Below are 72,089 nucleotides of genomic sequence, written 5' to 3' on the forward strand. Positions count from 1 at the left end.
AATGTTTTTGATTTACATGAAAAAATGTTCTCAATCACTATCAATAAGAGACATGCCAATTAAGACAATCCTGAGATACCACCTCACAGCTATCAGACTGGCTAATGTGACAAAAAAAAAGAAGATGGTAAATGTCGTTGGGGATGTGGGAAAATTGGGACATTGATACACAGTTGGTGGAGCTGATATAACCATTCTGGAGAATACCTCAGAACCCTGCCCAAAGGACCATAAAACTGTGGATCCCCTTTGACCCTTCAATGCCACTACTAAGTCTATATCCCAAAGAGATCAACGATAGGGAAAAGGACCTGCGGGTATAGAAATATCTATAGCAGCTCTTTTTATGGTGGCAAAAAAAAAGGAGGATGCTGATCAGTTGGGGAATGACTGAACAAGTTGTGGTATATGATTACAATAGAATACTATTGCATCATAAGAAATGATGAACAAGATCATTAAAAAACATGGAAAAACTTAAATGATTCAAATGAAATGAGCAGAACCAGGAGGTGTATATAGAAACACAATAATGGATGATCAGTTTTGAATGACTTTATTATCAGCAATACAAAGATCAAAGAAAACTCCAAGAAAAGGTTATCCACTGCTATAGAAGGAACTAATGGAATCTGAATCATGGCAGATCAAAGCAGGTCATTCTTCAGTCCATTTCCTCTATGAATTTTTCTCTAGAATAAATGATATGTATCTTCTTTGACAACATGATGAACATGGAACTATGTATTGTATGAAAACACATGTACAATCTAAATCATATTACCTGCTCTCAGCAGGGAGGGAGAGGTGGAGAGAGGGAGAGAATATAGATTACAAAATGTTAGAAAATGATGATTAAAATTGCATATTAAATCTATCTAAAAAATAAAACTCTTTGAAAACTTCATGAGAGAGAACCCACCGTTATGTTTTTCTCTCAACAAATATTTGTCTTGTTTCTTTCTGATCTTCTCTCCCTCATACAAAAGAAAGAAAAACACAATCTTCATAACAAGTATTCATGGTCAAGCAAAACACATTCCCATAATGAACAGGCCCATCAAACATGTCCCATTTTTTATCTTGAATCCATCATCTCTCAGAAGCTTGGAGCCATGGCTCCTCATGGGTTTCACTCATTGTGGTTAGTAATTGCTTTGACTAGAGTTCTCATGGTCTTTCAAAGTCTTTTTTTTTATGGTGTTTTTTGTTTTTATTTTTGTTTTTGTTTTTGTTTTTTATGATGTTATTGTATTGTGGTTATGCTTTCCTTATTCTGTATCTGTTCATACAAGGCTTTAGGTTTCTCTGAAACTGTCTCCTTTATCATTTCTTACAGGGCAATCTTATTCCATCACTTTGTATTCTGGATAGCTATTACAAAATTCTCTCTAACTTTAGGCCAAATGTACCAATTTTCATCATACTCCTGGTTCTGCTTTCTGGGATCAACTAGACTAAGTTCATTCCCTTCTTTACATGACAACCCTTTAAATACTTAAACAAAGCAAATATAGTCCCCATAAATCTTTTTTTTTTTCAAGAAAGACATGCCCTAGGCTCTTCAACTGATCCTCATATGACAACCAAATACAGATATCCCTTCCCATTACAACTTTCCCCATCAGTGTTTCAATTTATCACAGGATGAAGTATGAAATGAAATGGGAATTTTTTGGGAGTTTTGTGGTTGCTGAAGAGTACAAAGGCCAGCAGACAACATAGAAAAAGTTAAGAAACTCAGAAATGAATAAAGTTGCCTATGGCCAAATACCCAAATTTGACAATAAGGTACTGTAAACACCTCATAAAAGAAAAAGAGAAATAATTCAGATTTCTTCTCTGCTATAAAGAGATGACCAAAATTTTACATGGATTTTCTGGATCACAGGGTACCATAGCCCTAACCACTGTGATGTGGAAGGAGCAGCTCTAGTATTAACTTAAGATGTGTTAAATTGAAATCAAGTGGCCGGAGTATTGTAGGAGGATTTGAGGACAACTGGAATGATTAGAGAAGGCCTCAAAGAGGACATTCCATCTCAATTTAGCCTTGAAGGAGGAAAATGATTTTGAAAGTTAGAGAATGAATTCCTAGAAAGGGAGGTGGCCCGTGTGTGAGAGATGGCTTATCAAATGTAAGAATCTCCTAGGAAGACAATTGGGTTAAAATTCAGAATTTGTCATAAAATTAGTATGAATTGAGGCTAGTGTGAAGATTGATTTGTAATCCTCTGTCTATTTGTTGATTTAATTCCCAGAAATGTAAGCACAGTACTTAAAGTTGAGTGGGAAGATCTGCCCATATTAGATCTGATCACCAAGGTTGTAAATCTCCCACTTAATCATGAGGTGGGAGGTCTGTGACCCGTGTGTGATAGAGGGTAATGAATTAGAATCGACTAATTGCCTTCTGGGCAGTCCTAGAGCAGAGCGTCTGCTGTGATTGGTAGATGTGAAATTTAGGGGCGGTGACACAAGAGAAAAAAGATCTTTAAAAAGAGGACCAGAGGTTGGAAGAAGATATTCAATTCGAGATTCTAGTTGGATGGAAGAATTCTGACTTGGAGTAAAGCCTGGAGGACGGACACTTGAGGAGAGATTGGAAGAGGAACTGGACCCTAGAGGAACTCCTGTAGGAGACCTCAGACTGCTTTCTTTTTAGATGGTCACCGTTGGTGAGTGAAAGGATGACTTTGTGACCCCTCCAGGAAAGGCCTGTCATCTTGAAACTCTTTTCCAGCTGGGGCTTAGAATTTCTAACTGGTATCAGAAGAAGTCAGAGTGCTCTCTCTCTCTCTCTCTCTCTCTCTCTCTCTCTCTCTCTCTCTCTCTCTCTCTCTCTCTCTCTCCCTCTCTCTCTCTCTCTCTCTCTCTCTCTCTCCCTCTCTCTCTCTCTCCCCTCCCTCCCTCTCTCTCTCTTTCTCTCTCTCTCCCTCCTCCCTCTCTCCCTCCCTCCCTCCCTCTCTTTCCCTCTCTCTCTCTCTCTCTCTCTCTCTCTCTCTCTCTCTCTCTCTCTCTCTCTCTCTCTCTCTCTCTCTCTCTCCTTTTCTCTCTTGCTAAATATCTTCCCTCTGTTGTAAATAAACTACCATAAATTCCATTTACTTTAGTAATTCATTTTTGGGATTTAGAAATTAAATCCCTGGCAACCACCAAATTAAATATTCAGAGTCCAACCACAATTAAAATGAACACTAGCAAGGAAGGTGGGAGCCAGAGTATAAAGGACCTTAACTCCAGTCTAAAGAATTTGTATTTTATACTAATGGCTACAGAGAACTATTAATGATATATGGATATTTTCATTTGTTTTCAAATAAGCAAGTCATAATGGAAAGAGTATTAGACTTGACTAAGGAAGACCTGAGTTCAAATTCTTTTTTATATAGTTATTAATTGCATGACTTTGGGGGAAAGTCACTTAACCTCAGGTTCCTTATCTAAAAAAAATGGGAATAGTAATAGAACGTATCTCCCAGGATTTTAATGATGCTCAGATGACATGAAAAGCACTTTACAAATTTCACTCATTACTTACTTCTACAAAAAGGAATTCATCTTTTATTAGGTGTTTCTTTTCAGGTACATTTGCTTAAAAATAAGAAGAAAGGGCAGGAAGAGGAGGAAAAAAAGGAGAAAGAAGAAATATAGCATTTTGAGTTTGCAGAGGACTGTCTTCCACTTTCACAAGCATACAAAGACCATCTTCCTTTCCAGGAATGCAATTTCTAATTTTTGGAGTCATTGTCTGCCTGTAAGGCTGAATTCAGATTCAGTGTCTTCTCAAAAGCTTTCCCAGATTACCCTTATTGTTACTCTTTCCCAGAATTCTCTTAGAATATTTTGGCTACTTGCTTTGAATTGAGACCATGTTACATACTTGTGTCATGTGCCAAAATGATAGATATACAACCAACTACTGGTCTCACCAAAGTAACTGGGTGGCATAGTAGAGAGACTGCTAAACCTGGAGTCAGGAAAACCTGATTTTAAATTCAGCCTTACACACTTCCTAAGCTGTGTGGTTCTGGGCAAACCACTTATCCTCTGCCTGCTTCAGTTTTCTCATCAAAAAATGGGGAGAATAACAATAATTATTTAGTCGAATTGAATGAATACATGTAAAGTGCTTTGTACACCTTAAAGCTCTCTTTGAAATCATTATTATGATTAGCTATGTGACCCTTGACAAGTTTCTTAACTTCTTTTCAGCCTTAGTTTCCTCATTCATAAAATAGGGATAGTAATACCACCTATCTTTCAGGTTTTTTGTGCGTGAAGATGACTGACATTGTATTTTCAAAGGGTTTTGCAAATCTTAAAATACAATCTCAATGCTGACTATTATAATTATCAGCTTTGCTTTCTTATATATCTTATATGATAGACTTTTAGCAAATATTTAAATAAATGATGCAAAGATGTGGAAGGTGGCATAATGTAGTGTAAAATTTAAAATTAAAATCTTAATAGTTAAAAATATTATATTTTAAGGGGTTTATGAAGTGATCATTAGAAATCATGGAATAAAGAGGATACAAGATAAAGACTATATGCCCATGGCTGGTTAGCCATTTTCAAAATCCCCACTCACCACCATCACCGCTGGCTGCATGCCAAAGGAATAGACAGGTAGGACTGCCCACTGGACATTTGTGCCCTGTCTACAGGAAGTATGTGATGACAGGAAGTCAGTGGGCTCCTGGGAAATGTAGTTCTTTTTTTAGGGTAACAAATTTTCAATTATACAGTAGTGGGGAAAGTTTGGATTTAGAGGTCAAAGGACCTTGAATTCAAGTCTAGAATATAACTTCTCTCAGACTTGGTATTCTCTTCTGTAAAATGGGAATACTAAAAGCACTCACTTCACAGGTTTTTGTGGAGATCAAAGGAGATAATATTTGTAAATCACTTAGCACAATGCCTGGCACATCATTCCTGATATAAAATTTTAGCTGTTATTATTAGTTCTCATCCCCTTCTATTTACCAACTGCTCGCCCAAACCAAAAGTCGAATGGCATCTCTGCAACTGCAAATCCAACAACTACTAACACACCATTGAATATCTGAATATGTCCATCTTCAGCTTGAGTGTGTACTCTGGGCTTTTTTCCTTTTGTATTGTTTGTTCTGAGTAGAGAGGCACCTTTCCAGGTCAAATGACCAGAGAGACCTTGGGTGAGTTGCTTAATGTTGGATCTCAGTGTCTTCATCTGTAAAATGAAAGGCTGAAAATGTGGCAGGAGTTCTTAATCTGGAGTCTAGGAACTTGCCTTCACTAAAAATATGATTTTGATGACTTTATATCAATCTGGTTGATTTCCTTTGGACCCCTCTCTATTTGATTTTGTGCTGTTAACAACATGGTTCTGTGAAGAAGTCCATCCATAGGTCTTACCATATTGCCTGAGGAGTCTATAACAGAGCAAAGATTAAGAGCTCCTGGCCCAGAGGCTTTCAAGGACTTCTTTCTACCTCAAAACTATGATCCTAAGACCCTAACCATTAGGAATGTGTTCCTGTACAAATCAGAGCATGATGGTATGAGGGTGGGGATCTGAGGATGGGAAGGATGGGAAGGGAGTGTCATGGAACCATCAGTGCTGTTGAGGAACCATCTAGTTCCATTCTCTGATTCCTCCTGTGCCATCTGGACTAGACCGATGAAGGCATCTTGTTGTGCATTTAATAGAGGTCAGATTGCTCTCCTTATCGATGGGAACCTCTTTTTGGATGAACTGATCTCCTTTGGTTAGCCCCTTAACAGAGAGGCAAGGGACTCCTGGGCCAGAGGGTTGTATACACTGTCAGAATCACTGCTTGTGCTAACTATTAAAAGGGAAGGTCTCATCCTAGGAGAAAGTGTGGGGATCTGGCAATGATCAAGATGGAAAAACCCAAAATGTAAATAATACTTAAGTAGCTGGCACTTATAGAGTTCCTTACCATTTATAAAACACTTGGCATGCTTTTATTTATTCCTTGGCACTACCCGAGGAGGTAGATACTATAGGTTTTATTATTCCCATTTTACAGATGAGGAAACTGAGGCACGGCAAGGTAAAATGACTTAATGACTACAACAGCTAGTGCTATAGGTCTATGCTGAATCTATGGCTTTGGCCTCCAGGAACACATATGAAATGGTGGTGCTTCCCTTTCTTCCTTGTAGTGGTGGCAGGATATGGGAGGGTACAGTGCATATTCCATTGCCCTTGGTTTAAGAACTAGACTTTTCTGTCCTTTTGTTATTAAGGGATGGCTTCCAGAGAGTGTGGAGGGAAGTATAAGGAAATAAAGGTGATTTGAAAACAAAAACAATCAATAGCTTTTTCTTTTTAGAAAAAGGCGTTTATTTCTTAAAAGAGTCAGCCTCATGCCCTACCCACTGGGCCAGGGTACTTCTAAGAGAAGCCTGAGTCACTGGAGAGTGTTTGAACGATACCTTTAAAAATCCCCAAATGATAATAAATAAAGTTGGCAACAAAACAGCCTGGACAAAGAGCAGATGGATTTGAGTTGTGGAAACGGTTCAGTGTTTCGGGTGTGCAGTCCAAAGTCTGTCTCTGAGTGTGGCTTCCAGGCTGGATCAATTATTCCAGCTTTCCAGATACCAAAGGGAGATCACAAGAATAGTAGTCCCAAGCTTCCCAAGGAGAATGTGTTCAGAGCTTTAGCTTTTAAAACACATTTTTAGCACCAACGAAATCTGTACTGAGAATCGGAAAGCCAGCATCAGCCTGACCTCTCTCTAATAATGTAGGATGAAGAAGGTGCATTGTAAACTAACAATCCTAGGGTTGTAAGTGAAAGGCAACCACATTGGGAAAGAAGAAAGACTCACAAATCACTGTACTGAGAAAAACATGTTTTCCTGTTTCTGCCCAATCCTCAGCATGCCATCTCTGCCCAGTAATTAGCAGAAAGTGGGAAGTAACTCTCCTTCTGGGGCTATGTGGGGGTGCTGCTAAAAATGATGGAGCTCAGAGTGGATTATAAGCTGGGCAGGGCTGAAATTCTATCAATCAATACATACAATGTTCATTAAGTGCCTACCGTGTCCCGGGCACTCTACTAAGCTCTGAGGATACAAAAGTGTGTCTGTGCATGTGAGGAAAGAGCCTCCACCTTCCAAGAGCTCATCCTCTAGTAAGAGAGACAACATGCAAACAAACAAATATATATATATATATATATATATATGCATATACATATGTATGTATATATGCAAGCTATGTTTAGTACAAATAGGAAAGAATTAAAAGAAGGCAAGTGTGGGGACTGAGAGAAGTTGGGGAAAAACTTCCTATAGAAATTTGGATTTTAGCTGGGATTTAAAGGAATCCAGCCAGTAGAGCAGAGGTTGAGGAGAATTCCAGACACGGAGAACAGCCAGAGAAAATCCCTGGAATCAAGAGATGGAGTGTTTTGTTCATGGAACAACCAGGAGGCTGATGTCACTGGATTAAAGAGTATGAGTCATACAGTAAGGTATAAGAAGACTGGCAAGGGAGGAGGAGAACTGGTTATGACATGGATGTCTGGATGTCCAACAGAGCATTTTCTGTTTGCTTCTGGAAGTGATAAGGAGCCCCTGGCATTTACTGAGTAAAGGGTGGCATGGTATGAACTATGTTTTAGGAAAATGGATGAATGAATGCACGATATACTGAATGGAGAGAGACTGAGACAAGCAGACTCATGAATACCTATTACAATAACCCAGACATGAGGCTGGAACCAGAAATGGGCAGTGTCGGAGGAGAGAAGGGGATTTTTTGGAGAGATGCTACAGAGATGAAATCTCTAGACCTTGGTCACAAGTTAGACATAGGGGAGGTAGTGGGAGGTACTAAGGAATCCAGAATGATTCCTAGGTCATTAATCTGAGGTATTGGGACAATGGCGGTGCCTTCTATCATAATAGGGAACATATGGGTTGGAAGGAGGGTTTGTGAGATAAGATATGGAAATGTATTTTGGACATATTGAACTAAAGCTGATGAAATCATTTAGTGAGGTACTATTGAAGGAGAAGAGAAAAGGACCCAGGACCAAACTCTGTGGCACACCTATAGTTAGATGTTGTGGTATAGTGCCATGACACCATTGCCTATGCCTGCTGTACCTTCTCCCAACCTTCAGACCAATCTTTTGGAATCCTGACCCATGCTTCAAGCATAACTTAAACACCAACTCTTTAAAATAATTCATTCTTTTTTTCTCCACCAGTAGAAAACCTAAGAATTTTAGAATATTTTGTCTGTAGAGATGGGAGGAATTCAGTGTTGATCGTTCCAGCATGGACACAAAGCAGTAATCACAGCTAAAAATCTCCCAAATGAAGACATCCAGGTTTTGTCTAATAAAGAAAGACTCCCTACCTTTTAAGGCAAACTCCTCCATTATTTTTTAACATGGAATTATTGTAGCCTTTCAACCATTACTTTTAATCAAGCAGAATGAGTTTAATATCAGTTCTGAATGACAATTTGTTTGCATTAATGAAGTATTCTTGTGCCTTCTAATTTTTCTCTTCTCAGTAACTAACATCTCCAGTTAAAGGGATCCTTCTAGGCCCCCTTCACATTTTAATCATCTTATTTTGTGTCTATTAACCATCTTTTTAATATTTTATTTTCCCTAATTATATTTAAGATAATTTTAATATTTAACAAACAAATCGCTTTAATTACTTTGAGAACTTCCTGTTCATATCCTTTGACCATTTATCTATTGGGAAATGACTTGTATTCTTACTCATTTTTCTATGTATTTGAGAAATGACGTCTATTAGATTTGTTGTAATTTTTACATCATTACAATTATTCTTTATTACTTCCCATCTATTTCTCTTCTTATTTATCCTTTTCTCTCTTTTTATTCTGTACATTCTCAAAAATGTTTTGCCTCTGACCACCACATCCTCCAATTTGCCCTCTTTTCTATGAAGTCCTCTACCTCATCCCCTTCCCCTCCTACTTCCCTGTAGAATAAGATAAATTTCGATACCCAATTGATCGTGTATGTTCTTCCTGCTTTGAGCCAATTCCAATGAGGTTAAGGTTCAAGCCTTACCCTCCTTAACTCTCCCATCTTCCCCTTCCCTGTAAAAATTATTAATGCCTCTTTAATTTTAGGTAATTTACATAATTTTATTTCTCCCAACCTCCTCCCAATGTATTCCTCTTCCTAATCTCTTAATTTTATTTTTTTTAGATATGATTCCATTATATTCAACACATGCCTTTGCCCTCTTCCTATGTATATTCCTTCTGGCTAGTCTATGAATGATACAGTTCTTAGAAATTACAAGTATCATCTTTCCATATAGGGATTTGTAACATCCTTACAGTTTAACTTTATTGAATGTCTTTTGTTTTCTCTTTCTTGTTTACCTTTTTATGCTTCTGTTGAGTCTTGTTTTTGAGAGTCAAATTTTCCATTCAGCTTTATTTTTTTTTATCAAAAATATTTAAAAGTCCTCTAGTTCATTGAATGTTTATTTTTTAACAAAAAAGAGAGATTATCCTCAGTTTTCTTGGGTATGTCCTTTCTTGATTGGAGTCCTTGCTCCTTTGCCCTTTGGAATGTCATATCCCAGAACTTTGATCCTTTAATGTAGAAGCTGCTAACACTTTTGCTCTCCTATGTTATACTGACTATGGCTCCATGATATTTGAATTGTTTCTTTTGGGCTGTTTGAAATATTTTCCCCTTTGCCTGGGAGTTTCTTGAATGTGGCTATAATATTCCTAGGAGTTTTCCTTTTGGGATTTCTTTCAGTATATGATTTATGGATTCTTTCCATTTCTATTTTTACCCCATGTTTCTAAAATAGCAGTGCTATTGTCCTTGATAATTTGTTAAAAGATAGTTTCTAAGTTCTTTTTTGGATTATGGCTTTTAGGCAGTCCAATAATTCTTAGATTAGCTCTCCTGGATCTATTTTCCAAATCAGTTACTTTCCAATGAGGTATTTCACAAGTTTCTCAGTTTGTCGGTTCATTTGTAATGGTCCTTCCTGGTATAGAATGTTCTCCTTGATTGACAGTCCATCAGTCCTAGCTTCTCCAGCTCTGCTGCAGACTTTTCCCATTTTCTCTCCTCCACAACATTATAGTATCTCCTTTCCCATTTGCCCATTTCTAATTTTTAAGGAGTTCTTCACTTCAGTGGATTTTCCAGTGGATTCTCTTTTACCAATTTGGTCTATTATATTTTTTGAGGCATTATTTTATTAAGGATACTTTTTTACCTCCTTTAATAAGCTGTCAACTATTTTTTCAGAATTTTTCTGTTACTCTCTCATTTCCCTCAATATTTCTTCTATCTCTTATTTGACTTAAAATGCCTCTTCAATTTATTATTTTTGCATTTGAAATCAATTCATATTTTTCTTTGAAGTTTTGAATGCAACAGTATTGACTTTCTTGTCTTCTTCTGAGTTTGTTTTAGTCTTCCATGTCACCTATTATAAGTAATTTTCTACATTGTTTTGTTTTTCTTTTTCGTTTGATCATTTCCAAGTCTTTTACCTATTTTTAAATTTTTAAAAAAATGTCACATGTGGGTTTGGTTCCTGTGGTAAAGAGAGCACTATTTCAAGCTTCAGCTTCTTTGAGCAGCTGCCTTCAGATCTACCTCTGGAAATCTATAAATTTTGAGTTTTTACCAAGTGGTATAATCTAAGGAGAGATGTATTTAATAGTCTCTTGGTCTGTGCTCTGGCCTGTGAACAACCACAAGCACTCTCTTCTGCCTCAGAACTTTCTCTAGGGTGCCCTGCTCCCCTGTGGTTTCAAGAGATATGTCTTTGTGCTCCTCCTCATCTGGAGACCACAACCCAGGACTATGATCTGGATTTGCATATGGGCAATGTAACAGAGTCTTATACCAAGAGCCAGCAAAGGAATCTCTGTAAACTCCTTCTGAGCAGTTTCTGACCCCCTACTGCCCCTACCCCAACCCCCACTTACTGTCTGTGGTTAAGAATGATGGAAGCCTTTGCTGTTGATTTAGTCGCCCCCCAAAGCCTGTGATGGCTTGTCAATGTCAGCTTGCCTTGTTGTGCTGGTCTGTTCTACTTCCACCCCTGTGTAATAAATCTATTGAGCTGGTTTATTAAGTTGTTTTTGGGCTAAAAAATTCATCATGTCCTTTTGTGTTTTGTTGTTATTTTTGTTGCTCCAGAATTCATTTTGAGGCATTGTATCAAAGTGATTTGAAGCATAATTTAGTAGAGATCAAGTGGGTCTTTATATCTTGCCTACCATCTTGGGTCTACTCCTCAATTAACTTTCTTAAACTCTGAAGTGAACTATCTTTGAAACTTTAGGCAGCTCATTTGGTACACTTAGGTCTTGGTATTCTCATATATAAAATAAACAGGTTGAACTACATAAATTCCAATATTTTTTCTAACTCTTTTAATCTATCATGAAACTCTTCAGGCAAGGATGATCACTATAACTAACAATAATTTGACAAATATTTAAGTACCTACTGTATGGAGGGCAGCTAGGTGGTCCAGATTGAGAGCCAGGCCCATAGACAGGAAGTCCTAGGCTCAAATATGGCCTCAGTTACTTCCTAGCTTTGTGACCCTGGGCAAGTCACTTAACTCCCATTGCCTAGCCCTTACCACTCTTCTGCTTTGGAATCAATACATAATATTGATTCTAATATGGAAGGTGAGGGTTATAGAAAGGGCCTACCAAATGCCAAATGCTATATCAGTTTCAGGGAATACAAGTACAAAGAATGATAGAATTCTTAATTGAAATCAGCTTACATTCTAATTTAGTGAGAAAAATTAGAATAGAATAATCATGGAAAAAAAATCAAGATTCCAATCATTCCAAACAGTAGAAATGGTATTGAAGGAAGAGCTAAGCTTTTTAACATTTCAGTATCAATTCAAAATGGCAGAATGGGTCAGATTAGAATATGAACATAGGACACTCTCACTTTAAAATTTTTATGTACTGATTTACTTTTATACATAATGTAACCTTTACTAGAATATAGGACTCTTGAGGGCAGGCACTTATCATTTTTGTCTTGATTTTCCTAGCAGAGTTCAGAGCTTTGCATATGGTAGATGTTTAGTATATGTTCATTGATCTGGGTTGAGGGCAAAGACTTCATTTTATATTTATACCCCCTTGACTAGCATGTCTCATTCATATATATATATGAGACATACTAGTCAAGGGGATATATAGATATAGATATAGATATAGATATAGGTATATATTAGGTACATGATAAATGCCTGTTCTGTTGGAGTTTTCCAGATTGAATTGAATGAGAATATCATGGGAAGTGTTACCAAATTCAACTTTGCATTTAGATGATGTGAACTAGGGAATGCAAGGAAGGATGCAAGGGAAAAGGAAAAGTGTGTATTTGGCTCAGGACAAGAAGATTACTTAGAGATGGTACATAGAGAAGTTTCTGGTTCTATTTAGCAAGATTTTATGACACCTTGTCCTTCCCTGGTACATTCTGAATATCCCTAACTGTATCATCTTTTGGTCCACATGTCTTCATTTAAAAGACTTTCAAGTGCCTGACTAGGATCACCTGCCAGTTATCCATGCTGTCACTTTCAGTCCCCTGACATACCCAATCATTATTAATTCCTCTCATTTCTATTTTCACAACCTCACCCATTCACATCTCTGTTTTTGCACTCACACAGCACTACCCTAATTGCCTCTCACCAGAATCATCATTACAGTTTTCTGATTGGTCCTCCTGCCTCAAACCTCTTCCTTCTCCTCTGTATTCTTCAGTCATCTTCCAAAACAGACCTAATGCGTGGGTCTGCCCATGGAACTTTGCTACCCAATAAACTCGAGAAGCTCCTCATTTCTTTCATTGGGACCAAATATAAAGTCCTGTGTTTGGCACTGAAAGCTTTTCAAGATCAAGTGCTTCCTACTTTTCTGGAATTCTTGAACTTCAGTCTATCTCTGTTCCTTCTATGATCTGGCTGTGCTGGTCTTCTTGCTGTTCCTGGTGGACCCTCTCTTCTCTCTTTGTGAGATAGCTTTCTTTTATGTATTTATTCACATGTCATCTCTCTCATTAGAATGTAAGCACCTTCAGGTCAGGAGTAACATTGGACATAATAAGTACTATAGAATGTTTTTCAAATTAAATTATTAATGTTTGAGGGCAGGGGTTATTTTTGTATTTCCTCATATTTTTAGTTCTTAGCACAATGCCTGACCTAGATTAGACAATAAAGTTTTATTAATATAGATGTGTCAACCTAATCTAAAATATAATAATTATGAACAACAGAAATATAACAAACATTTCCCATGCTCCTTTTGTATATAGAGAAGTGTAAGAGACCAAATTTAGATGAGCTCTGGTCTGTTGCTTTAAGTCACTTCCAATTTAGGAGGGGGACAAGACACTGATACAGATAATTAACATGATAATCTCTTTGACATGCATTAGAGAATTATAAAACTGAGCTCCATGGAAGGTGTGAGGGTCATGACTCTCTTGGGGCAGGTAGATCTAAAATAGGGGAAGAAAAATGAGATGAGTCTGTCACAATCATTATTTCTCTTTGTAAGTGCTTAGCAAAGAGTCCTTTGGTAATCTGTTGCATACATTGCATTTAATTCTACTTAGGAAACCCCCCCCCCCAACAATCCATACCTTCTGTCATAGAATCAAAACTGTATATTAGTTCCAATGCAGAAGAGCAGTAAAGGCTAAGCAATGGGACTTAAGGGGCATGCCCAGGATCACTATGGTAGGAAGTGTCTGAGGGCAGGACCTTCTGGTATCTAGACCTGGATCCCAATCTACTGAACCACTTAGTTGCCCCCTAATTCTGTCTTTATTTTGGTAAATTTTCACCATTGCTTCTGGTCCTGTCCTCTGGGACCAAGCAGAACAAGTCCTGTTTTCCTTCCACATTTGAAGATAGCTTTCATGGCCCTGGAAATCTTCTTCCTTCTTGCCTATATGACTTCACATATCCTTTGTCAGAATGTAAGCCCCTTGAGGTTATTGCTTTGCCCTCAAGGAACTTACGCTCTAAATATTGCCAGTGTTCAGAATGATGTTTGGCAGCTAGCAAGAGCTTTAGAATTTTCATTCACTCATTTACATCTTCCTAGCTTCTCACCATCATGGTTGCCAGAGTCTCTCTGCTACATTCATGCTCATGACTTTCATAAAAAATGCTGCCTTAAACGCAATTGATATTCCAGCTGTGAACCAACAATTACAGAGTACAGAAGCATTATCCTTCCCTCACTGTGGACACTACACTTCTCTTAACAGATGGAGTTTCCTCAGGGGAGCTCCTCAGTCTTAGGGAAATCATACATATGGTCCAAAAGAACCTCAAAATTATTTTTTTGCTACTAGATGCTAAGCTAACATTTACATGTTACAGAAGAACAAAGTGTGGTCAGTCCCTTCTAAATGTTTGTTCCCTGATGAAAATCCTAAGCTGCTCCACCCTAGTTATGGCTTGATATTTTTATACAATTAATCAGTAAACATTTATTAAGCAACCATTATATGCCAGACACTCTGCTAAGTAAACACTGGGGAATGTGACAAGGAAATCACTTTAAAAGACAGATATATATTAATTTAAGGTCGCCAAGGAATTCAGCTATGTAATTCCTAAATGAAACTCAAGTCAGCAGTCAACCTTTTATGGAGGTTTTAATTACAAACAGGAGGAAGAAAGGCATGAGAGAGAGAGAGAGAGAGAGAGAGAGAGAGAGAGAGAGAGAGAGAGAGAGAGAGAGAAGGGAATAGGACTTAAATACCCCCTCTCCTTAGGCTGGGCCAAAGGCCCAAACCCTTAGATAGCTGAGGCAAAGAAAGAGATCAGTCCCTATCACTCACGTGACCAAAATGGAGAAACAGTCTTAGGGGCCTCCACCTCCAGCCTCCTTCAGAGCAAGCTTCTCAGAGCACAACCTTTCAGAGCAAAACCTCTTGAACCCCCTCCAGTCCTCAGACCCCACTATCTTTAAGGAAACCATCCAAGTTCCCTCCCCTCAGTTCTCACATCTACCAATCACTGTCCATGTCTCCCCTGTGCCAATGGTGGCTCTAGCTTAACCCAGGACCACCCAGAGGTCTGCCCCTTTGCACATGTCTGTTGAAGGTCATATTCTCAATAATTAAATCTTGATCCTTTGCTGCAGCCCTTCCTAAATCCTGTTACTCTAAGTAGGGTGGAAATTGTATTTTCCAAGACCTGGTTCTGTCATTCCAAGTATCTCTATTGTATTAATTCTAAAATCAATCATGACTCAAAGAACTTCCTGTTCTATGCTTAAGCATAGGTCAAAGCCCTTTCCATTGTTCAGCAAAAGGTTTCTGTCCTAAAGCAGTCCCAAGTAGGGAGGAGAAGGATCCTCCCATGCCATGGGGGTTCTTACTATCAGTAGGAAATTTTTTCCAGTATGAGATTTCCCAATGGGGAAATTTCCAACATTCATAAGTCTAAGAAATTTTAAGGTTTACAGGAAAGAAAGGCAAAAGATAGCCCCTGCCCTTAAGAAGCATAGAATCTAATGGGGGAGATGCTGTACAAACAAGTACAAACAAAGAAAGCTATCTATGGAATAAATAAGAAATACTTAATAGAAGGAAGGCACTAGAATTAAGAGGGGATGGAGAAGGTTTCCTAGAGACAATGGAATTCTAGTTGGGATTGAAAGGAATTTAGGGAGGTCAGAGCAGAGGATGAAGGATGTTCTAGGAATGGGGGACAGATAGAAAAAATGTCCAGAGCTAAGAGGTGGGGGAGTCTTGGTTGTGGAACAGCCAGTAGGTCAGTGTCACTGGGTCATAGAGTTTATGGAAAGGAGTAAGTTGAGAGAAGACTGGGAAGGTAGAGGGTCTGGGTTATAAAGGGCTTTGAACAGAGAGTTTTGCATTTGATAGAAGCCTCTAAGATCAAAGAGGTGTGTTGGTGGGGAAGTTGGGGTAAAGCATTGTCAGGCCCCAGATGAATACAGGATACTTTGGCCTGACAGAGGATAGTTTTCTAGCCATGCTTCAGTAGCAGTTCAAACCACACCCATCCTCCAGGGAATAGGCTTTTTTCCAATCCCTCCTCCAAGGATTGAGCTCCTAATCCCTGATTTTCTCAAGAGGCAAGGTCTGCTTTATCAGAACCCCGAGCCCACACTGAGCTCTCCACTTTCAAGTGCTTTATTGTGGGCAGATGCTGGAAGGCTGGGAGGACCATAGCATGCCAGGGATCCATGTGAGTGTCAGAAAGGTACATTGAATGTCTCCACTTGACACATCATCTGAGGGTTATGGAGCACAGTGCATAGGGATTGCTGTCAAGGAGGAGGGGAAAGGGACCATTTGTGGCCATTTTGGAACTCTTGCTTATGCCTTTCTTATGGTTCTGTGAAAGTTGGTCTGACCTGAAATCTTGCCTCCTCCTCCCTCTGAATTTGCAATGATTTCCTTTGCAACAACCACAGAGACAAGTGCTACTCTCAGCCCTTTGAGCAGAGGTTCCATTAAAACACTGGATTTTCAATGGAAAGGGATTTTAGAGTTCTCCTAATCAAAAATCCATAGATTTGCCACAGGGGAAGGACTTTGAAGTCTATCTGTGCCTTGTTGGTGCTCTTTTTCATTTGTTTCCATTGTGTCCAAATCTTCATGATCCTGTGGACCTCTGTCCATGGGCTTTCTTGGCAAAGATACTGGAGTGGTTTACCATTTCCATCTCCAGATCATTTTACAGATGAAAAACTGAGCCAACAAGGGTTAAATGACTTGCCCAGGATCACACAGCTGAAGTGTCTGAGGCCAGATTTGAACTTAGGAAAATAGTCTTCCAGACTGCAGTCTCAGCATGCTATGACACTGCACCATTTACCTACCTCCAATTCAGATCTCCAAGACTCCAAGTCCAATACTATACCTGATATATGTATTAGAATGATCCTCTCTTATTCAGTTCTGGCTAGTCAATACAAGTATTGTCCCCATGGGGGAGGGGGTGTCACAGAAGTGAGGGAGAAATTTCCTATTATAAAAAAGAATAGGATCCTTTTGATTCACACAAGTGGCACCTGTTGAGTGCTGTAGATCACCTATACATGAAGAGGAGCAACATTCTTGTTAGAAATAAAAGGCTAAGAGACAAAAGGTCCTAGGTTCAAATTTATCCTCATTCACTTCCTACCTATGTGCCTCTGGGCAAGTATTGAACCCCTACTACTCTTCTGTGTTGGAACCCATACTCAGGATTGATTTCAAGATGGAAGGTAAGAATTAAAAGAAAAAAGAAAGGTGGGCTAGAAATAGAATATCTTAACTTGACTTCTCTTGCTTTCCCAGTCATCCACAAGGAAGTGATCTTTATGTTTCCTTCTGAACTTCTCTTCTTCCCTCCACCACTTGAAGGAGGAGTGGAGTCTCACACTCACCTCCATTTTCTGGGTGAACTGGGATATCCATATGGCTTCCTGGACAACTAGGCACTGCTATGCCTAGGAGACAAAGTGACTCATGATAAGCCTCCTTCTGTGAGTTACTGTGAAGATGGAGCACTTTGGGAACATCAGGAATTCTAATTTCATTACCCAGGAGACAATATTTGTATGGAGGTTAGGCATTTTACTTGTGATCCCACATGGATGGCAGCTCAATTTATACAAGCTTTCTGTTTTTATAATTGATACAATAATATGATTTTCCCCATAGTCAAGAGTTGAACATTTCTCTTTAATCTCCATGTGTCATATTACATTATCGTGTTATATAAATTATATGTATAGAATATAGAATATCCATTTTGTGGATGTCAAATCCAAGGCTGAGAGGGGACATTATTTTCGTTTATTTGTGTGAGTATCCAAATGCCAGAGAAGTCTTTTGACTTCAAATCCAGAGTCTTTCATCCATGATTCCTTCTGAATATATTACTTAAATATGTCTGTGCTCTCCTTGTCATTGATGTTTTTCCCACTCAAACCAGGTCTGTCCACTCAGTGTAACTTTCACCCATATCCTCTTCTAAGTTGACCACAAGGGTCCGGCCAATGTGCTTTGGACCTTTATTGCTTTTTTCAGCCATCAAGAGGACATCAGTGAAGCCTCTGGTCTGGGTCTCTCCAGGTCTTCGATGTCTACTGTCCATGGCAGCTTGGTACTGACAAAACTTAGTGTGCATTTATTTGTATCACAAAAGTGAAGTAGATGCTTATTATCTACATTGTTCAGAAGCAAGTTGACTTTCCCAGAACCCTACAGCTGGGATGTGTGCAAGACAAGCTTGTATCTCTTGACCCAGTGCCTTAGTTACTAAGTGGTGCCACCTCCCTTCTTTATATTGGGTGGGGCTGAATCAGAGAAGTTTCTAAGTTTCCTCGGCTGATTTTCCCTTAAAACTTAATTATCAGCTTATAAAAGAGGAAAGAAGGGCAGGAGTTCATATAGTCTCTGTTTGTGAGAATTTCCTAAACACTTTTCTTTCTCTTGGGCTCTTTCCCCTATCACGATATTAGTCTATAAAACTCCATAAAAAGCAGAGTTGACAGCTTTATTGAGGTTCTTTGCTGTTGGTTCTCAGTAACAAGAAAGAAATGAACAAGCCAACAGAATGGTCAAACTGGATGGCTGCAGAATGATCCAGGAAAAAACCCCAGAAGCCTCCCCAGGGGAGGCATTTGGAGACTGGGATTTGGGCTTGGCCTCTGAAGTCCTGGGTCTAGGGGTCTCCCAGATAAGGAAACACCCTTTACAATGCATATTGATGGGTTGTCTTCAACTTACAGTGTCAGAGAGTAAACTCAGGCTCTGGGAATTTAAGTAGACTCCCCAGAATAACAGTCATCGTAAGCTTGAAGCAGAACTTGATCGAGTAGCTTCCTGTCTCTTAAACTAGGTGAGGGAACAAGATAAGGTACTGGAGGTGGCCTTAAGAAGGCTTGAAGACAAATCCCAATCCATATAGTTTTTAGACATTTGACCCTGAATGAGTCATTTTACTTCTGTCTGCCTCAGTTTCCTCACTTGTAAAATAGGAATAATAATAGCACCTGCCTTCCAAGATCCTCTTAAGAATCAAAGGAGGTAATATCTTCAAATGTTGAGCACCAAATAGATGCTAGTAAATAATAATAATGATAATAATAATTAACATTATTATATACAGTTTGGTAGCCTCTGATCCCCCTTCCTAACTGGAATATCTTTGAGTGTAGAGCCTGGCCTTCCCCATAGATAGTTCTCATTTTTACTGAACAGCTTTCCATGAGACAATGGAGCAAAGTTGATAGAAGCCCCGGCCAGGAAAGCCTGGGATCCAGCTGGGGCTCTGACACACAGATTCTGTTCCTCAAAGGGAGTCAAAGGATAAGTCATCCTTTCAGTTTCCCATCATGCCACTCTCTAAAGCCATGGATACCAAACCGGCTCCCAAAGCTCATTCTGTGGGGGAGAAATCAAGCTTGAACAGCTGAGGCCTTGCCCAGGGTCCCGCGGATTCATCTGACTCTACATTCCCTTTGCTTCACTCCACATCGCCCTGTTTTTTCCTTGTATTACTCAGTAATCGGTGTCACGACTGAGATTTGACCTAAGAGCCTCGGACACCAAAGCGGCCTGTCCCTGATGTCTTCTGAAGCCTCCCTTCACGTTTGGGTCCTCAGATAGGCCCTGTTGGACAGTTTGCTGTCTCTTTATCAGACATCACACGAGGGGCAGAGCTGAGGTACCAGTGGAGTAACAGGGACTTCCTGAATTTTCCTCCAGCCAGTCGTTACAAAGTGTCTCAAAAGGATGGAAATCAAAATCGGGTGAGTAAAGAGGCTCTCCCACAGGATTCCGCCTTAGAGGTAGGCAATGTTTGGGGATTTCCACACTACAAGAGGGCACAACTGCACTTATCAAAGTGCAATCTGCTCACCCCTCCCCCAGACCAGGTTAGAGTCAGAGGGAGGGTCCCTGCAATCTCTAAATTCTCAGGGGCTGACTGAGGGCATCACAGACAACCCTGAGGGAAGTACAAAGCCTTGGCAGTGAGACTTGGGAGGCTGAAGAGGGAGAAGGTTGGGGAGCAGAGCACAAAGATTGGGCAGGAAGAAGGCTGGCCACAGCAGAGACAGCAGGGATTGGGAAAATAGCCTCATGGCAAAATGCTTTAAAGCACTAGGCAAAGAACATAGCAGAGTAGCCTGCCCTCCTCATCAGGCTTCTGACTGGGAAGGGAAGTTACTCCCAAGTAAGAAGTTACTCCCCTGTGAGGCAGAAGCTAAGAGAGCAATCAACATGCAGGAACCCCAATCAACTAGTGGCGAAAGGAATACGCAGCCACAAAAAAAAGCTCCTGATCCTGGATAATTTCCATGGAAAAAAAGAGCAAAATGCAGAAGCAACAGCAGATAGTGACAAACAAGCAAACACATCCAAAGTTTCAAAAACAAATGGAAATTGGTCACAAGCTCTCAAGGAACTCCAAAAGGAGGTCAGGAACCAAGTAAGAAAGATAAAAGAAAAATGACAAGAAAAGTGGGGAAAAGAAATGAAAGTAATACAGAAAAATAACATCTTAAAAGACAAGATTCCCCACATGGAAAAAGAGGCCCAGAAATCAAGTGAAATAATAAGGAAACTGGAGATCAGAATTGACCTACTGGTAGTCATGAAAAGCAGAATAGACCAAACGGAAAAGGAAAAATTAAAAAAAATCATAGCTGAAAATCAGTCTTTAAGGACCAGAATTGGTTAAATAGAAGCTAATGATCTCATGAAACAGTAGGAATTAATAAAGCAAAATCAAAAGAATGAAAAAATAGAAGGAAACTTGAAATATCTCATTGAAAAGACAACTGATCTGAAAAACAGGTCCAGGAGAGACAATTCAAGAATAACTGGTCTACCTGAAAGCCTAGAACAAAATAAAAATAACTGACTTAGAAATTTTATGCAGGAGAGACAATTTGGGAATTATCGGTCTTCCTAAAAGCCTGGAAAAAAAATAAAATCCTTGACATCATATTACAAGAAATTATCCAAGAAAACTGCTCTGATATTCTTGAATAAGAGGGCAAAATAGACATTGAAAGAATCGCTAAATCACTCCCCTACATTAAATCCTCAAAAGAGAATCCCCAGGAATGTAATAGCCAAATTCAAGTGCTTCCAGGTCAAGGAGAAAATATTGCAGTCAGAAAGAGACAATTCAGATATCAAGGAGCCCCAGTGCAAGCATGTTCCTCTCATCTATTTTTCCTGGGGCTAAATAAGAATAATAATCATAGCAATAAAGGGGCTGTTAATAAGGAAAGTCACTTAGTGGGGTTTGAATTCTGACGTATTCACATTAGCATCTTGAACACTTAATCCAATTGTTCATAAATCATTGCATTACTAAGTTAGTTTAACTAACTCTAACATATCAATTGTTGTGACTAAGGGGGAAACATGGTCTTTACTCTGAACTTCTTTAGAATTCTGAACTTATAGTTTGCACTGCAGTTTTAACCAAAAAACCTCTTTCCTGTCTGTTTCTAGAAAAGCTCATATTTTTATTTAATACTAGCATAGAGAAATTATAATATTTGGACATGCTCAAAAAAGCTCGAAATTCCTATTACTTTTTAATCTTAGTTGTAATATAGCTTATTATCGGATCAAAATTTATTCCAGCTGTCAACTAACATCTCAAGGCTTTCAAATTATATCTCTAAAGTTTAGATAAGGTAACTGAGAACTTTTACCTATTTAAATTTTTTTTCTTTATTAGTTCCTCAATATAAGTGTTAGGAAATTGCAGGCACCCCAATCTCCTTCCTGTGCCTGAGGAAGGGGTCAAACTACCTTTGGAAGAGTTCCAGGGGCTTTTTCTCAATGCTTGACTGCCCTTGGCTATATTCCCAGAAAGGCATATTTTGCTGAGGGAAAAATATTTATTCCTTTCTTTTCAATTTAACACTTAAGTTACATGTTTTTAACAGCTTAAAATTAAACCGCTACCAATATATGAATTAAAAGCTTCACAACTTCCAAATTGACTTTGATTAAAGTTCCTTAACAATGTTTCCTTAATATCTAATAACCTAATCATGAATCTTATATGATTTTTGGATTGTTCAAATTTATCTTGCCAATTGCATTATACCCAATTTGCATAAAAATTAATTTTTTCACAGGACAAATTCATACATGTTTTGTGTACATCCATTAGTGCAATATAACAAATTATAGTTGAATAGATAAAAATAATTTCTCAGTACACTCAGGTACAAAACTGATTTAAAATTCCAATTTCAGCCATACACCAAATTCTCAATACCTATGTAAATTCACATTTACTGATTACCAAAATTGAAGTTTATAAAATCACAATGCTAACCTGTAATCGCTTGTTGCTATTTTTATAGGGCATCTCATTTTAAAATCCCAAATTTTAATCTTAGAAAAATTTTGCTACAATACACTATAACCTTTGTGTGACTGAATTTTACATGTAAATGTCTTATGTTTACTAAGTATCCAGTATGGTTTTTTTTTTTGTCTTTTGGATAGGAGAAATTCCCTCTTGGGAAATGGTGTCAAGTTGGCTATTAATTACATTCAAAACGTTCTGAAACAATGCTTAGTGATAATAAATGACTCTCTGGTATAGGTATTGTGCAAAATCAAATTTAGCTAATATTTCACTTGCAATTGATCCACAATTATCACCATAAAATTGCACTATGATAGTATGTTTTCAGACTAATTAGCAATTTTCCAAGGTTACATATATAGATCTTTAATATTAAATCAGAGAGAGTAGCCAAATTATGGGATAACATTTCCCTTTGTGTGTTCCAAATCAATCTTTCTCCTCTTTACCTGGATGGGCCCTTTCCAAAATAAAGAGAGAGAAGATTTATGGAACAGTCTGTCAAGATTAGAGGCCGGAAGTAATTGCCTCCCTTCTGGAGGCCTGGGATTATAATTTGTGAATGCCCAAGTAGAACAATAGTGAGGCAAGACTTGTAATGTGGACACACATAGAGACACACAAAGCAAACATTAAACACAAACCAAGGGAAGCATGCTTTTAAAAATTAAGATGTATACTCAAGATCTTGAGTAAGAAAAAAAAGAAGGAAGAAGAAATGAAAAATCCATCTTGCCTTTTCCAAGGTGCTGTCTCTTTAGAAACTGGGAGCAGTGAAGAGAAACTTTTGCTCCAGAGGCAGGTGACAAGGGATTGAAAGAGGGGATCCTCCCTATTAGAACTGAGGATCTGGGGGTCATGAAGGGGGAAAAGGAGAACCCTTCCTTTCCATCCATTTACTCCTCCCTCCCCTAAGGGGAGGAACATTCTTTGGAGGATGGGGGTGGAGGGAGGAGGAGGAGTTGTTGGTGGCTGCCTAACTCGAACAGGAAAGTCCCAAATGGGATTATTGTACCCAGCTTCCTCGCCTTCTAACAAAGCCTCATCTCCAGAGGGGAAGTCTCTCTTCATCAGAATCTGGGTTTGGCAGCGAAATCTTAAAGACTTCATTCAGCTTTAGAATTCTGTTTAGACAATGAAGGTGTCTTTTCAGTTGCAGACAGGCTAGACACAGTCTGCACGAGATTGGTCATCCCTTCATCAGAGAACCATTGACTAAAGATTTGAATGAGATTTTCAAGAACTTAGCCAGATGTGGCTTGCTTGCTTTTCTACACCCTTTTAAAAGGGTGTGCTTAATTATTCCAGTAAATAGCTTTCTTTATTTAGATTCACTGTACCCCATTCCTTTTTAACATCTCAAAAGTTCTGATTTGCCCACCCCTCCTTACCTGTACTCACTTACAGGGGGTCTGCAGCACCCTGGAAGGGATCCTAATCATCTGAATTTGGAGAGAGCTTTTTGGTATGGGGGGCATTTTTATATCTTGGGGAGGAGGGCTTACCTAGCCAAGAGTCTCTGGTCCCAGTTGCAAGTTGCTTTGGGATGGTGCAGCCTCCCAAAGGGGATAGAGTCTTGGAGATGAGATGGTGTTGGTGAAATGATGGATGGGACACAGCTTTCTTTTCAACCTGCAGCACTGGGTTTCACAGAGAAACTGCTTCCACTTTGACTGAGACTTAGCTTTATTTTTCACCCTCATGATCATACATCTACTTGGCACACAGTTTCATTCTCAACATACACGTTTCCATAGAACCTAATAATAGACATGAAGCTTAAGGAGATAGTCAACAAAACATTATTGCTAAGTGTAGGGTCAGAGGGTAGAATCAATATGATCCAGATATAGGTTCAGGGATTCAGAGCACAGATTTTCCAGAAGTTTTTATGCCTAGAAAAGAGGGTCCTATCTAAGTAGTGTAAATCTTGAAATCTCTCAGACTTGTGAATGTTAAAAATCTCCCCATCAGGGAATTCTTAATTGGAACAAATTCCCTACTGAGAAACATCCCCCATTTTGATATGAGAACTCGCCAGGATCAGAAATGGGAGGACCTGTATTCCACCCATACTTAAGACTGCTTTAGGGGAAAAAAAAACCCTTGCTAAACAAAGAAAGTACTTGGATCCATGCCTATGGTTGGGCAAGGAGTTCTTTGAGCCAGGCCTGTTTTTAGAATTGATACAATGGGATGCTAGGTACCTAAAAGGATCGGGCAAGTTTTGTCTTAATGAGATTTGTTGACTCAGCTGTGTTTTCACTGGTTCAGACTTTCTGAGGAGATTTGTCGACTTAGCAGGAATTCAGATGGGCTGTCCTTTGGAAAGTGTCTACAGTAATTGGTAGATGTAGGGACTTAGGGGAGGTGACATGGGAGAAAAAACCCCTATATAAGAAAAAGCAGAATCTCTTGAGGAGATATATATCCTTTGGAGATATCCTTTTGGAGAAATCCTTTTGGAGGATCTCTGATGAGGATCACTTGGGAAGAATCTCTTGAGAGAGGCTCTGGAGAAAGGCCCTTTGGAACAGTCTCTGGCTGGAAGGCTCTCTGGTGAAGTCAGCTGAGATGGAGCTGGCCTGGTGTTACTAGAATCCTTGTTTAGTCAGACCTTGTGGTGAGTGTTAAAAAAAACTGACTGATTTCTTTCTTAAGACTCAGGTCTAGGCCATATTGGCTTGAGGCCCTTCATACTTATTCCTTTCTTACTCTCTCTCTCTCTCTTTCTTTGATTATTCATTGTATTGTTAATTAAAATCTCTATAAAACCCAATTGACTTGGGTATTTGAATAATTGGGAATATTTCCCTGGCGACCACCTTATATTTGATTTAAAACCAAGACACTGTAGTGAAACATATTTTCTGCGGTCAAATTTACTCACCCTCTCTTATATCTATCACAATTTATATCTTCCACCATTTTAACTCAGTACAGTTTAAGACCTCAACCATTTTAAATCTCACAGTAGGTATATAAGAATCCTTTGGTTTAATTTTTTAAGTGGGATCTCCTGGTAATATTCTGGGGGGACAGAGAGGGACATCTGTATTAACCCTACAAGCATGTCCCTCTCATCTATTTTTCCTGGGGCTAAGTAAGATTAATAATCATAGAAATTCTAACCATAAGGGGATGTTAATAAGGAAAGTCACTTATGGAGGTTTCAGTGGATGTTTCCATCCTTCCTGGGGCTGCTTTGTAGTCCCCAGTTTCCATGTGTGACCATGTCAAACAGTGTGGTCTTTGATGGCTCTTGGCAAAAAGAGATAAGGAAGGTAATTACATCCTAATAAAATGCAGTATAGACAATGAAGCAATGTCAGTATTCAATATATATACACCAAAGAGTATAGCATCCAGATTTTTAAAGGAGAAACTATTGGAGCATAAGGAGGAAATAGAAAGTTAAACTATACTAGTGGGAGACCTGAACCTTCCTCTATCAGATCTAGATAAATCAAATTAAAAAATAAATAAGAAAGAAGTAAGAGATGTGAATGAAATCTTATAAAAATTAGAGTTAATAGATATATGGAGAAAAGTAAATAGGGATAAAAAAGAATACAACTTTTCAGCAGCATGTTACATTCAGAATGACTGGCCGTGTATTAGGGCATAAAAACATTGGAAACAAATGCAAAAAAAGCAGAAATAATAAATGCAAATTTTAATGTAATAAAATTATAATTAGTAAGGGGACATGGAGAGGCAAATAAAAATTAATTATAAATTAAATAATCTGATTCTTCAAAACTGGTTGGTTAAAGAACAAATCATAGAAACAATTAATGATTTCATTGAAGAGAATGACAATGAGGATAGAACATAATCAAAATTTTTGGGATACTGCCAAAGCAGTACTTGGGAGAAAATTTATATTCCTGAGTGTCCATATTAACAAAAAAGAGAAAGAGGAAATTAACAAATTGGGCATACAACTAAAAAAACAACTAGAAAAAGAACACACTTAAAACCCTCAGCTAAAGACCAAATTGGAAATAATAAAAATTAAAGGAGAAATTAAAACAATTGAAGTTAAAAGAACTATTAAACTAATAAATAAGACTAGGAGCTGGTAATTTGTAAAAAAAAACAAAACAAGTAAAATAGATAAAGTGTTGGTTAATCTAATTAAGAAAAAGAAAGAAGAGAACCAAATCAACAGTATCATGAATGAAAGGGTGATTTCACCTCTAAGGAAGAGGAAATTAAGGTAATTATGAAGAACTTTTTTGCCCAATTATATGTCAATAAATTTGGCTATCTATGTGAAATGTATGAATATTTACAAAAATATAAATTGCCTAGATTAACAGAAGAGGAAATAGAATACTTAAATAATCCTGTGTCAGAAAAAGAAATTGAACAAGCCATCAAAGAATTCCCTAAGAAAAAAAATCACCAGGGCCAGATGGATTCACAAGTGAATGCTATCATACATTTAAAGATCAATTAATCCAAATAATCTATAAACTGACAAAATTGGTAAAGAAAGAGCCTTACTAAATTCCTTTTATTATACAAATATGGTACTTATTTCTAATCCAGGATGACCAAAAACTGAGACGGAAAACTATAGACCACTATTCTTAATGAACATAGATGCAAAAATATTGAATAAAATACTATCTAAAAGTCTACAATAAGTTATCAAAAGGGTTATTAACTATGACCAGGTGGGATTTATACCAGGAATGCAAGGATGGCTTAATATTAGGAAAATCATCCACATAATTGACCATATCAACAACCAAACTAATACAAACCACGTGATTATTAAAAAAAAAGTCTTTGGCAAAATACAGCACCCATTCCTATTGAAAACACTAGAAAGTATAGGAATAGAAGGGCCTTTCCTCAAAATAATAAGCAGTATTTCTTTAAAACCATCAGCAAATATCATCTGCAATGGGGACAAGTTAGAAGTGTTCCTAATGAGATCAGGAGTGAAGCGGGGATGCCCATTATCACCACTACATTCAATATTGTACTAGAAATGCTAGCAGTAGCAATTAGAGAAGAAAAAGAAATTGACAGGATTAAAGTAGGCAATGAGGAAATTAAACTACCACTCTTTGCAGATGACATAATGGTATACCTAAAGAATCCAAGAAAAGAAACTAAAAAGCTAGTAGAAACAATCAATAATTTTAGGAAAGTTTTAGGATACAAAATATACCCACATAAATCATCAGTATTCCTGTATGTTTCCAACAAAATGCAGCAGCAAGAGTTAGAAAGAGAAACTCCATTTAAAATTACTCTAGATAAAATAAAATGCCTGGGAATATACTTGCCAAGACAAATTCAGGAATTATATGAACATAACTACAAAACACTCTTCACATGAATAAAACTAGATCTAAACAATTGGAAAAACATCAATTTTAGGATGAGCTTTTATAATGAAAATGACAATCCTACCTGAATTAATTTACTTATTTAGTGCTTTACCTATCCAACTACAAAACCTCTTTTTAAAAATAGAATTAGAAAAAAATTGTAAAGTTCATCTAGAAGAACAAAAGATCAAGAATATCAAGAGAAATAATGAAAAAAAAAGTCAAGGATAGAAGCCTAGATTTACTAGATCTCAAACTATAGTATAAATCAATGATCATTAAAACTATATGACTCTGGTTTAGAGATAGAAGGATGGATCAGTGGAATAGACTTGGAGTAAATGACAGTAGCAATATAGTATTCAATAAACCCAAAGATCCCAGATTTTGGGAAAAGAACCAACTATTTGACAAAAACTACAATTGGAAAATAGTTTGGGAGAAATTAGGTTTAGATCAACATATTACACCATATATCAAAATTAACTCAGACTTAAATATAAAAAGAAAATCATAAACAATTGAGGTGAACATAGAATAGTATATCTGTCAGATCTATGGGAAATGAAAGCATTTAAGACCAAACAGGATATAAAGAACACTAAACAATATAAAATCATTAATTTTGATTATATTGAATTAAATGTTTTTCTTTACAAACAAAACCAATGCAACAAAAATTAGAAGGGAAACAACAAATTTTGGGGAAAATTTTATAACAAAAACCTCTGAAAAAGGTTTAATTACTCAAATTTATAAGGAACTAAGTCAATTGTACAAAAAATCAAGCCCTTCCCCAATTGACAAATAGTCAAGGGATATGAAGAGGCAGTTTTCAGTTAAAGAAATCCAAGCTATCAATAAGCACATGAAAAAGTGTTCTAAATCCCCCCCCATTAGAAAAATGCAAATTAATACATCTCTGAGCTATCACCTTATATCAGCAAAGGAAAGTAATAAATATTGGAAAGGATGTGGCAAAATTGGGTCACTAATGCATTGCTCATGGAGTTGTGAATTAATCCAGCCATTCAGAAAGGCAATTTGGTATTATATGCAAAGGGCTTTAAAAGAACGCATTCCATTTGATCCAGCAATACTACTGCTCAGTTTGTACCCCAAAGAGATTATAAGGAAAAATACTTGTACAAAAATATTCCTAGCTGTGCTGTTTGTGGTGACAAAAATTTGAAAAATGAAGGGGTGTCCATTGATTGGGGAATGACTGAACAAATTTTGGTATATGATGGTGATGGAATACTAGTATGCTATAAGGATTGATGATCTGGAGACTTTCCATATAAACTGGGAGAACCTCAATGAATTGATGCAAAGTGAAATGAGCAGAACCAAAACATTGTACACAGAAAGTAAAATATTATGCAAAAAATTCATTGTAATAGACCTTGCTACTTACTAGTAGCAACACAACAAGCCAGGAGGACAATCCTGAAGGATTTATGTAGAAGTATGCTCTCCATATTGAGAGAAAGAACTATGGGAGTAGAAATGCAAAAGCCAAACATATGACATCACATATCACATGTATATATGAATATATGATTTGGGGTCTAGACGTTAAAAAATTGCTCTATAGCAAAAATGAATAATATAGAAATAGGTATCAAGGGACAACATTTGTATAATCTGGTGGAATTGCTTATAGGCTCTGGGAGCATGGAGAGAAAAGGGGGGTGGAAAGAAAATGAATCATGTAAACATGGAAAAATATTCTAAAAATAAACAAATAAAATTTAAAAAATAGAAATCATATAAATATTTTCTTTTCATATCCCCTTGAATTCCCATTACATTCCTGGATTTTTATATCCATTTACCTGCTGGTTTTTCTCTGTACCTTCAGATTTTGCAGGTCTCCTGCCTCCTCTTTGTGCCTGAACTCCAGCCTTTCCTGCTGCTATTTTCACCTGCTCTCTGACATGAATGTCTTTCTGGATATTGTCTAACAGACAGGCTGCTCTCTGTCCTACTGTCTGCTCTTACTCTGGGCTTTGTAAGGATGCTCTAATATGATTCTGTCTCACAGTTCTGCCATGCCCTGAGACCTTCTTAACCCTTCTGATCTTGCTTGTATCAATATGTCATTCTGGGCCCATAGCTGCTCACACCCAGCTCCAACCCAGAGTGCTAATATGTCATAATAGTCTCTTTTTCTACTTTCCACAGGTATCTGTGTATTCATAAGTCTAGAAGGATTAAAAGAAAACTATGTTAGGACTTTCCACAGCTATGGCTTTGAGACTGAATTAGCCAAACAAAGGAGAGAGGTGATCAAAAAAGATAAAGATATATCATCTCAATCACATGTATCAAAAAAAACTTTTGCATGAACAAAGTTAATATAACCAAAGTTAAAAAGAAGTCATTGACAGGGAAAAAATTCTCACAACAAATTTTCGTATCCTATAGGCTTGATAAAAGTCTGTTAGTTAGGTAAGACCCATAGAGAGCTTCCTAGCCATTTCGAAATCAAGCAAACTATACTTTGACAATCCTGCTCATCTTTCTTTCACTGGAACTCAGACTCTGACCCTGGGCTCGCATGCTTTGATAGGTGGAGAACAAAGCTGCTGAAAAACCTTAATGATCACACAGGACTGTGGGATTTAGGACCAGATGGTACCTTTGAGACCATTCACCTAAAAGCCTCATTGGATAGCAGATGCCATAAGGATTGTGGGACCCATCTAAGGTCTCACAGGTAAATGATATGAGTGAGTGACAATACCTGGATTCATATCCAATCCTCTATTTTCAAACTAAGCTCTTTTTCTACCCTACCACACTTTCCTCTTTGAGGATGTGCTAATTTTAATATGTTGCATGCATGAATGAAAAAGCATTTCTTAAACTATTACAATGTATCAAACGTCATTCTAAGAGCTGAGTATGTAAATACAAAAGCAAAGACCATCAGCCCCATACAAGATATTTCAATTCTTTGTTTTTTTTTTAGTTTTTAAACATTATTTTATTTGGTCATTTTCATACATTATTCATTGGAAACATAGATTATTTTCTTTTCCTTCCCCCCTCCCACGACCCCTCCCCTATCTGATGTGCGATTCCACTGGGTATCACATGTGTCCTCGATCCGAACTCATTTCCATGTTATTGGTTTTTGCATTAGGGTGTTCATTTAGAGTCTCTCCTCAATCATATTCCCTCAACCCCTGTAGTCAAGCAGATACTTTTCCTTGGTGTTTTTACTCCCACAGTTTGTCCTCTGCTTGTGGATAGTGTTTTTTCTCCTAGATCCCTGCAGATTCTTCAGGGACATTACATTGCCATTGATAGAGAAGTCCATTACATTCGATTGTGCCACAGTGTATCAGTCTCTGTGTACAATGTTCTCCTGGTTCTTCTCCTCTCACTCTGCATCACTTCCTGGAGGTTGTTCCAGTCTTCATGGAATTCCTCCACTTTATTATTCCTTTTAGCACAATAGTATTCCATTACCAACATATACCACAATGTGTTCAGCCATTCCCCAATGGAAAGGCATCCCCTCGTTTTCCAGTTTTTGGCCACCACAAAGAGCACAGCTATGAATATTCTTGTACAAGTCTTTTTCCTTATTATCTCTTTGGGGTACAAACCCAGCAGTGCTATGGCTGGATCAAAGGGCAGACAGTCTTTTATCGTCCTTTGGGCATAGTTCCAAATTGCCCTCCAGAATGGTTGGATCAATTCACAACTCCACCAGAAATGAATTAGTGTCCCCACTTTGCCACATCCCCTCCAGCATTCATTACTTTCCTTTGCTGTCATGTTAGCCAATCTGCTAGGTGGGAGGTGATAGCTCAGAGTTGTTTTGATTTGCTCTCTGATTATAAGAGATCTAGAACACTTTTTCATGTGCTTATTAATAGTTTTGATTTCTTTAACTGAAAACTGCCTATTCATGTCCCTTGCCCATTTTTCAATTGGAGAATGGCTTGATTTTTTTGTACAACTGGTTTAACTCTTTATAAATTTGAGTAATTAAACCTTTGTCAGAGGTTTTTGTTATGAAGACTGTTTCCCAATTTGTTGCTTCCCTTCTAATTTTAGTTATATTGGTTTTGTTTGTACAAAAACTTTTTAATTTGGTGTAGTCAAAATTATTTATTTTATATTTTGTGACTCTTCCTAGTCTTGCTTGGTTTTAGAATCTTTCCCTTCCCAAAGGTCTGACATGTATACTATTCTGTGTTCACCTAATTTACTTATAGTTTCCTTCTTTATATTCAAGTCATTCACCCATTCTGAGTTTATCTTGGTGTAGGGTGTGAGATGTTGATCCAAACCTAATCTCTCCCACACTGTCTTCCAATTTTCTCAGCAGTTTTTATGAAATAGTGGATTTTTGTCCCCAAAGCTAGGGTCTTTGGGTTTGTCATAGATTGTCTTACTGAGGTCATTTACCCTAAGTCTATTCCACTGATCCTCCTTTCTCTCTCTTAGCCAGTACCAAATTGTTTTTATGACCACTGCTTTGTAATATAGTTTGAGATCTGGGACTAAAAGGACCCCTTCCTTTGTATTTTTTTCCATTATTTCCCTGGATATCCTTGATCCTTTGTTCTTCCAAATGAACTTTGTTATAGTTTTCTCTAATTCAGTAAAAAAGTTTTTTGGAAGTTCAATGGGTATGGCACTAAATAGATAGATAAGTTTGGGTAGGATGGTCATTTTTATTAGGTTAGCTCGTCCTACCCATGAGCAATCAATGTTTTTACAATTGCTTAGATCTAGTTTTAATTGTATGGAGAGTGTTTTGCAGTTGTGTTCATATAGTTCCTGTGTTTGTCTCGGCAGATAGATTCCTAAGTATTTTATATTGTCTTGGGTGACTTTAAATGGAATTTTTCTTTCTAATTCTTGCTGCTGAACTGGGTTGGAGATATATAGAAATGCTGATGACTTATGCGGGTTTATTTTATATCCTGCAACTTTGCTAAAGTTGTTGATCATTTCGACTAGCCTTTTGGTTGATTCTCTAGGATTCTTTAAGTAAATCATCATATCATCTGCAAAGAGTGACAGCTTGGTCTCCTCATTGCCAATTTTAATACCTTCAATTTCTTTTTCTTCTTTAATTGCTACTGCTAGTGTTTCTAGTACAATATTAAATAATAGAGGTGATAATGGGCATCCTTGTTTTACTCCTAATCTTATTGGGCTTCTAGTTTATCCCCATTGCAGATGATGTTTGCTGATGGTTTTAGACATACACTGTTTATTATTTTTAGGAAAGGCCCTTCTATTCCTACACTTTCTAGTGTTTTCAACAGGAATGGGTGTTGTATTTTATTAAAGGCTTTTTCTGCGTCTATTGAGATAATCATGTGATTCTTGTTGGTTTGCTTGTTGATGTGGTCAATTATTTGGATGGTTTTCCTAATATTGAACCATCCTTGCATTCCTGGTATGAATCTGGCCTGATCATAGTGGATAACCCTTGTGATGACTTGCTGGAGTCTTTTTGCTAGTATCCTATTTAAAATTTTTGCATCTATATTCATTAGGGAGGTTGGCCTATAGTTTTATTTCTCTGTTTTTTAACCTGCCTGGCTTTGGCATCAGTACCATGTTTGTGTCATAAAAAAAAAATTTGGTAGAACCCCTTCTTGGCTTATTCTGTCAAATAGTTTGTATAATATTGGGATTACTTGTTATTTGAATGTTTGATACAATTCATTTGTGAATCCATCTGAACCTGGGGATTTTTTTAGGGAGTTCTTTGATGGCTTGTTCAATTTCTTTTTCTGATATGGTGTTGTTTAGGTAATTTATTTCTTCCTCTTTTGGTCTAGGCAATTTATATTTTGTAAGTATTCATCCATATCACCTATATTGCCATATTTGTTGCCATATAATTGGGCATAGTAGTTTTTAATGATTGCCTTAATTTCCTCTTCATTAGAGGTGAGGTCTCCCCTTTCATCTTGGATACTGTCAATTTGGTTTTTTTCTTTCCTTTTTTAAATTAGACTGACTAGTTCTTTGTCTATTCTATTTGTTTTTTAAAGTACCAGCTTCTAGTCTTATTTATTAAATCAATAGTTCTTTGACTTTCAATTTTATTGATTTCTCCTTTAATTTTTAGGATCTCTAATTTAGTCTAATTTAGTCTGCATCTGAGAATTTTTAATTTGTTCACTTTCTAGTTTTTTTTTAATTTGCATGTCCAATTCATTGACCTCTGCCCTTCTTAATTTGTTTATATATGAACCCAGGGATATAAATTTCCCCCTGAGTACTGCTTTGGTTGCATCCCATAGGTTTTGAAAGGATGTCTCACCATTGTAATTTTCTTCAATGAAGTTATTAATTGTTTCTACAATTTGTTCTTTAACTTACTGGTTTTGGAGAATCATATCCTTTAATTTCCAATTAATTTTTGATTTATCTCTCCATGTACCCTTACTGATTATTATTTTCATTGCATTGTGGTATGAGAAGTTTGTATTTATTATTTCTGCCCTTTTGCACTTGTTTGCAATGTTTTTGTGCCCTAATACATGGTCAATTTTTGTGAATGTACCATGTGCTGCTGAAAAGAAGGTGTATTCATTTTTGTCCCTATTTATTTTTCTCCAATGTTGACTAACTCTAATTTTCCTAAGATTTCATTTGCTTCTCTGACCTCTTTCTTATTTATTTTTTGGTTTGATTTATCTAGTTCAGATAGAGGAAGGTTCAGATCTCCCACTAGTATAGTTTTTCTGTCTGTTTCATCCTTGAGCTCCTCTAGTTTCTCCTTTAGAAATTTGGATGCTATGACATTTGGTGCAAACATATTGAGTACAGATATTACCTTGTTGTCTATACTGCCTTTTATCAGGATATAATTACCTTCCCTATCTCTTTTAACTATATTTATTTTTACTTTGGCTTTGTCAGATATCATGACTGCAACTCCTGCCTTCTTTTTATCAGTTGATGCCCAACAGATTTGGCTCCATCTCTCACTTTCACCCTATGCGTATCTACCTCCCTTATGTGTGTTTATTGCAGACAGCATATGGTAGGGTTTTGGATTCTAATCCACTCTGCTATTCACTTGAGTTTTATGGGTGAGTTCATTCTATTCACATTCAGAGTTATGATTACTAGCTGTATATTTTCCAGCATTTTGATTTCTATTCCTGGTCCTGCCTTTTCTTCTTTCACTATTCCTTCTACACCAATGTTTGTTTATAATCAGTCACCCTAGTTCCCACACTTATTTTACTTCCCTTTCTACCCCCATCCCTTCTTATTCCCCCCTTATTTTCCCCTGTAGTCTTTTTAAAATTGCCCACAACCCTCTCCCTCCCTTGTACTGCTTCCCTCCCCACCAGTCCGTTTTTTACCCTTCTACTCCCCTATAGGGTGCAGATCTATTCTTTGCCCTAATTGATTGAATTGTTCTTCCCTCTCTGGGTTAGTTTCAGAGCATGTAAGAGTTGAGTATTTCCTATCTCCAACCTCTTTACCCTTCCAGTGTATCGATGTTCTCCCCCCTCCTGCCATGAGCTTCTTTGTGACATATAAATTTACCTCCATTTTTTTCTTTCCCATTTCTTTTAGTAATAACCTCTTTTTTTTAGCTCTGGTTGTGTGTGTATACACACTCACTCACACACACATATGTATATGTATTTACGTATGCATATATCTATATACCTAGTTATGTCTTGTTCTTTCATCCTATACAGTTTGTCACTGTTCCCTCTAAGTATAATTCTTCTAGATGCCCAGGTGATAGCAACAGTTTTTAAGAGTTACCAATGACCTCTTTTCTTATAGGTTTACATATCATTTTAACTTATTGAGTCTCTTAAAAATTTTTTTGTTTTGTTTTTCTTTTTCCCCTCTTTTTAAGTTACCTTTTGATGATTCTCGAGTTCTGTGCTTGGATGTCAAATTTTCTGTTCAGGTCTGGTCTTTTCTTTATGAATACTTGGAATTCTTCTATTGTGCTGAATGACCATACTTTCCCCTGTAAGAATATGGCCAGTTTTGATGGGTATTTGATTCTTAGTTGTAGACCTAGTTCTCTTGCTTTCCAGAATATCATATTCCATGCCTTTAGGTCCTTCAGTGTTGTTCCAGCCAGATCCTGTGTTATCCTCAATGTGTTTCCATGCTATCTGAATGGCTTCTTCTTGGCAGTTTGTAATATCTTTTCTTTGGTCTGATAGCTTTTGAATTTGGCTATAACATTCCTGGGTGTTGTCAGTTGGGTATTAAATACAGGAGGTGATCTGTGGATTCTTTCAATCTCCACTTTCCCCGCTTGTTCTAGGATATCGGGGCAATTTTCCTGAATAATTTCCTGTAGTATTATTTCCAGGCTTTTTCTTTTGTCATGGTCTTCTGGTAGACCAATGATTCTTAAATTGTCTCTTCTTGAATGATTTTCTAAATCATGTTTTGTGAATGAGATGCTTCATATTTTCCTCAATTTTTTCATTCTTTTCATTTTGTTTTATACTGTCCTGCTGCCTTATGAGGTCACTTAATTCCACTTCTTGTATTCTGGTTCTTAAAGACTGGATTTCATCCTTGGCTTATTGGTCATCCTTTTCCTTCTGGTCTGATTTTCTTTGAAGGTCATCTTTCATCTCTTTTGCCTCATCTTTCATCTCCTTTGCCTCATTTTCCAGCTGGTTGATTTTGGCTTTCAAGACACTGTTTTCTCGTTTTAATTCAAGTGCCTCTGTTTACAGATGATTTATCTTAATTTTTAAGTTCTTTTCCCAGTTGTCTTCAGCCTCTCTTAATTGTGCTTTGAGTTCTTCCACAGCCTGTATCTAATTCGCTGGGATTTCTGATTTATCATTTGCTGATCTCTCCCCCTCTGTTTTATTTGCTGAGTAGAAGTTGTCTATTGTAGTTTCTTTCTTCTTTTTCTGTTGTTTGCTCAAATTCACCCGTTCTTTACTCCCAGTATTTGTGCTCTTGCTCCTCTCATTTTTTTTTTTTGGTTTTGGGGGCTTCTGTCAGTCTCCCCTCTTGGAGCTTTAACAGGAGATCTCTTGGTGTAGTCTCTGGTTTGAGGTTTGTTGGGGTTTGAGCTTCCCTGTCCTCTGGAGGCTTTTGATTGGATTAAACTCCAGCAGTCAATGAGGATGGGTGTGGAGCCTGGGCTTCCCTGAGTTCTGTAGCCTTTTGATGGGATTAAGTTCAGCTGGGTTGGGCTGGGTGTGCTCTGAGTCCAAAACTTCCTGGAAGGCTGGAGCAAATATGGAGGATCTCCACAGCTCTGGCCAGGCTCCCAGCTCTATGCTCCCTCTCTAGCTCTTTCCCCGTTGTCTGTGCTGGACGCTCTAAACTTGGCACTGCCCTACTCACAAGGTGTACCCTCCAGACCAGTATCTTTGCCCACCCAGAAGTTCCAGCTGCTGCAGTCTCAGTGCTCTGAGTAGGAGGGGGGATGGGTCCTGGGACCTTCCTTCTGTCTTCCCCTTAATCTCGAGTGTTCTCGGATTATGGCTTTTTGGGGGGTGTACATTTTGAATTAAGTCCAGCAGGAGGGTTCCTTGGCTCTGTCTTGTTGTTAAGTTTGTTTTTCAGTCACCTGGGAACATTCAGTTTGTGATTGGTTAGGAAGGGTATTCAGAGGTCTGAACTTCTGCTCCTTCTAGGCTGCCATCTTTACTCTGCCTCCAAGATATTTATATTCTAATAGAGGAGAAAACCCAAATAGGGGAGTAATAGGTAGGAATAATTGTTAGAAAGTTATAGAGATGGGAGTCTAGAAGAGAATTTTGACACACCCATCTAGGAATAATAGTATAATTGATTTCATTAGGTTCTTGGATCCAGAAGTAGACATGAGCAGGAAAGAACAAGTCAGTGGCAAGGAAGTTGTTAAAGATTTGGCCAGAGAGGAGAAAGTGAAATGAACTTTTCTGAAATCTTGTTGAAAAAATCCAGATGCATTAATAAATACATTTTGGAAAAAACTACATGAGATAATGAAAAGTGAAATGAGTAGAATTGGGAGATCATTATACACAGCCACAGATTTAATACTGGAAACTAAATTATAAATGTTACCTCTAGAAAGTGGACACAAATGGGAACATGAAAGACTTAATACCTATGTACATGTTGGTCTTCCTGATGATATCTTCTGTGATTCAGAGGGTAGGGAGGGACTGGGACACTTGTGGATGAGATTTATTATGTAAAATGTGAAGAAAAGTAAGCTAACCCTATAGGAGAGTTATGATTTCATTTGTGTACAATCTTTTTCTTTGTCTATGGAAATGCTTCTTTTGTTTTGTTTTGTAAGGTCTGGTATAATAAAAAAAAAGAGTCAGCCACCAATTAGGACAGGGGTCCTTCCAGCAGAGGACCTAGCCTACATCTCTGGTAGAGGGATGGATGAGCAGGAAACTGTGATGGAGATGATGGGGGAGAAGGCAATATTGAATCAGAGATGCCAATTAGTAATGGTAAATTCCTTGAAGGCAGAGATTATGTCTTTTGCTTCTTCTGTCTTCTCCAGAACAATGTGAGTTCTTTTTGATTGATTGATCAATTTTCAAACCACTGAACAAATGCCCTCTGGAGTAGTAAATGTTGGCCTCCATCCTCAGCTTGAAAGGAATAAATCAGGACAAATGCAACATTTCCCAAGGAAAATCTTGGTTCTCTTTAAGACCAATATGTTTCTCTTTTTCCATTCCTTAGTAAAGTAAAGATGCAAATCCCTTTTAACAGTAATTATTGTGAATAGGGTATTCTTCACTCATCAGAAAGACTTGTGTTTCAGATCCTCCCTTGGACACTTACTGGCCATGTAATTTTATGGAGCCTCAGTTTCCTCATTTGTAAAGTGGAAATACCCTTATTCATTTAGCAAGTATTTATTAAGTGAATCTAGGTCTCAGGCACTGTGCTGAGCTTTAGCATCAAAATGAAGAGCTTGTATTATCTTGGGAGAAGCAGCATGTCCATGGAGAAGGAAATATAAGCTGTATACTAAGAAGAAAATGGAGTGATGGCCTCTGCTGCCTTATGCAGGTGCTGTGAGGGAATTATTCACGGGAAGCACTTTGAAAACATCAATGTGGGTATAAATGCGAAACATCCCTCTGAATATTATTGCTGTCCTATTATTAGCATGATGGCACCTTCCATATTTAAGTGCCCTCAGAGCCCAGAATACTTGGCTTCAGGCCTGGCCTCTGACATATTCTGATTCTTTGCCCTCTCCAGTGCTTAGCAAAGCGTCTGGCACAGAGTAGACCCTTAATCAATGCTTATTGACTGACTGACTGCCTGACCCAGAACAACAAGGATGACCCTGGATAACTCAGAAACAGGTTTGCCTTGGATATGGGAAGCTTCCCCACCAGGAATTTACTTCTTCATTAAAATTCCCGCCTCAGATCCCCATCGATAGATGAATGTATTTATATATGTTTGTATTTAATTAATTTATGTTTAGATACATTTGTTTTCATAAACTTATCTTTGTGTGTTTATAGAAATATATTTACATGTATAAAGCTGTCTGTGTAGCATTTATTATGTGTATATCTACATACATGTAAACATACACCAAAAGAGGGGGGATTCTCCCCATCAGAACTGGCTTCATCCTCCTTCAGGGACATGTTTCTATCCTTGGGTGTGGAGATCTGACAGAATTCCCCAAAAGATTATATAGGCCATGAAATAAACAAACAAATGAATAAATAAGCACTTCCCACTGGACAGCTCCCAACATCTCTAGCCTTGTCTAGGCAATCCATCTTCCTTTCTGCTCGTAGATATACCCTTCAGTACCTATTGAAGCCAGACCAGATTATTTTCTTTTTTAATGGGAGCCAGGGAGGAGGTGGGGAGGGAACAGAAGAGCAGAGTGGGAAGAGAAGGAAATTGCATTTCCTCTTTTCTATCATCCACTCACTGTTCCTTCATTATTTTGGCTGAAGGTAAAAAAAAAAAACATACAGAATTTTCAGAGTGTCTCTGGCAATTAAAAAAAAATTGGTGGGGAAGAGGTGATAATTCCAAAGGGACATTGAATCGTAGAGCTTTGTTGGATGACTGATTTTGCTGATTTGGAAACTTTTCTTCATGTGGCTTAGAGGGTTGGGCTTGAATTGAGGGGAAAAATGAGTTTGAATCCTGTCTTGGGCATTTGCTAGTTGTGTGACCCAAGTCTCTTTACTCTGCCTCGGTTTCCTCAGTATGTAAAATGAGGATAATTATAAGACCTATCTCTTAGGGTTGTGATAATGATAAAATGAGATAATATTTGCAGAGTGCTATGTAAACTGTATATATATATATGTATTTTATCAAAGTGAGTTATTTTAGATAAATGTTAGGTAATATTTGGGAGCCATTGTCCAGAGGGAAGAAAATTTTCCCAATCCTCCATATCCATCTAATGAGACTCTCAGCCTCCGGTTGCTTTCCACTCCCCCTCCTCATCTTCTGGATGATGGTTCTCACCCACTTTGTCACCTACCTGTTAACAGATGAATAAAAGAATCCCACTCTGGTCATGAATTGTATTATTCAGCAATCTGTTTGTGTGCCATCGGTTTGATGGGGAATTTGGGTAGCCATAGAAACATGGGGTGGCTCAATCTGTTGCATTTTATAAAATGAGAACTTTCTTCCTTTTATTACTTGCTAAGTCCCTAGTTTCCCTTCCAGCTAGCAATGGAACTATATTCTCCTGTAGCCTAGAAACTCATGATCTGCTGGTTGGTGTGCCCAACGGAAGAGTCTGCACAGTGAGTCAGCCCCGGGGCCAGGAAAGCACCACACAGAGGGAACAACCTGACTCAATAGTAATCATCACAGGGTACCAGAGTCTGTGAATCTCACTAGATGTTTGGATTTCAAGGATGCTTGCTATCTCTCTCTTTCATTTTGTGCAAGGACGGTTTCAGAGAGTGTATAGTACCCATTCCAATACATGAAATTCAAGGGACACAGATGATCCACAAAGAATGGAAGTGATAGGTTCACTTTGTCTGCAAAGTCAATCTCATTTTTTAAACTTTTACTTTTTGTCTTAATAACAACTCTAAGAAAGAAGGGCAAGGGCTAGGCAAATAGAGTTAAGTGATTTGTCTAGGGTCACACAGATAGGAAGTGTGTGAGGCCAAATTTGAACCCAGGTCCTTGGCTCCAGGCCTGGTGCTATTTCCACTGTGCCACCTAGCTGCCCTGTCAACCTCACTTTTCTATCAATATTCCTTATGAAACCAGAGAACTTTTTTCATAGAAAAAAATTTCCTCAAAAATTTATTTAAACATTTCATTTATTGATTTATTTATTTATATATACATTCTTTCATTCCTTCTTTAAACAAGGTCCCCCTTGTATTTTCTCCTCTCTCCATTCTCCACTTAGGTGCCTACATTCTTCCCTTGATCAAAAAATGTCAGTGCCTCTCCATTCCCTCCAGATAAAAATACAAATCCCTTTTTGGCTTGACTTTGGAAGTCCTTCACCATTTGCCTCAAAATGGTCTCTTTTGGACCTTTTGTACAGTTACATCTTTTTGTGTATTCTACCTTCCAGCCAGACTGGCTTATCTGTTGCTTCTTCAACTGAACATTATACATTCTAACTACCAAGGGCTTGGTAAACCTTTTCATAGGCTATCTTCCATTCTAGGAATGCATTTTCTCTCCATCTCTACCTCTTAAGATGGCCAGATTTCTTTAAAGAGAAGCTCCAGCTCTACCTTAAATCAGAAAACTTCCCCAATCAACCTACTGGCTAATACTTGATCTCTCCATCTCAAATGGTTATGGGCACATTTATACATTCACATACTGAATTCCACACACACACCTCCCCAATGCTTGTGCCTTGAGTGAAGGTCTGCTTTTTGCTTTGGGTTTGGTTCTGTAGTTCTTGTTTTCAGTACTGGAACATGGTAGGTGCTTAATAAATATTTGTTGGCTTAGAGTTGACCCTAGGGTCATGAAAGCTATGCCAGTATTAATATCAATCCATCTATAAACAATCATCATTCATTTCTTTTTAAAAAATTAAAACATTTTATTTAATTAATTTAGAATATTTTTTCCATGGTTACATGATTCATGTTCTCTCCCTCCCCTCTTTATCACCCCCTCCATAGCTGACCCACAATTCCATTGGGTTTTACATGTATCATTGATCAAGACCCATTTCCCTATTATCAACAATTGCATCAGGGTGATTGTTTAAAGTCTATGTCCCCAATCCTATCCCCATCAACCCATGTGATGATGCAGTTGTTTTTCTTCTGTGTTTCTACTCCCATAGTTCTTCCTCTGAATGAGGATAGAGCCTTTCTCATAAGTTCCTCAAAACTGTCCTAGATCATTGCATTGCTGCTAGTAGAGAAGTCAATTACAATCTATTGTGCCACAGTGTGAGTCTCTGTGTACAATGTTCTCCTGGTTCTGCTCCTTTCACTCTGCATCACTTCCTGCAGGTCATCCCAGTTCACAAGTTCACATGGAATTCCTCCACTTTATTATTCCTTTGAGCACAATAGTATTCCATCACCAACATATACCACAATTTGTTCAGCCATTCCCCAATTGAATGGCATCCATTCATTTTCCAATTTTTTGCCATTACAGAGTGTGGCTATAAATATTTGTGTACAAGTCTTTTTACCTTATGATTTCTTTGGGGCATAAACCCAACAGTGGTATGGATGGATGAAAGGGCAGACAGTCTTTTAAAGTCCTTTGGGCATAGTTCCAAATTGCCATCCAGAATGGTTGGATCAATTCACAACTCCACCAGCAATACATTAATGTGTCAATTTTGCCAAAGTCCCTCAAACATTTATTACTTTCTTTTGCTGTCATGTTAGCTAATATAGGTGTGAGGTGATACCTCAGAGTTGTTTTGATTTGCATTTCTCTAATTATAAGAGATTTAGAACACTTTTCCATTTGCTTATTAAAAATTTTGATTTCTTTATCTGAAAGTTGCCTATTGATGTCCCTTGCCCACTTATCAATTAAGGAATGATTTGATTTTTTGTACAATTGATTTATCGCAGATATTTGAGTAATTAGACCTTTGTCAGAGGTTTTTGTTATGAAGATTTTTTCCCAATTTGTTGCTTCCCTTTTAATTTTGGTTGCATTGATTTTGTTTGTATAAAACCTTTGTAATTTAATGTAATCAAAATGATTTATTTTACATTTTATATTTTTTTCTAACTCTTACTTGGTCTTAAAATCTCTCCTTTATCAATGATCTGACAAGTATACTATTCTGTGTTCACCTAATTTACTTATACTTTCCTTTTTTATATTCAAGCCATTCACCCTTTCTGAGTTTATCTTGGTGTAGGAGGTGAGAAGTTGATCAAAATCTAATCTCTCCCATACTGCTTTCCAATTTTCACAGCAGTTTTTGTCAAATGATGGATTTTTGTCCCAAAAGCTGGGATCTTTGGGTTTATCATAGACAGTCTTGCTGAGGTCACTTACCCCAAGCCTATTCCACTGATCCTCCCTTCGGTTTCTTAGCCAGTACCATATTGTTTAGCATCCTTCATTTCTAAACTACCTAAGTACCAAACACTGTACTAAGTAATGGGAGAGTCAAAGAAAAGCAAAAACCAGCCCTCCCCTCAAGGCACTTATGTACAAAGGAGAACCCAAACTCCACATAGGAAAAGCTTCCAGGATTAGTCCCTTTAATGACAATAGGCTTTCTCTGGGGATGTAGGTAAGGCCACATTATCTCATCACTATTAACCACAGGATGATGACTTTGGGTTTAATTATTTCAGCATAGACTATCTACTAAGGCTTGGCCAAATCATTCTATATGGTGTGAGAAGGGGGGATAACAGAATAGTTGCTAGAGTATATACCTTGAAGTCAGGAAGATGTAGGTTCAAACACTTTCTCAGATATTTACTGATACTCTAAATAAGTTCCTTACCTCCCTAGGGCCTCAGTTTCTTCACCTGTAAAATGAGAAGACTAGGCTTAATGGGTTTTCAAGTCCTTCTCAATGCTGAATTTATGATCCTATGCTCTTACAAGTGGCAGATCCAAAGAAATACTGAACTCTGTCATGTATCACTGAGCCGCTCTTGTCTGTAAGCCCCTAGTCTAGGCCATTCCAGGTGTTCAGACAGATTAAGGAAGAAAAAAGTTATGGTTCCGTATTTTGAGGTGATTCAGTTGTTGATGGAGTGGCACTTTTGGAGAGGAGCACTTCTGGAACCATCCTGTATATCTCTGTGGAAAGAGGCTTCAGGTTATAAAGTAGAAGCCTACAAATGGTCAAAAACAATGAATTTAGAGTCAGGAGAGATCTGGGTTCACATCCTGTTCCTAACACCAATTATCTTCCTGAGACTCTGATCTTGAATTCCAGCTCTGAAACTTTCTGCTTGTAAGATTTGGTAAAGCATTTGATTTCCAGTTTTCTCATCTATAAAAAGAAGGGTTATGGTAGACAGTCATTAAGATTCCTTTCATTTTTAGCCACCTGTTTCTGTTATCCTAAGGCCATTATTTTCTCCTCTGGAAAATGGTGACAGTTGCAATTTTAATGTCCATACAGTTTTGTTTGTGAGCCTCAAATGGGATGAATGAATAAAGCATTTATTGTTTAAGATTTGGCGATACAAAAAAAAAAAAGCAAGGCAGTCTTTGCTCTCATGGAGCTAACAATCTAATGGGAGAAAATACCTACATGGAAGACTTCAGTGGCAAATAAGATGGAAAGATCTCATGGTCCTTTGCAGAATGCTTTCTAAACTTTGGAGTACTGCATAGATGATGCCTGTTATTAATTACTTCATTAGTTGAACTTTCTTACAAACTCAAAATTTCTTGTATCAAATTTACTTTAAAATCCTCATCTGTGTACAACCCATAACACACACAGACAAATATATATGCACATATATGGCACAGAGAACAAAGTGTTGGGCTTGGATTCAAATTTGTATCTACAATTAAAAAGAAAAAATGGAACAGAGCTGAGATTCAGGGGTAAAAGCAAGGGTGGGAAGACTACCTTTCCCTGCCAGTACAGATCATGGTACATGTGAGATTTAATCTCTAGCCCCCCTGGAATCCAAGAAGGGAAGAGAAGTGACTGTCTCATCCTGGCAGCTTTAAAGACATAGCATGTTCTGGCCAAAAAGCCCATTTAAGGAAGCTATTTTCATCCATTTGATATGAAGAAGAAGGATGTCTCTTTCTACAAGAAGGGTGCCCCCATGTTAGACAATCTGGATATGCTTGAAAACTCTAATTTAACTTATTTACCCAAATGCATACTTTACATTTTTTGAATGATGTACTATTCTTGGGTTTTATTTGATAAATATACATAAAATTAGAGGGGCCAAAATTGTCTCTTAAGATTTTAATTATGCAGCCACGTCAATTATTATCTCTGAGCCTTGGTTTCCTTATCTGCAAAATGGGACAGTGATACCTCTTCACTGTGAGGCTCAAATTAGTCTAGGCAGTGTAAGGGGGGTGGGGTTGCCTTAATTGCTGATTGCCCCTACCCAAATTAAAACTGTTTCTCTGTATTAGGCATGGGATCCTTCCTGATTCAGTCTGTCAGAACTGAAGTAAAAAGAAATCTACTTTCAGAGGTGAGGATCTTGATCATTCTCTGAAGAAGCTGTATAAAAGCGAAGCCTAGAGAGTGATTTGGAAGGTCCCAGAGTGGAGAGGAAGGGTTGAGGATAAGCAGGGAATAGCTGGAAACAATTGGCAACCTGGAGATAATCAAGAAAGGATGAAGAGAACATAGGACTGAGTCTTAGCAGAGAAGGGAGATACTAAGGACGGATATTATTACAATAAGAAGAATGGAGGGCAAGATCAGGCTACTGCTACCACTGGTACCTACTCAAGAAAGGAGAGATGCCAAGGAAAAAGCTCTGCTATTTGCCCAGCTTTCCTTCCTGGTGACTTTGATCAGCAGGCGTGACCTCTAAAGTTTGGGCAATTGCTTTTATGTCCATTGCCTTACTTTTCATTTATAAAATGAAGCAATTGGACTAGATGGCTTTTTCTGGTTCTAGAGCTCAAATATATTATTCTATTTTTCCCCTCAATGTTTGTGGTAACCTAAGTATTTCCTCAACCACAAAGAGACAAACCTCTGACCAAATGATAGGAATTTTCTAAGTTTGGGCTTGGTGCAGTTGTGATGGCACTACTAGCTTCTCCTCTAAAACAATGGAGGAGAGAGTTGTGTCAACTGGTGTTTTTGTTCAGCAGTTGCAGGCTTATTGAAATCTTGCCGAACCCCTTGGGTTCTTGCCAAAGATATTGGAGTGGTTTGCCATTTTCTACTCCATGTCACTTTAAAGAGGAGGAAATGAGGCAAACAAGCTAAAGTGTCTTTCCCAGTGACACACAGCTAGGAAGTGTGTCTGAGGCCAGATTGGAACTCGCAAAGATGAGTCTTTCTGACTCCAGGACCAGAGCTCTATCCACTGAGCCACCTCATTGCCTCACATGTGGAACCATTATATTGCCTTCAGGCAAAAACCAAGTTAATTATTGTAATGAGGTGTGATACACAACATTGTTTTTTACCAGTTTTAAAATGAAACCAAGATATGTTGTCTTTTATATTAACATTAAAGAATATTAAAAATGAGTTGTATTTTCCCGGTCTTTGACAGTGTTGGGAAAAGCAGCTATCCTGCTTTACTCTTTTATATGTATTATTCTTTGGGTTGTTGTTAAATTTTTGCTAATTATTATAAAAATTATTCTGAAAATATTATGAGATTGCAGTGCTGTAAGACCTGGGAAAGCCTCATTTTAGGTATCCCATCATCCATCCTACTCAATTTATGTACAAGACGCTGGAGTCCCAGAAATGTTCCAGGATGTGCCCAAAGCCAAAAAGACTTAAAGCAATGGCTACCACACTGGTAGACAGCTAGAATATTTATTCTGAATATTCTTCTCTTTTCTGAGTTAAGTTTCAGCCACTCATTCAGTTCAAAAACATTTCTCTAGGCAGCCTGATGATACAGTGAATGGATAGACCATTGGATTTTGAGATGGGAAGATCTGAGTTCAAATTTGACCTTAGTCCCTTACTAGCTGCATGGCCTCCTTCATCATATATCTGCCTCAGTTTTCTCATCTGTAAAAGAATAAACATTCAGATAGTGTCTACACTGTACTCTGCACTTAATAAATATGATCTCATTTTAACCTCAAAATAAGTTAGTAGGTGCAAGATTCTTATCCTCATTTTACAAATTAGCAAACTGTAGTATGGGCACAACAGAGGTGGCCATGAGAATTCAATGCTGTATTTGTAAGGCATTTTGCAAACCTTAGACAGCTGGAGAAATGTGTGTGTGAGCTAGTAATTTTGGATATGTTTCCTCATCCTTCAATTACTTCTCATGCTCTATGGACTCCAGACAGGCCTTCCCTGGCTTGAATTAATTTCCCTTCAACATTCTCCAGCTTTTCACTGTCTTCCTAAAATGTTGCCCTTAGAACCTTAGTTCTAGCCCTTAGTTGTGTCCCACAACTGGTATTACAAGGGCTGGACAGTGGGCTTCTTGCCTTCCTCTCCACCCAGCTTAAACCTCTCTTATTGCAGTCCAAGATCATATTTGCTTTTCTGCCTAATTCACTTTGAGGTCTTCCATCATGGAAACCCATTAGTCTTAATTTTTCTCAGATGAAATACTATCTACTCATATGGTCTTTCATTTGGCAAATTGACTTTTTCATCCCAAGTCTAAAACTTTACATTCATGCTTATAAACTTCCATCTTTTCATAAGGTTTAGTCTCTTGCACTCTTTCAGGATCCTGCCTCAGATCTTCTAGTGCCATGTTGGTGAAGGTGTGGCACATGTGCCCCAGCATGCTGAAGGCATGAGGATTGTTCTCTTCCCCCTCTTCAATGTGCCTGAGGACAGTTTTGGCATGCCCAGCCCCTCTCTCCAGCAACCCTATTCGAGTTCTTCCTCCCTCCATTCTCTGGGGTAATGTGTAACTTGAAGATTCAGTTTGGGCACAAGATCTCTAAAAGATTTACCAAAGCTGATCTAGTGTATTGCCCTTCCCTCAGGCTGTGTGTCTTCATCCAACACAGCTTCCTTAACTATAATGCTCTAAACATTCTGATGGATTTGTGATGCCATCCTGGAAAGCATTTTCCCTTCAATGATATAGATTACAGATCACCCTTTCTGGTCAATCCTGTGTAAAATTTTTCCACATCCTTCCATAGGTTTTCCCCAGTGGGTCCAGTCTAGGTCTTGGGGGCTTTCCTCATTCCCTCCCATACCTCAGTATGCCAGTGATAAAATGTGGCTGCGATGGCTATCTCATAGGGTTACTCTGGGGTTCAAGTCAAATGAAAGAATGTGTGGGCTACCACTTTGAAAACTGTAAAGAGCCCCAAACTATAAAGGCTTATTATGACTTTCAGGCTTTGGTGACTGATAGGCCAGGCTAGGATGTGGGGAATACAAGTGACTGACTGGAATATTTCCTGGCTTGCAAGTAAATCTATTTGACTAAATGCAGGAGAAGAATAATTTGGAAGCAGCCATCTTCCAGACCTGATGTCCTGATAACCAGTCAAGATATATGATAGGAGAAGAGGCATGGAAGAAAGTCATTTTACCTGAGGCCAAACCTGCCCAGAGTGGTTCCTTCCAATCATAATCCTATTCACTAGGCACCCTATCATCAGAATGGTGGGTCAGGGAATTTTTAACTGATTTTATACCCATTTCTAGTGCCCAGTGAGGAGCAAGTAAAGATGTATCCAAACTCTTGGATGAAATCAATTCTTGGAGGGACAGAAATGTAGAGAACATACACATGAAAATGGATCATCTGCATTTATTGCTTATTTGAAATTTTCAGGGTTGCAAACCTCTTTAGCTCAAGCAATCAGCATTCAGTAAGCCCTTCACTGTGTCCTGGGCACTCTGCGAGGTTCCAGGGATACAAAGACAGAAGCAGAATCAATCCTGACCCTCAAAGGGCTTACATCAGATGATGAGAGACCAACTATGTGTGGAGAGAAGGAGAGAGCTAGACATAGACACAACCATAGCAATATCTATATTGTATGTGTGTATGTATGAGAGCACATATTTATACACATGTACACACATGCATGAATATACACACATATGTGTATATAATATATAATACCCTTAATGTATACAGAATGAATACAAATTAGTTTGGAGAGTTCATTTACACTTGGGGGATCAGGCAAGACTTTGTTTTAGAGATTCAGGTAAAGATCTACAGACACTGTCATTTTTCTGTTCCTCTGACAAGACCCTGGATGTCTTGACCCCTTGAGTGTTCTCTGGCTTATCCCATACCTGGGACTCTCCCCCTTCTCATCTCCCCCTCCTGGCTACTTTGGCTTCCTCTAAATCCCAATCTACTCCCATCTTCCGAAGATGTCTTCTTGATCTTGCTGGGACATCATCCTTTGCATGTCATTTGTCCTGTTAGACTGGTGTTCCTTGAGCCTAGGGACTATCTTTTGCATTTTTGTTTCCCTGGTGCTCAGTACAGTGCTTGGCATATAGCAAGTACTCAATAAATGCTTGTTGACTTGAAGGAAACCAGGGTTTCCAGCAACCAGTGGAGAGGATGGAGAGCCTTCCAGCTATGGGGCACAGCCAATGCCAGAGCATAGAGGTAAGAAGCTTGCCATGTGTGTGAAAACATAACACTGATGACTTCATTTTCATCCCTAAAGAAGTACTTTGACTTTTTCAGTTATAGTGACTTTTGGCTCTCCTATACTATTGTAAAAAACCCAATGGCATGGTTTGCTATAATGGATCATGCTGGACTTGCAATTAGGAAGATATGAGATAAGTGACTCTTCCAAGATCACACAGTTTGGACTAATCACTTAACCTCTAGGCCATAGTAAAATGAGGGGTTGGATTTGATGACTATGTGATCCCCAGTGCCAGCAAAGCTCTTTGCATATGATAATCAACAAATACTTGGGAATGGAACTATGGCACTCTACTTTGCATTGTTGTTAGACGTGTCTGCATTTTACTTCATCAACCAGGGTATAAGTGTTAGAAAGGCAGGACCCATATGTATGGTCAGATTCACATCGGCATCTTGTTTGAACTTTAGCATCAGTCACTGGGGACACTCTTAGATACATTCATAGAGCCATGCTGCAGTGATACACTGCCCTGATTCTTATCCGTGCATTCTTTTTATTTTATCTTATTTTATATAAATTAAAAAAAGAGTTTCCCAAATTACCTGTAATGACAATTTTAACACACATTTTCCCACATTGTGGGACATTGTGTAGCTGACCTATCCCTCTGATCCATGGCCCTGTTTCTCAGCCAGGCCCAGATTATTTCGATGATTTCCAGTTTAGAGTGCATTTTGAGATGTGGTACAACTCAGGCTCCTTCATCCACTTTTACTCATGCATTCCCTCGAGATTCTTGATAGTTTGTTTCTTCCAGATGAATTTTATTCTCATTTTTTGTAGCTCGATGATAATAGTAAGGATGGAAAATTCTCACTTTAGAGGTAGAAAGGACCTTAGAAACTGTCTAGTCCAATTCCTTCCTTCTCCAGATAAGGAAACCAAGGCCAAGAAAGATTAAGGGATTGCTCAATATTCCATAGATACCAAGTACCAGAGTTGGAATTGGAAGTGAGGCTCTCAACTCCCATGGATACTGAATGCATTAAAACAGGATCTTTTGTGTGCATGAGACCGATGTTCAGACACACCTTTCCTCTCCTTTGAGGTGCCACCAATGCTAGAAATACCCAACTCAGGAGCAGGACTCAGTCTGGTCAAGTAATGCCATCCAATATGTAGTACTTTCAAGACAGTCTACTCTTGCAACACTCATAGTCCAAGATTCTGACTATGGCCCTTGGGAGTCCAGCAGTTCTTCCTGGAACTTTCCACTTGGGGTGGAGGGGATTTTTCCCCTCTTGCCTCTGGCATCAGTGGTCATTGCTCTCATATGGAAGCAAGCACATATGCTGGCCCAACTATTCCTAAGGTCAGATTTCGACGGTTAAAATACCTCTTTTACTTTGTTTCCCCCTTAACACAAGGGGGAATTGAGTCCAGCAGGAGGGTTCCTTAGCTCTGTCTTATTGTTAGGTTTGATTTTCAGTCCCCTAGGAGCATTCATTTTGTGATCGGTAAGCAAGGGTAATTACAGGTCTGAACTTCTGCTCTTTCTAGGCCGCCATCTTGACTCCACCTAGGTATAAGATTCCAGAGGGGATAAGGAGAGTCTGATTCCTTGCTAAAGGGTTACATGTGTGCATGTATGTAGTATGTATGTATATTTGCATGTAAAAATCAACCCAGTTAGGGAATATATAAAAAAAAAACACAACAGCAAAACAGGGAGATGAGATGGAGAAGTTTTAAAGTACATAGAAATCAGGAAATAAAAAAAAATGATTCACGTGTAGAAATGTTCTCCTAGAGTATGTATGCCTCTGTTTATATGTTGTTTTTTTCTGTTCCTCGTTATGTCTGATTCACCTCCCCTAGACTCTGAGTCAATGGATTCATCTGGAATCCCAGGTTTTGCTGCATATCCTGGCTCTGACTCTGTGTGATCTCAGCTCAATCACTTAACTCCATTTGGGTGCTCAGTTTCTTAATTGGGAAAATAGAGATTCTAATGTTGGAAGGAACACTTTCTCAGGGCTCTTGTATGGATTAAATGAGATCAAGGGGAGAAAGTGCTTTGCAAACCATAAGTCATGGTGCTGTGATTGTTGGTGCTAGATGTGATTGTCTTTTCTTACATTTCACACAAGATGGGTCTTTTTTTGCAGTTCTGTCACCAGGAAGAACCTCCTGGGTCTTTGCTACAGAATATTGAAAGTCCCTTAGCAAGCAGCTGATCCAACTCCTTTATTTAAATTGGAGAAAAATTAGGACCTAGTGGGAGTGAATGAATTCTACAAAGTCTACAGTGAGGGTTAACCCATAAATTATTATCATTATTGTTAGATGACTTAGGAGGTTTCATAGTCAAGGATTCAATCATTTAGTTGTATGCAAATCTTCACAACCCCCCATGAAATTTTCTTGGCAAAGATACTAGAATGGTTTGTCATTTCCTTTACTAGATCTTTTTACAAATGAGGAAACTGAGGCAGAGTTAAGTGACTTATCAGGGTCACTTAGCTAGTAAATGTCTAAAATCAGATTTGAACTCAAGATGATGAGTCTTCCTGACTCCAGGCATGGCATTTTATTGCTGTGTAATCTAGATGCCCCATGGGTGAGAATAGACATATATAAAATGATTCATGTGGGTGAGGTTAGTCTTACATGAATCATTTTTAGACATTGACTAGGCTTAGACAAATGAGAGTTTACATTCTCAGGACATTTTAAGGCTCAATTAAACACCTTTCTTAGAATTGTGTATGTTAGAAGACTTGGACTACTTCTCATTTAGAGATGGTTGATATTATGGGAAATATTTAGACTGAAATCACTGTTGAAGTGCTGTCATTAAAGTTGCACATTCCACTGAAGTTCTAAAGTCTTTTGTTTCATCATGTAAATAATTTCCAGGTCTTTTGTTTTATAATAAATGGATATCTTGTGCCTCTGAAATGTTAATTCTCTGTACCAATATGAATATTTCCAAATAAAAAAGGTATAAATGGATTGTAAACTAAAAAATGTACAAGGGTACTTTCAATTTGCTGATAGAAAAATGCAGTGCAGAATTGTCCAATGACTTGTCCAAGGTTACACCAGGAAAGATCAGAACTAGGATTAGGACCCTAGATTGTCTTGATTCTCTTTCCAATATTTTTCTTACCATACCACAATATTAGGGGAAACTATTTTTTTCTAGTATGTTTTCATTTATATTTTTAATATTCTTAGGAATATATCATCTGCCTCAATGTATAGAGAAGTACTCAAGGAGATCCTGTCTTCCAGAAAACCAGGTAGATATTGTATTATTTAGGGCCTTTAGACTATAAGAAACTTGCCAAACTATGAGAATGGGCACTGATTCTGAAATCAGAAAACTTGGATTGAAACTTCCTTCTGACATAAACACCCTGTGGTTTTTGGTAAATCCATTTAATCTATATAAGTGTTCATTTCCTCATATTTAAAGGTGAGAGTTGGGACTTGATGTCCTTGGAGATCCTTTCCATTTTGAGTTTTAGGATCCTATCATATTCAATGGTATGTGTGTATATATATATATATATATATATATATATATATATATATATATATATATATATATATCTTGGTTTATTATGTATCCCAGAAAACTTTTGTTATCTGAACAGTGTGCAGCTTATTTTAAAGATGAAATATAAAAGTGAAAAGCTGGAGGGGAGGGTAAGAGGAATAAGAGAAAAGGCATAAACCAAAGGAGGATGTCAAAATGGAGGGGAATACACAGACAGTAATCATAACTGTGAATGTGAATGGGATGAACTCACCCATAAAAAGGAAGTAGATAGCAGAATGGATTAAAAACCAGAATCCTACTATATGTTGTCTACAAGGAATACACTTGAGACAGGTAGATGTATACAGGGTAAAGGTAAGAGGGTAGAGCAGAATTTACTGGGCTGCAACTGAGACAAAGAAGGCAGGAGTAGAAATTATGATCTCAGACAAAGCTAAAGTAAAAATAGATCTGACTAAAAGAGATAAGGAAGGGAATTACATCTTGATGAAATGCAGTATAAATAATGAAGAAATATCAGTACTCAACATATATACACCAAATGGTATAGCATTCATATTTCAAAAGGAGAAATTAAAGGAGCTTAAAGAGGAAATAGATAGAAAAACTATACTAGTGGGGGACCTCAACCTTCTCCTATCAGAACTAGATAAACTGAACCAAAAAATAAATAAGAAAGAAGTAAGGGAAGTGAATGAAATGTTAGAAAAATTAGAGCTAATAGATATCAAGAGAAAAATAAATAGGGATAAAAAGGAATATACATTCTTTTCAGAAGCACATGGCGCATATACAAAGATTGACCATGTACTAAGACACAAATTCAAACAAATGTAGGAAAGTAGAAATAATAAAAGATGAAATATACAAATCACAAAAATATCAAGATACTTTGGCTCTGGAATAAATTATTTATTTAAAGCAACTTAGACACTTTATTAGAACTTTTAATAATAATTTTCTGACATATCATTATCTATGTTCTTTCTTTCTTACCTCTCTCCCATCCCCAAGATGACAGGTAATATAATACAGGTTGTACTTGTGTCATCATAAAATATATATTTCCATGTTCATCATGGTGTGAACAGTGACACATATTGCTTACACTAGAGAAAAATTTATGGAGGCACTAAAGTGAAAAATTAAAATCAGTCTCCATTCAGACTCCATCAACTAATTCCTTCTGTGTGGTACATAGTTTTTTATAAGTCCCTTGGATTTGTCCTGGATCTTTGCATTGCTGAGAATAGTTGAGGAATCAGTTGTTTATTGATTGAATCAAATTTGTTCACTGGTTGTTGATCTTCCTATCTGAAGAGGAAGAGAATGACATCACTGTGTGTGACTCAGTGGACAGGGAGCCTGATCATGATGGATCAGACTAATGTGAGATTGAAAAGCTCTAGCACAGATTGGGCACAAACAGCCATATAAATATTTGGGGTGCTGATGTTTCTAAATTTGGAAATATCTCTATAATTTGAATTGTAGTGCTGTTAGGTAGATTTGATTGAATTTAAGCTCCATGAGGGTGGATGCAATGCTGTAATGATCTTTGTATCTCTCTGAGGTTGTCATATAGGGCTCTGTGCATAGTTTGTTGAATTAATTTATTAATGTACATTGTAAGAATAGCAGATAAATGTTCAAATAAATCACAAGGGAGAATGTAGAAACGGAAATGTTAATCACCTATGGATGAAGAGGGAATGAAAACCTACATGGCAGATGAGGGAATAAGAAGCTTCAAACAGAGCTGAGTACATGGACAGAATAATGCAATAGCAGAAATGTCAAGTCTGTAAGAGTTTCCTGGTACATAGAAAAATTGTTTAGCAAGCATCCAGGAAAATACTCCAATGCGAAGAATGGAGGTGGAGATGTCAGGAGACCTGGGATCTGGCTAGGATTTTTCCTTAGATTACTCTGTGGCCTTATAAAAATCACTTTACACCTCCATGCCTCAGTTTCTCTCTCTGTTAAGAAATATATGAACCCATTCCCTTCTTATCCCAGTACTATATTCAGATAATCTGGGATGAGAATAAAGACTAGTTTGTGATTTCATTAGTACAGGGAACATCCTGGTGAGAGAATTCCCTGTACTAGTATAAGCAGTACTGTCTCACACTTATTGTTTTAGAAGGATAAAGAAATCAGCTTCTTTCCTCTGGTCTAACATACATATCTTGTGTCTCAATAGCCCTCGCCTACAGTTTTTTAGACATGTAGTCAATTTGTACTTGTTTTCTTTGTTAAGGACAGATAGGAATCAGAAAAAGAAATCATTGTCATCTGTGAATTACCAGACTTTTTGATGTCTAATTAATATGCTTAGGGCAGAGTTGAGGGGGTCCCTGCCTCCCTAGAAAATGGACTGGAGGCGTCACGGTTTACATAAATAAGCAAAGTATCAACCGACATGGTGATGTACAAATTGCCGTGACTGATGCTGGGTTGCCAGCATTTAATTGGGTAACATATTGCTTGCCATTAGTGGAGGAACCTGTGAGACTTTCTTCCTGACACAAGTCCTGAAGCAAAGACCATGCCCTGATTAAGGAATCTAGCAATGAACATGCTGGGCTTTTCTGTGATAATTCGCAATTTGTTGGTTTTGTTACCATGGTAAGTGTTTGCAATTTTTCTCTCCAATTGCAGAGGAAGTTGTTTCTAACAAACCCTATTAATTGGTGTCAAGCTAACAGGGATACAGCATTCCTTCCAGGAGAGGCTTCTTTAAGACATCAGCTAACCCTTGTCATGGAGGTTTGAAGTGATGGTTGGAAGTTGTGGGGTTGGCTCTAGTTTAGCATCATCTTCACTATTGCATGTGAAACTCTAGATAGACATTATTTCTCTTTGGTGGTACAGTGGGGCCACTTTGGGAATGGGAGCACAGCCAACCCAAGGGGAGAGTTCAGCTCTATGTGTCTTGGTTGTCAATCTGTATCTCATTAGATAGCAATACTCAGAGAGTCATTAAAGAAAAAGTCCATCATTGTTAGAAGCTCTTTCATTTGTGCCAGTAGTTAATTTAGGGTGTCATAGGAAGCTGCTGGAGCTTATTGAGTAGAGAACTGGGCTTGATGGGGAAGAAAAGATGTGATGTGGTCTGACTGCTTTAGGAAAGTCACTTTGGCAACTGGAAGGAGAAGAGACTGGAAGCATGCAGATCAGATAGAAGACTATTGCACTAATCTAAACAAAGTTGATGAAGGCCTCAATAGGAGAAAAATCTGAGTGAATGTAGACAAGGGGCATTTATGAAGCACAGTATGATGGTAGAGATGATAAGCTTTAGCAAGGGGAGTGACAGTAAGGAGTTGAGGATGATACCAAAGTCCCAAATTTGGATGGGAAAATGGCGGTCTTTGATGGGATTGGGAGCATTGGGAAGATGGAAGGGTTTAAGAATTACAATGAGTAGTGTTAGATTGTATGTTTGCAAATCACAAAAGAAGCTACCACTCAGAGGGCAATGAAGATAAACATGGAGGGCACCAAGAGTTTGAATATATTCCAAATAAAGAATTGGGAAAGAGAAACTCTATGAAAGATCTCATCAGAGGAGTGTTTGGCTGAGGAAAAAAATGAACTAATCACGTAATAAGAGTGAAACACAACCTATGGGAACCCTCGTATTGGTGGTCATATGAAATTGAGGGAAGATGAGGAAGAGTGTGCCACCTTGTTGGATGAATCCCCTGTCCCAGCTTGGTAGGTGTCTATGTTTAACTGAAGAGGCAGCTCCAGACAAGCTGCAATCTGGAAAAAAAAAACCCAAACAATTAATTGGAAGAAAATGAAGAAGGAAGGGACCAAATGAAATGCTTCAGAGCAAGTTCAGAGAAGCCAAAATGACATAATGCACTTTGGCTGTCTCCATTTATTTTAACAAAGAAAAAGGAAGAGAAACAAAGATAATAAAACCTCAAACAGACTTGGAAAGAGATGTCGAGTAATGGAATTTTTCTTTTTTTTTTTGTTGCCTAATAATTTGTTTGAATCTATTTAGTTAAATAGGAAGCCAGATGGTTTAATGAATAGTGTGCTGGGTAGGGCATCAGGGAGACTCATCTTCATGAGTTCAAATACCACTTCAGATATTTACTGTGTGACCCTGAACCCTACTTGCCTCAGTTTTCTCATCTGTAAAATTATAAGGAGAAGGAAATGGTAAATCACTCCAGTATTTTTGCTAAGAGAAATGGTGTCATGAAGAGTCAGACATGGTTGAACAGCAATTTCATTAAATGTTAAGAATTTATAAAAGATTTTATTCCAAATGTCTAAACTTATTTGCTTATCTGTTTGTGTTGATGGTTATCAAATTAGGACATTTGAAATAAAATACTACCTATTAGATGACAGTCTATTTAAAAGGATATCAAGCTTCTTGACAGTATATTTTGCCACCTTCCATGCCAAAATGTTTGCTCCTTTATTTCCTTCTATTCACTTTCCAAAGTCATTTTTTCCCAGTTCTTGTCAATGTCTAATGTTTCTTTCCCTTTCTGTGTGGGTGATCAACTCTTTGCTTTGCCTGCCTTCTTTTGTACAGATCTGTTCATTCCTTCAATGATCAAGCATTTATTAAGTGCCAAGGAATGTGTCAGGAAAATATCTAGCCTTAGTTGTTTACTCATTGTGTGACCCTGGGCAAGTCACTTAACCCTGGAAAGACAAGGACAAGAATATCTGCCCTCAAAGGAGATTTTGATCTATTAGGGGTGGTGGTGAGAGTGGGCAGAAATGATAAGTACATTATGAGGTGGATATAAACAATATCTAAAGCAAATACAGAAAGTAATCTTGGAGTGGAAGAGGCATGAACAACTGGGACGAAGAGGAAATCATCTAATAAATAGAGCTAGAATTTACAGAGTGTTGGGAGGTTCGGGGAATTCTCCACAAATATGACCTCATTTTATTCTTACAGCACCTCTGGGAAGTAGATGCTATTATTATTATTATCCTTTTACAGATGAGGAAACTGAGGCAGAGATGTTAAAATGAGCTGTCCTGGGTCACAACAGGTAGTTTCTGAGGTATGAATTGGATTATTTTCTTCCTAACTCTGAGTTCAGTGTTCTATCTTCTCTACCACCCAGCCCAGGGGATGAACTGGGTTGTATAGAAAAGATGGCATCTTGAGTAGTAGAGACTAGAAAGGAATGCATTTCAAGTATGGGGGGGGTAGACTATTCCATGGCCTGAGGATGGGAATGGAGGGCTACATCTACAGAATAGTGAGGAGGTCAGATTAGTCGAGATAGAGATTTTGCAAAGGCGACCACACTGTGTAATAAGCTTATAGCTAGCTCATGAAGGGTATTAAATGCCAATGGGAGGCCCAGCCTAAAGGAATGCCCTAATGCTTTCAGTAAACACACAAAGGGTCATTCACCCTTTACCCCAATAGGCAAGTTGCTAACTCAAGTTTCCCTGAGTTCTCCCATATGGGCCAACTTGAAATTCAGTCCCTTTCAATTATTCATGACATTGTTTTATCTGGAGAACTTTTTTCCCACCAACTTCAGTGCTTGGGCCTCTCAGCCAGCTCCTCACAGCTGTCTCTGCTCTCCTCCCTGGTAGGATGTTGACCTGTGCGGGGTGATCTCTGCTTGTGGAGTTCCCAGAAAGGCAAGTCAGAAGTAAACATTGGGTTCGAGGTCAGAAGTGTGGCCCAGGCTGGTTCTTGGAAAACAATCTTGAGGTCAACATTTGAAATAAAGAAACTCTACACACAGAAAGTTCCCATGTTGCTCTCATTACAGGCCACATTTTTCTCTCCTGTTAGGTTTGTATAAAACCCAAGTGGGGTTGATAATTGGCTTCTGAGTGGGAAAAGCCAGTAGAGGTGAATGACTGTAGAAGTGCATTCTGGGAGCAGCCATGATAAAAATAAACTTCTGTCTCTGAATTAAAAAAATCTCATAATAGATAATATTTATATCAACTTTTTAAGGAGTGTTTAAGTTAAAAAATAATAGTTAAGAATGAATTAGACAATGCGTATGACCTTAGGCAGGTCACTTAACCCCTATTTACCTTAGTTTCCTCAACTACAAAATGGTGATAACAACACCTAACTTCCAGAGTTCTGGGGATCAAATTTTAATATTTGGAAAGCACTTAGAATAGTGCCTGGCACATCATAGGTACTATATAGATGGTTATTACTCTCCTCTTCTCCATGACACAAAAAGGAGATTCTAGCTCAAGCTGGTAATCTCTTTTACATGTGGCTTTGAACTTCCTTCTTTGCTTAAAGGCATTTAAAAACAATTCAATGACCCTTTTATCTTGGGCAAGTGCTAACTCCTCTGCACCACTCTTCCTGCCCACAAATAACTGAAAGAAGGAAGAAAGATTGTAGTTAATATGTATAGTCAAACAAAAGAAATCCACACAGAGACTATGCCTTCTGGATCTGGAGTCCATCATCTCTGTCAGGAAGTGAGGAATATGTTTCATCCCAGATCCTCAGAGACATGCTTAGTGATTGCAAAGATCAGAGTTCTAGGCTTTTCAGAATTGCTTTTCTTTACAATGTTTTTGTCCTTTTCTAAGTTGTTCTCTTGGTTCATTTGTATCAGTTCATGATGCCCAATGTTTTCTCAAATCATCTCTTGTATAATTTTAAATAGTGTGATTCTATTATATTTTTTAAACCATTGGAAAAAAAGTGATTTTTTCCCCTGCTAACCATGGAAATAGTCTAGCAAGATCTTACCCAATATAGGAATCATTTAGGCTCAAAAGCAAGACTTTGTTTCATTGGACCAGATTCTAGAAATCAGGATGACTTAAGGGCTCCAGAGAAAACCACATATATATATATATGGAGCTCCTTGCAAGAAAAAAAAAAATTTCTACCTTTTTCCTGTCCTTTGTTGTGGAGGTTAGTGTGTGGTAGATGATGTCAATAAGGTTGTCAGATGAAAAGAAAGGAAAGCAAGCAGCTAATGGCCTCAACTTTTCCAATAGTGAGATTTTTTTAGATGAAAATATGAGAAATGTAGGAAACTAAAAGAAAGGAGAAACGATTTGAGTTTGCTTTGATGGGGAACGAGATAGGGAATCAATTAGAAAAATTATCTACTGTTTAGAAAGGTTATGACTTGTTGAAGTTCACATAGGTGTTAAGGGCTAAGTAGGATTAGAACACAGCTTCTCTAACTCCAAACTCAATGATCCCTTCACTAATGCTCAGATTACACTTCCAGAAGTTGTCTGCTTCAAATATCATTTTACCTATGAGGAAAAGAAAGAGAGATCCACTGTGGGATGATGATGGAGTATAGTGTAAAGCTTTCTCACCCTCCTAATGCCCCCTACAAGCAAACAAACATAATTACATAAAATCCATGCAAAAAGTGGAAAAAACAGATAGAGGTCAAGAGTGAAGCTGAATAGCCAGGGAGAACTAGGGAGAAAGTTTTCTGATTCCCTGGCCTCAGTTCTACTGCCACAGGCCCTGGGGAGAGAAACAGAGTAAACAGTGGAATCAACAATGTATCCAGGATTGATAAACTCACTTATTTGCTGAGTCCTAGAGCTTGCATCCCTGAGGATTCTGCTGGAATCTGCAATCTAAGGACTGGGGAGCATCAATGTCTACTGAGGCCTTAGCTCTAAATACTGGCCACAGCTGGGTATTGAAGGAGTTGATACACTGTAGAGTCTATGGATAACCAGGCCCTAAGGGTAGGAACTCAAACCTTGCTGCTAATAAAGGAGGGACTTTGGAGGTCTGAGGACAAAATATCTATTCTATCCCAGGCTGTGGCAGTGAAGACAGAGGAGTGTGGAAGGAGCACACACTCTTGAATGTGGTTGCTAATGAAATGGAGCCCCATTAGCTGTGGTCACCCCAATGAGAGGGGAATCCCTTGCAAAGCAAAAGAATGACATAATAGAAGAGAATATGAAATATCTTATCACAAAAACAACTGACCTGGAAAATAGATAAAGGGAAAGCAATATAAGAATAGTTAGACTCCCAGAAAGTTATGATAAAAAAAGACTTTAGACTCCATAGTCTAAGAAATCATCAAGGGTAAAGATGAAATGGAAAGAATCCACTGATTCCTATTTCAAAGAGACCCAAGGATAGATATGTACTGGAAGGAACATTATTGCTACATTCTGTGACTTCTAGGTTAAGGAAAAAAATATTACAGCAAAAAGAAAAAAATACTATGGAGCTACAGTCAAAATAGCACAAGATTTAGCAGTCACAACACTAAAAGAATAAAGGCTATGGAAGACAGCATTTGATAGAGCAAAAGAACTGACCCTACAACCAATAATAATATATCCAGCAAAGATGACCATAATTATAAAAGGTAAAAATGAATTTTAAATGAACTAAATGAGTTTCAACTATTTCTGGGGAAAAACCCAGAAATCAACAGAAATTTTAATTCATAAAAAGCATAAAAAAGTAATGAAAGACTAATCATAAATAACCCAAAAGGTCAAAGTATTTGATTTCTGGGAAAATATCATCTATGACCCCTTGGAATAGTGTCATTGCCTGGATATTTGAATGGAAGACTCAAGGTTGAAGTGAATGGAATGGAATGAGCCAAAATTGTTGTAGAATAGACAAGGAGGAGATAGGATGGTATGGAATGAGGAATGAGTAAAAAAATTGCCATGAAGAAGGGGAAGAGAATCAGACATGGGGTAAAAAGAGAACAACATTTAAATTAGAAGGGTAAAAAAAATCTTCTTAACATACATAGAAACAGGAGGGAAGGGGGATGTGACAAGCCATGAATTAGAAGTTCCTTTGGGAACTAAGGGAAAAGAAGGAAGGTAGGGGTTAAGAAGGATGACAAGATAACAAATAAAGGAAGGGAAGAGAGAGATACTTAAAGTGGAATATATATCAACAGGAAGGGAAGTTAGGTGAGGGGATAAGGAAAGGACTCAGTACAAGATAGGAGAGGAATTTTTAGAATTAAACTCAAATGAAGATATAGGAGGGTATGGTTGTGAGGATAAGGAAGGGATTTTTTGAAAGATGAATAGAATAAGAATTAAAAGGTAAGGGGAAGGAACAAGGAAGGGACCTTAAGACAGATAGGTCAATTTAGAAGTAGGAGAGCAAGGGGAAAGGATAAGGGTGGATTTTTGGGTAAGGGTGTGAATTGGAGAATTATTGATCAAAAGAAATTTGATATCTCCACAGGAATATGAGCAGAACAAAAGAAAAAGGAGGACAAACAGGGATGAGAAACAGAATAGAGGAAAATGCATAGCTAGTAAGCATAATATTGAGTGTAAATGAGATTAATTTACCCATGGGGAGAAAACGAATAGCAGAATGGATAAAAACCAGCACCTGACAATGTTTTGTTTACAAGAAACACACTGAAAATGAGAGACAAATATGCAGTGAAGGTGAAGGGCTGGAGCAGAATATAATATGTCTCAGATGTCTCAGATGATACAGAGAAGACAGGGATAGTAGTCATGATCTCTGACAGAGTTGGGGCTAAAATTGATATAATTGGAAAGTATGAACAGGATAACTATATGACATTGGAGGGTCCTATGGATAATAAAGAACTATCAATATTTGGCATACATGCACCAGGAGTTATAACATGCAGATTTTTAAAAGAAAAACTAAATGAGATCCATGGAAATATTTTCCCTTATCAAAAGTAAATAAATTCAACAAAAAATCAATAAGAAAGAAGTTAAGGAGATAAATAAACCTTAGATATATTAAATAAGATAGATATACCTTCATGAAGCCAGTAGTAGTAATATAAGTAAACACATAATCCAAACAATATTCCTGGTGGAAACAATGGTTAAGAGGCCATAAGTATTCTATAAAAGTCTTACTTTGACACTCATTATATTCTGGAGGTAATCTTTCATTCCTAAGGGGTTTAGTATTGGAACAAAATTTCCACTGAGTATAACCAAGCTAGAAAGACAGTTTTGGAAAGAGCATGGTCCTGGCAACAGAATGAATCTCCTTTCTAAGGACAAATCTAGTTAAATATGACCCTGGTAACATGTGTTAACTGAGAACCAATGGATTAAATTTATCAAATTAAATGCTGATAGGAACACGGAGAAACAAGTCTAATATTATATTGCTAGAGCAGCTGCAAATTGTTCTTTAGGAAACAAGATGGAAATATACATTAAGATCTGGAAAGCTGTTCATGCTCATTGACCCAAAACCCCATTACTAGGATTTGACCCTAAAGGCATTATTGAGAGAGCAAAAAGCTATGTATGTATGAAAATATTCATGATAGCCTTAGCCTTGTTTGTAATGACAAAATAACTAGAAATAGCACAAATACAATGATTGGGAGAAATGATTGAATACAGACTGATATATAGATGTCCTGGATTATATTATGTTATTAGAAATGATTAATAATGGAAATATAAAGAAAATAAAGGAAATATATGAAGAGAATAAAAGAATAAGAATAGTATATATTATGATTCCATTTTTAAAAAAATAGCCACAAACTCAAGAGGAAAAAAAAATCCAAGTAAAACAAATCCAAAGGGAACTCAAAATCAGGATATTTATATTCACATACTAATATAATTTAAATATTTAAAGAAATTGCAAACAATTTGGAGTTTGTGGTTTTATACATTTTGATGCATTTGCTTATTTAACTTTTTTGTTATTGGTGATAGTTACTAAGCATATAATAAAAAATTAAAAGAGAAAGACAAAGTATAGGAAAATTCAATGATTTACCTATCTTCATATGCAAATATTTAGGGCCAAAGTCAGGATTAAAAGCCAAATTCATGTACCAGTCGAATGATCTGCAACTCCAACATCATGGTATTTGCAGCTGGCTTTAAGTTAGTGCTGTTAGATAAGATATGTAAAGCATTTTAGGTCCTTTATCTTGTTAGATCCCTTCCAAAGCTTAGTGAGATTGGCATTGCAGTTCTTACTATCATCACTTTGAGGATGAGACAATTGAGATTCAGAGAGTTGAAGGGGTTTCCCTACAGTCATATTGCTAATGAGTGACAGAAATGGGATCTTAACTGAGGATTACATGGCAAGATGAAAACATTATAGATTTATACCTTAGACATCATCTAGTCTGCCTCTTTTTACAGAGGAGGAAACTGAGGCCCAGAGAGATTTATGCCCAGCCAGAAACATATTAGATGATAAGAGACAGGATTTGAACCCAGGCTCTGACTCCAAATATAGTTGTTTGTTTGTTTTGGTTTATTTTTCCATGCAACTTCCAGGATTTGCCACTGCCACATTTTTCCTAAAAAGATAGTTATGAAAAGCATTGCCCTAAAATCAATGACCACAGCAATTTTACTGATTTCTAAATATGAAACATGAAAAATGGTTCTATAGATGAAAGCTGAATATAGCTCTCTTTATCCAACCTTAGAGGCTTGGGGATGAATTGTACAAGAGTGAAATAGCCTGCAAACACAGACCTAAAATGAGTGTTTTAAATATTTAAGCCATGAGATGAAATGCATCATTTCAGTCAAACCAGAATTCCCAAGGAGAAGACTTCTCTTTGGCCTTATTGTTAAAATACATCATTCATACATTCTTAGTGGCTATTAGTCATTTTCTTGGGTACCTCCTGTCTAAGAGTCAGCCAGAGGAAGGAGAAAGAGCCCAAATTAGGAAATTTGTGTTAATTCCTCAAAGTATTCAAAGGATGTTGAATCACTGAATTGTACCGAGGAAGCCAGAAAAAAGAGCTCCTGCAAAACTCTTCATTTTAATTTACTTCCAGCAGAATAATCTAGATTTCTTGATGATGTTCTAGATCCAAATAAGTTTTACTTTGTTTAAAATATGTTTGCCAAGGTTGAAAGATTTGCTACATCTGTAAAAATTGTGACAAATATTCATCAGCTTTTAAAAAATGCCATACAGCATCTTACATGAAATATGACAGTGGGTTTGTTTGCTATTGTAATTAACTGGGCTATTGTGAATTTGGGGGACTTTGGTACTTCTTTGAATCTTCATTATCTACCATGTTACTCTTTTATTCTGAAAATCATTTTGTACTCACATAGCTGACACAGTGTGTCACTGATTTTAAGCTATATATTTTTGATTTTTAAAACTTTTTTAAGAAATAACCTTTAATTTTTTATTGCATGTGCAACATAGTATCTGAGTTTTATTTTTTTCTCTCCTTTTTGTATTTGAAGCACATCAGCAGTATTGAGAAGATTTAAAAAAAAATATTTAGCAGTGATATAAGTTTTAAATGCATTTGTTCTAATATTAATGCATGCCCAAAAAGCTTTAGACTATAAAAATGGTGCCATTGATTGTTTAAAAAAAATATGGGACTTTGCTTGATGATTCTGTTTGATTCCAGGACAAGAGAATACAAAAAAAGAGCCATTGCACAGTGCCAAAGAAGCACAAAGCTAAACTGCACAGTGCCAATTGAGCACAAGGTCAAAGAGACCAACTAATCCTGGTGGGATTGATGTAATTTTGAGCCAAGACAAGGGGACTTGATCAAGTTTGGGGTTCGAGGTTGAGGCTGTTTAACATGTGTTAAAGGCAGGTCTTCCTTGTCCCACATTCTACCAAGTATCTCAAATTTGGCTCCTACCTGGCTCCTATAATCTAATCCTTTTTCTGTCTTTCATAGTGTGGCAAACTTTCTGTAGTCCTGGTTACTGATTGGGTAAGTGCATAACTGCGTAAATCATTTTAATTTGGCCCTGATTCAATGACCTGCTGTAGATTTGTTTTTCCTTTACTTAGATTTTTTTTAGACATAAGACTTACATTTTGTATTATATCCACAAGTTATTTTTCTCTTTTCTTTGGATTTTTTCATGTTTTATTTTATTTTCCTTTGAAAATTAATTCATATACCTCATAACACAGCCATTTATCCCTGAGTGATCCCTCTGTTTGTTATTATTCACCTCAGGGGGACCAAGTTATTGTTGTGAACTTTGATTTAACTTTGAGCAACTTTAGGATAAGAAACTTGCTACCTCCCAGAATCCAGAATGCCCCATGAAGATAGATGCCTGCAGAGACCACATGCTGTACCAGAAGATCCAGAGTGAACTTGGGGATGTGAATTGAACTATGGGGGGTAGAAATGCTTTTGTTTTCAATGTATACTGCCCCCAAATTGGCTTTTTGTCAACCAAGTAATCATTGGGCTTATTCTCTTTTCCTTTTATCCACAAATTATTGCAATTTTTAAGTTGATTATGTTTCCATGATCCTTTTGGGGAAACTGGTTTCCCAATAGAATCACTGGGGGCATATGTATAAATGGAGATTTTGAGCCTTTGGGCTTCATCTCCCAGAAGTCCTTTAGTTTTTTTCAGGGTTCCATTTTCCTGCATCCCCATGTTTTATGTGATTGTATTTAAGTGGCTGTAACCCATCCCTCATCCTCTCTTGGATCTGCAACTGGGCTGAAGTCAGGCAGTTCTTTTGTTTTAGTTATTGATTATTAATTTTAAAACTCACAGGAGGGAGATAGAACTAAATGGAATTATAGCAGAGGAAAAGGAATCAGTGAAGGATTCAAAGAGGAGAAAACAGAGCTGGACATTGAAAGGAATCATGTGATGTAGAAAGAGGAAAGAATGTATTCAATTAGTTAGAATTTCAGATTTGGTCATCTAGTCCAAACCGTAGTCAAATAGTATAGCAACCTCAAGGGATATCCTTCAGCCTTTACTTCAGGTCCTTCAGTGAGGGGGCTGCCTCCTGCTTTGAGATAATCTTTTTATTAGGAAATTTTCCTGACTTCCACCTAAATTTGCTTCTTTGCAATTTCCACCTACAGACTGCTTTTAGTTCTGCCCTCTGGGGCCAAGCAGAAGGCTAATCCCTCTTCCTCAAGGCAACCTTTCAAATACCATCTAAGAGAGTCAGCACGTCCTCTGACCAAAACATCCCAAGAACTTTCAGTGGATCGTTCAATGGCAACGTCTCCTGGTTACTCTCGTTCCTAACTATCCTTCTGTAACTGTGGTACCCAGCCCTGGACAGATGTGATTGGATGAATCCATCTCTGGGAAAAGGCCTCTGCTAATACACTGAGGTAGAGATGGAATGCTCTGTGCAGGGAATAGTCATCCTCTTTGATGAGAATATAGCATTTGGAAAGGGAAGGAATGAAAAATGAGCCTGAAAGGGGAGGTTGGAGACAGATGTGGAGAGACTTAAGTCCAGGGTGAGGCATAGATAGTTTATCCTGGAGGAAATAAAGTCCACTGAAAGTTTGAAAGGACTGTTTGTTTTTGTCTTAATAAGAGAGTAACTTCAGATTATAAATTTTGAGTGAGAAGGGATCTCAGTGACCATCTAATCAACTATCTTAATTTCATAAAAGAGGAAACTGAGGTTTAGAGAAGAGAAATGACTTGCCTGAACTCAGGCAGGGAACAAATTTCAAAAAAAAAAAAAAAAAAGATTTAATCTCAAGGCCAGGACCTTGTAAGAAGATAACAGTTCAAATCCTCCCTTAGACCATTACTATTTGTGTGATCCTGAGAAAACTCATCAATCTCTCTCAGCCTTAGTTTCCTCATCCGAAAAATGGAAATCACTATTTTTATTATGCGATTATACTATTATTTATAGTGCTTAAGTCTCACGGTTCTTTTGAGGATCAATGAATTAACAAATTTGAAGCACTTTATAAATACTGGATATTCTTATTATTCCAAGAATGTGACCTCCTGATCTCAATATAAGACTCCGGATGCACTAGGATTAGTACAAAATACAGAGTCACCTTCTTCCTTCTGGGTATTGCCCTTCTCTTAACGCCACTGCAGACTGTGTTCATTTCCTTGCTCACCATTTGCCAGTGTTGGTTGAATTGACTCCCATTTCCAAAGCCAGTCAAAGGCTTTTATAATGTTTCTCATAAAGTGGCATCTTATAAAATTGTGCCCATCGATGCCATTTGACTCTTGAGGAGTAACATTCGGTGTGATAGAAGGAGCTTTGGCCAGGAGTCGGGGACAGCCTCATGTCCCACCCCAAAGTTTTCTTTTGAGGTCTTTGTCACTCTTTGTCTCCTCTTCCTCATCTGGGAGTAACAGGGATAATACTTGTGCTTCTACGTTAGAAGGACGGTGAGGAGGAGGTTCCTCTTAACAATGACTTGGGCTGGAGGGTCCCAGATCTCCCTTCCAAGACCGAGATTTTGTCATTCTGTGACGATATTAAGCAACTAAAGAAGTCGGTGTTGAACTGCATGATAGGGAAAGTTGGGGTTTGCCCAGTGAAGGCCACCCAGAATGGTGAAAGCCCTCCTTCTACCCTCTATGCGGTTGATTGGAGGAACTGCAAGTGTTTGAACTGGAGGACGACCCAGTCACTGTCTTCAAATGTTTGTAAGTCTAGAGAAGGAATTAGGATCATTTTCCTCTTTTGCTTCCAAGGGCAGTGGATGGAAATGACCAGGACTGAGCATGAGTTGGCTGGAATGCAATGGACCACTCTGGGAAGGAATAGGATTCCTATGGCTGGAGGCTCTGGAGAGTTCTAGGCTCCCCATTTCACTGAGTATTGTTTCTAAGTTGTATCCCCAGTACTTAACTTAGTACCTGGCACATAGTAGGGGATCAAGAAGTCCTGGCTGGCCCATTGCTTACTGACCAGGGATGTTGCAGAAGGAATACATGCTTCCAATGAAAGCTGGCCTCGATGTCCTTATTTTCTCTCCAATTCTTTGATTCCTTCAGTTACTCGTATTAGATAAGCGACCTGGGTGCAAGTCTTCACTCTGCTCTGTAATAATAGCTGCGAATCTTGGATGAGTGGCTAGACCTCTCTACGCCTTGGTTTCCTTCCATGTCTATGACATCAAGCTTTGGAGTCCATGATGCTTCAGGTCCTTTTGAACCCTCCTGAGGTCTTCATCCAAGTCTAGAAATCTATGATTCTAATGAGATTGGACGAAGAAAAAAGAGCCGGAAAACACCAACTACAAGGATGGCGACTGACTTTCAAAGAGTACAAGTATGACTGCGATTGCATGTCCCCACAGAAACAAGCTCTGCAGTGTGGTCAGGCTCCCAGGGAAGCCTTCCAGAGTCTACTTGGCCATCAGCAGACTCAGTGACTACACGTTTGCAATGAAATATAGTAGAAACCAATTCTGGCCCCCCAATGAGCAATTCAGCGAAACAGAAAAGCAGGACAGCTGGACAGGAGTGTGTGACGGGCACGGTAATGCCAGAGGCAGAGCAGGGTCAGGGAAAGCGGGGGCCTGGGAGATGGGTGGGCACAGGGAAGGGCACCTCTGAGCTCTTTCCAGGGCGCGGGAAGTGGATGGCTGACACTCTTCATTGGCTCTGATTTCTCCTCCCAACTCGTGCTTTTCTTTTGCCCTTTTAGAGTCACGTTGCTCGTTCAGGCACTGAAGCCTTGACTTTGCCTTGTCACCGGATGGCAATGACTCTGGAAAAGAGAATGAGGCCCATGGCTTTGTGCAGCTCTGCCTTACTAAAATCAAGGCCACCCAGTGATGTTATTGTCCTCTTCAGAAACAGAGGACAGCCAACAAAAGGCATGGCACTGGCATGATGTGACATGGCGGAAAGATCACTGGCCCTAGAGTCAAGGGACCTGGGTTCAAGTCTTACATCTGATACCTAACTTCCTTGCAAACTTGAACAGTTCACTTGTAAGATCACAGGTGGAAGGAACATGAGAGGTCAGCCAGTCCAATCCTCTGGGCATGCCATTTGATCCTCCCTAACCTCAGTTTCCTCATCTGTAAAACATGGGGTATTTTGTAATCAAGGTCACAGAATCTAGATAAAAGGATCATTTTTGCAGATGAGGAAACCAATGACTAGTCACCATCTGAGGTAAGATTCAAACTCGGGTCTTCTTAATTCTCTGTACTGTCCTGTAATCTGGGAGCCATCCAGCTGGCTCCGCTTCACTTCCTTGGGTCAGCGTTCCCCTCTAAAAGAATGAGGGAGTTGGAAGAGCTGAGCTCCCCGTCATGTCTTGATCTACCAGCCTATGAGCGTGGTCCGGTCTAGAAATGCCTCCTTTTCCTCCAGCAGCTTCAGACCTCCAGAAGCTCTTCCTACTTGTTTAGTCCCACAATCCACGAGCCTTTAGTCTGTGATGGAGGGACGTAGGCTGGGGCAGGCCGACCCAGGGAGGCAGATTTAAAAACCAACAACAAGTAGTCGCTCTACTAGCTACCCGGCCAGAGAGGGTTCTGACACTAAAAGGTGGACTCGCCAGTCATCTGCCAGCAGAAATCCTCCAGGCTGCTCACAGGAATAGCCCTAATGAGACTCAACAATCCACCTGTTCCAAGAATGTCTCCAGTTTATTTAGAATTCAGCAGGAGGCAGGCTTTAAACCCTTCAACCTAGACCCATTCTAGGTTTCCATGACAAGAGGCTACCTCTGTGCTTGAAACCACTAACACAATATGGCGTCTTTAGCCCCTTCCGACCCAAGGCCTTGGCATAGGGAGTGACCCACTACTTGCCAGGGACTGTGCACTGGGGAGGCCAAAGCCAACCACCAATCAAAAAGATTTCTTACACTCAGGGAACTTTAGGGAATAGGAGGTGAGGAAGACCTGAGTTCAAATCTTGCCTCAGACACATCCTAGCTGTTTAGCCCTTGGAAAATATCTCTAAATCTCTTCCCTTGTCTATAGAATGAGTCAATCAAAAGCATGGACCTCACAGAGTTGTTGAAGAGCCGACATACATCAAGTCCTCTCTAAAACCAGCAGGAATATAAAATTATTTTTATATATTTAATATTATTTATAATATCACAAAATAGGCTCAAATATACAGTAATGCTCAACAAAGCCTAGACGATGGCGATGGGGGCATCCGGGAAGAGGGAGCTGGGCATCAAAGGAGGCAGCCCGCTCTGTGTGGCCCAGGAGCCCCCCTAGTCTCAGGAACTCTTTGCTTCTTTGAGTGTAGATGGAGCAAAGAACTTTGAGCCAGTAGGACATGAGTTTAAATCCTGCTTCTAGCATACATGAAGCTGTGTGACCCCAGGCAAAGTGCTGCATCTCTCTGATTTTCCACTTCTGTAAAATGGGGATAATCCATACCAACAGGATGTACCTCATTTATTGGTCTATTAGACCTCGGCCATGAATTCTAGTTTTCAGGAAGATCTAGGCTCTAAATCATACAGGAAACCAGGGAGGCGAAGGACCCTGGAGGGAGGCTTAGTGGAGGGATGCCCAGCAGGGAGTGACAAACAGCAGCCTATTCCCTCCTTGGACGAGCAGCCTGGCCATCCAGCTATAACGGATTCTCCGGCTCCTGATTATTGCAGAAACCTTGGAATCCTTCCAAACGCACCTAGCGATATGGAGGGGAGGCAGCGGGGGCCACACTGGGAAAGGCTGAGGGATGCCAAATCTCCCCCTTTCTCCATTTGCTGCAAGGGAAAGGTCTGCCTTCTGTTTTTGCTCTGGGCTTATTTGTTTTTTTTTTTTTTATTTTACTAAATGTTTTATGAAAAACTTAACGTAACTCTTACATCACTAACCCCTGGCAAAGGGACTGGGATTGTTGTTATTACTTCTTTAAGAGATCCCAAGCCACGGACTGCTGACTGTGTCATCAACCTTCTGATACTTATAACACTTCAGGGTTCTCAGAGGGATTCTCAGGTATTAGTCCAGGTGATCCTTAAAATAACCTGGAAAGTTAATTATCATCATTAACGCCATTTTACAGGGGAGAAAACTGAGGCAGAAAGAGATTAAGCAACCTGCCTGAGGTCCCACAGTTGGAAAGTACAAGATAGAGGATTTGAACTCATATCTTTATGGCTTCAAGCCCTGTGCTTTATCCACAGAGTCACCTAACTGCCTCAAGATTAAGAGCTATTGTGGGCAGTGATATGGCTCAGTCCCAGGGACAGGAGGTCCTGGGTTCATACAGAACTTTAGATACTTCCTAGGTGTGTGACCCTGGGCAAGTCACTTGACTCTCATTGCCTAGCTTTTACTGCTCTTCTGCCTTGGAACTGATATCCATTATTGATT

This window comes from Monodelphis domestica, chromosome 2 (assembly GCF_027887165.1).
Source record: "Monodelphis domestica isolate mMonDom1 chromosome 2, mMonDom1.pri, whole genome shotgun sequence".
Lineage (NCBI taxonomy): Eukaryota > Metazoa > Chordata > Mammalia > Didelphimorphia > Didelphidae > Monodelphis > Monodelphis domestica.